This window comes from Dermacentor andersoni, chromosome 8 (assembly GCF_023375885.2).
Source record: "Dermacentor andersoni chromosome 8, qqDerAnde1_hic_scaffold, whole genome shotgun sequence".
NCBI lineage: Eukaryota > Metazoa > Arthropoda > Arachnida > Ixodida > Ixodidae > Dermacentor > Dermacentor andersoni.
In genome coordinates, this window is record NC_092821.1 from 115,547,649 (window position 1) to 115,608,596 (window position 60,948).

Sequence of the window (60,948 nt, forward strand, 5' to 3'; positions counted from 1 at the left end):
GAGTTCGAGTGTGAATGTGGAAGGTTAGTCCCTCTACTTGAAAGGGAACGCACGAATGGCTGCATTTAGCTCAGAGTTCCCCTCCGACGTCTTCAGCACAGTGTCGCCAAAGGAAGAAAATCTCGGAATCCAACACATAGCTAGGTTAGTGTCGGTCGCCTAAAGCTTGTTAGATGCCGCAGCCTTGTGATATGCGAGTTGTTCCTTGTTGGTCCAAGCACAAGTTGGGCGCGATTTTGGTGACACAATGGAATACATGCGAGATGTGTTTTGGGCTTGTTGTCTAATATGGGCAGTTGTTTGTAATCTGGAGTTCATATCTACACTGACGTTACTCCTAATTAATTATGCATAGGTTGATTGACACGAGCAGTTTGTGAACATCCGATATGTTCGAAAGATGCCACCAAACTGTGCTGCAAAGTACCAACATCGATTTCGTTAACGAAGCTAAAGGATTAGCTGGGCAGGACAGAAAACAGTTTAGCTTATTCCTTCACAAATAGATTTTAAGTAGAGGGCTGCTGCATTGTCTTTGGTGGCTGTAATATTTTATTATCACGAAGAGTGAAAAAAACCAATGCGTGATTTTTGTAGCCTCATATCCCACTGAGGAACACAGCTTGCGAATTCAGCCTACAGAAAATGCTAGTCGCGTGCTAAGACGTAAATACACTTTAGATAAAAAACTTAAAATTGTAGGAACATGCTACGGGACCGCAGCCGTGCGAATGCGGTACCTGCCGCGTGCTTTTAGGCGCTTCAACGGCTCCGTACCCGTTTGACAAGGAAATCTTATTTTCCGGCATGATAACTAGTTCTATTTAGCGTAACTGATATGGCGAGTACCATTATTGTTTGCAATTGCGAGGAGACCCACCCTATATCCGTATCGGTAACGCATCATTAAAACTTCAATCGAACTAACTTTCTGCTCGGAACTTGCGCGACGACGCCACCGCGCGGAACAACACGGCCAGGCGCACAGGCAGGCCCGGTTTCTGTGGTAGTTTCGGATGTGCGGGCAGCGGCGGCATCGTCCCGGGTTTCAAAAGTTGCCGCGTTTCTTGCTGTTGCAAGGTCTAGTGTTACAAGGTGTTGCAAGGTCTAGTGTTATGGATACTCCGGCTACTTTCAAAGTATTGCATAGTAAGTTCAAATGGTATTCTTTGTTTTGTCAGAAAGGTGTTCATGCACGAATCACTGATCTACTGCCTGCCCGTGCGCCTGCCTTTCCATGTGGCACGGTTCCTTGCTATAGGTTAGTAGTCTAGAGCTCATGCGACTCTTTTTGTGACTGTGAGCCGTCGCCATTCTTCCTGGGCATGCAATTGAACCACGTAGCTTGCTCTATCGCCCTTAAGAATTATAAATTTGTCGCCGAATCGCCGGCCAGCGTTTTGCTTGTCACATCGTCTAGCCGGTCACAGGGCTGGTATGTGCAGTTGATGTGCCTGTGCGGTGGTGATTTGCACGGTGTGTCGTTGCGCGAGTTTGTATTCGCATTGACGGCGTGCACATATCTACTGCGTACAGCACCTTCCAACTGCTCATAAAAACGGGCGAAAACGCGGCCAGGGACGCCACCTGCGCCTTACACTGGCGCACAGGCGTTAGATTACGCGCCGCTGCTCGGGACGCTTTGCACTAACGCTGGAAAGAAATTCGCTACTCAGCCGCGGTTCTCGCGGCACGATTGTCTTTTGTTGAGGCATCGCACGTCGTTCCCAACGCTGGCGGCAAACGAGGCGCTCGTAAGGGCGCGCTACTTCGATAAAAATACCCACTCGTAGCCGCGCGCCAGCTGCCACGAATGAAATATCTTGCTTATCTGATTTTCTTGATCATCTTGTCACTAATGTTTTATTCTGCAGTTCAGGAATAGTTGAAATACACCAGAGATACAATTATACGTTAAGCGGAAAATTAGAAACTTGTAAGAACATAATAAATTTGCGCGTTCTGGCCAATTTAAGAATTAGGCATTTAAATTATCCCACGCGTCATGGAGAAAATTGGGAAGTAGGCACAGTACGATTAAACTCCGGAAAAGAGCGCTTGTCTTACCCTCTTCCGTCCCTTCTCATTCACTATGACGTTAACAATTTTGACTTGTTTGATTGTTCGTATCAGGATATCCGCAAGTTATACACAGTGATGTATAGCTCTGAGATTTCTACTACTTAACACTGGTTTTATTACGAACTTTGTCTCGTTTATCAAATCCATCACCGTGTCGAATTTTCACCTGGTTGTATTTAACTGTTTGTAACAAGTTGATTTCTATATTGTCTTTTTTCTGTACATTCAGTGTATTTATTCTAGACATTTGCAATTTGATAGTATTTCAGATATTCATTTTTTCTAAGAAACTGTTTTGTATGTATTTTTATGACGACTGTAAAAACTGCCTTAACTTCTGTATTACCTTAACATTTCGTTTACTTAGTGTGTGCCCTGTAGTACTAAGCTGTCTGTTAAGTTTCAATTTTTGATTTATTTTACGGTAGTGCTGTTACCGGTCGAAAATTTTTCTGCGGGGCTGTGGCATAGTCAAGCTGTTCTGAAAAAAAAAAAAAACCCAGCTTTTTGTCACAGTCCATCTTTCTGTATTATTGACAGAATGAAAATAAAGATTGATTAATTGGTGTTGATATGTTTTTCTTTTTCGCACATACGCATGCGGGCGTCGTAGCGCCGAAGCGTAAGCGAGGAGTGATTAAGCAGTACGGCACGCATGCGCACTGTAGGGAGCGCAGTTGATTTTCGTGACGTCACGTGCTAGCTGCCACAAAGAAAGAAGACGAGGAAGTGGCATTTCAAAGAGCCGACTGGCTGTGGAAAGAGAGACGTGTGCGTGGGATCGTGGCCTAATGGTTAGAGAACTGGGCTGACCTGCTCGGTGGCTCAGGCTCGATTTCATTGTCGGTCAGACTTATCAAGTCGAAAGCCTTAAGTGGCTCCTACCCCCGAAAGCCGGGAAAACATGGCGGCACAGAAAGTCACGTGAGCTTGCCTCGCACAGACACGCGCTGGCGCCACTGCTTGCGCGTTCGCTTTCTTCCCCAGGTGGCTCCGATGCCGCTTATCAAGGCAAAGCTAATTAAGATAGAGTTCATTCGGGCACTCCAACCCTCGAGCTTACGTGGAAGTGGAACCCACGACGTTTGGTGTTAAGCCGTAGTAAATTTAGAAGTAGTTAGTTAATGTAGCATCAATTAAGGCCCTTGAATCCACGACATATAGCTTCAGAAAAGAAATGCAAGTTACAACGCATTCCAATCAGAATGCCAAGTAATTTAATGAGTATCTTGAGCACGCAGGCTTTCGCATTCCCCTCTTTGGTGTAGGCTAAAGTGACGGTCAAGTTATTTTTCTTTTCTAGTTTGCGCGAGGCTGCATAAGGAGGTTCCATCCAGAGAAAGACGAAATTGAGGTTGTTAGGTTAGTAGTGCTTTCCCACTAAAATAGGCTGCGAAGCTAGTTGCGAATTTGATTGCTTGCGTCGTAGCTTGATACTCGCAATACTTAGAAGTAAAACTACTAGCATATTCGACAAAAGTACGACCGAAACTTAACTATTCCTGCCTGATCTGAGACCGGCGAATCTATTCAAAACCAGCAGCTATATTTATTTAAATATGGCAAAGAAGTCCGACTCGGCTGTGGACAACACGTAGGACGCGGACAAGAAGACGCTATAGCGTAGGCTTAGCCAGTGGCACCAGGAACAGCGTCTAGCCCGAGCCCCACTTCAGTAGCATTGGCGGTCCGGCTGCGGAGCTCTGCAACGCACAATTCTTCTTCCTTACAATAACAATATTTCTACTAAGTGGCATGTCCTTACAGGCTAACTTTCACTACATAAAAAGACAATATTTCAAAGTTCTTTTTTTTTTGTAAATAAAATCCTTCTTCTCTTAACTCTGCCATATTTCCTGAACATCCCCACTGAGCCATTGCGCATACATCATAGAAAGACCATGTATATCTGCCACCTGCACGTACTTCTTTGTATCTGAGGTTGTTCGTCCAGACAGCCAGAGATTGGAATGATCTTGCCGATCAAACTGCGTACCACTTCAGAGATAACGACAGAAACAAAAAATTTCGGTAACGAACAGAAGCACAGCTCTTATTTAATAACCTGACAAGGTTGTTTGAGGAATCAATAAATTATTTGAACAAAGCAAATAGTCGGCATTCCAGAGACTTAACATGCATTATGGCTATGTATTGACATATATTGACTTTAGCTTGTTTAATAGCCTTGATTTTATAACATAGCACTTCGAACAAGGGTAAATATACGTGACCTATTTGCTGTAAAATTTGTACTACGCTTGGAAGTTTTCAATTTTTTTGCTGCTAAAGTTCCTTCTAGCCAAGACTAGCAAAGGTAACACTAGATGGCATTACCTTGTCTCTTATGCCCTGCGATTTTTACAGGTGAACCACAAAAAGCAGGTAATGATATCCTGAAAGAAGCTTGTGAGGCTAGGCATTATATTTTACAAGTTGTATCCGCAATTCACAGCAACACGTGTTGGTGTGCTCAATTCCCCTTACCCTTATTTTACAGATAGCATTCCCAGTTAACAATATTACTCAAGAACATTAACACGAGAAAGATTTATTGGTCTAGTGTCTTTAAGGTTTTTATATCAAGGTACCTAATTTTGACTTCTCCATCCGAAAGACAACACGCCGTCTTTCCTTTCTGCATCGTGTTACATTGAAAGTGTCGCTTCTTCTTTGCTGAAATTTGGCAGTTTCATACTGACAAGTTGTCATAATCACATTAATTCTTGCATATATAAGAAACATTTCATTGGTATCATCACCAGTTATGCCTATTAAGAATGCAGGTACACATATAGTTACTCAGGCTGTTCATGCGTAGATACCATCATGGCTACACATATTTGCGTTACTGTGTGGAATAGCCTAGCATCTGTGCAGATATTTGGATACATAATCCTGTGTGGCCGCTGGGATCGATCTGTGTGTATCTTAAGTTGTATAGGGGTAGGCGCTGGAACTACGTGCCAGGCTTAGTAGGTGATGCGCAATAAAGCTGTAATTATAAGTTAGTTGTCCCAATTGTTTTGCATGGATGTTTTTATTTGCGTTTGTCGCCTGCCTATTTCATATTCATACCCAATACCTACTTGGCACATGCGAAGAAAGCACATGCCAGCAAATGAATAGAAACAAAGTAACCCGCTTGGAGGGTCTGGCGGCTCGCGCAAAAATTGCGATCTGCAAGACGAAATGAATGAAATGGGGCTCTGTGAGTCTTTCTTTATTATTGCTTGGTTGACTTCACGTACTGACTTGCATATCCTGCTTTTCATATTCAGCTCCTCTGACGGCCAAAGCTTGGCTGTTCGCGTTCTTCAAATACAGTACAACTGAAAACTGGACGTCTTGGGTTTGTTTTTTTCCTAATATCCTGAGTGTTCATGCAACCTGTATCAATTATTACAGCATGAAAAATATCAATAAAAGTTGAGCTCCTGATACCCATACAAGAACCATGACGGCGGTTTTATTCCTTATTCTGGCTAACATACTTCTTTTCTAATGAACTCATGACCGCATGAGTTCCACTTTAAATAGGCTACCTAAAAATGGCTACAACATTGCGGAATGCTGTGTAACACGGAAGGAAAGGAGTTACACACACGAACAGCTGTAGCAATCGCTGTAGTTGCGATTCATTTCGTTCCGTGTATTTATGTTGCAATATTTTATGACGTTCTCATTATTCGTCAAAGCTGCTGTACAGTGCGGCAGCCATACAAATTCATTACGGTGCCATTACAGTTACAACATCTCACAGGTGATATCACTCATGCGCCAGTTACGGTTCCGAATCTGAACTTGCACGTTACATTTATATAATCGTTTACCCATGACACCGCATTGACAACGCCGATGCATAGCTAGGTCTTTAGATGTTCTCGTTCCTGGTGCGGCATTGGCAATGTTGGAAGGTACTACGTCTTCAATGGCAGTTTCTTGTGGTACGGCATTTCTAACGATGGTAAATGAGTACAGCTTCAGAGGTTTTTGCTTGTGGCAGGGCATTGGTAACCTTAAGGAGCACTACGACTTCAAAAGCACTTTCTTGAGTTACGGCATTGGTAAACTTGGCTGGTAACTACCTCACTATGCATCATCGTGGATACTTCCTGGCATCAAGAGTTTTCAAAGGTGACTGTTTGGGCATGTTGGTATTACATGAATGCAGCTTCTTGCGCACAAGACGAGAACGAAGAAGAGGCTTACGCGTCACAGATTCTTCTATATAAAACAAAATCAAACAATAAGTATGCGCTCTTGTGTCTCAGCCTCTTCTTCGTCCTTGTCTTGTTGCCAAAAGCTGCATTCAAAAGTTTGCAGGTTGTTATACCGTAATATGACGGTGATTTTTTTTTTTCATTGTAGTATCATGTCGAACGTTTCAGGTTCTTATGCCATAGCATCTGTATTGCAAGCCACAATTTGCATTTGGTCAGCTTTGGTGCATAATCACTGGCTAAGTCAATAGAATTTCAAGGAATCGTTAAATACATTGCCATATAAATTAGGCTGTCGGTGTGCTTTAAGTATACCTGATGTGTGTTGAAGTGTTCCGTAGCATATCTTTATTTTCTATGCAAAACAGTGGTATGCTTGCACGCACTACTTTGACCGTCACTATATATATATATAGATATATATATACCGCTAAATAAAGCCGGCGACGAAGTGATGACGAAAGCTTTACCTAGGCGAAGAGACAAATTTTACCTTACATCAAAAATTATGGCTGTAGTTTCTCGAAATATTGTTAAGCCTATAACACACTAAGAATTTCGTAGGCACGGTTTCCAGCGTCTCGCATCTCTCAATTGGCACTCGTAATTGTTCGAAATGAAATAACAAATAACTTCAACTCTTTTTGGATTCCGCCGAAGCCTTATAGTTGGACGTAGGTGAGAGGTTCAAGAAGCACGGCACATAGGCCATATCATAGGTTACCGGAACGTGCCGACATTCGCAATATTTCAAAAGAAAACCAGGCGTCTGCGGAACCAAGTCCACGAACGTGAGGAGAGTATGCGAAGATCGCGTTGTTTCGCGCCTGCCTGGCGAGGAAGGAATCCTCGCTTTGATGGTTGCAGGCAGCAAAATTTTTCGGGGGGCGAATTCGGTCGAGACGCTGTGAAAGGAAAAAAAAAAACCCTTCACTGACGTTCTCCTTCTTTCGTGTCTGTGTTCACAAGCATGGCACGCGGCTCGACGCCAAGCGCAACCGGCGCCAATGGATGTCCTACTCCAGCCACAAGTCGTACGAGCAGAAGCTCGCCTGCGTGAACGACAGCAGCTGGACGATGGCGCACGTTGCAGCGATCGAGATGGCGCACGCCGCCGTTTTCGGAGCGGGAAGCGGGAGAAGCGAGGAGGCCAACGAGCCGAGGAGAAACTGGCTTCCGGGTCAGCGAAAAGACGTCTCACCGGAGATGCTCTTCTTCCTGGTCTACTGCCGCACCACATGTCAGTCCAGGTACCGTCGCCGGCCCGATCAATCGAACTGGCAAAGACCCCACTGCGGCGAAGTCCTGAAGCATGTGGCCGGCTTCGGCCGGGCATTCATGTGCCCCGCCGACTCCCCGATGGTGTCGTCGGTGCCTAAGTGCTCGTTTTTTGGCACGTGAAGACCGTGCCTTGTGTTGCAGAGCCTCGGGTGGCTGCGGTGTCGGGAAGTTGCGATAGATTTGCAAGTGAATGTTTACATTTTCTTATTGTGCGTTCCCTGAGCTTTGAACTTTAATGTCGAAGTCGATTACTATATCGTGTCTTTCATTTGCAATCTCCTTTTCCTTTTTTTTTCTTGAGAATTCCTAGGATGCGCTCTGCTTTGCGCATTTCACTTGTCATGCGTTTACATGTTGCTATAATTTTTCATTGCTCGAGTCTCCTTTTAAATCGTAGCAAGGCTAATCATGACTTTGTGATTCCGGAAGGAACCTTTCGAATGAACGTTGCCATTTATCGTGTGTGTGCAAGGAGTGTTTCTTCTCCTAAATTATGTGCCTCATTTGCTCAACCCACTTGTTTCCGCGTATTGTGCAGTGAGCAACACGGTACGTGGGGTCATTTGTTCGGCAGTTCTAAACTAGCCACTTGGAGCAAGGCGTACCTATAGGCAGCGCTCAGTTAAATCTGGTTCATGCAGGACACAATGAGGCGGTAATACACAATATGCATTACTACTGGAGTATAAACATGTTTTCGATGGCCCCAGACCATCTTACGAGTACCGCTTGACTACGATAAATTGCCTTTGTGAATAGCTATGCTATTGCAAGCGGCCAGAACTCAGTGGTTCCTGCGTTGGTCTGCGTCTCGAGAGTTTGTGCTTTTCTAGATGTACCCCACGCATACTCGAATTCGACAGCTCAATTGTGAACGAAGAGGAGCAGAATATTATTCACACATATTATTCCGTGTTTGCACAAACTGTAGAACGACTGACTGCTTTTTTTTTTTGCAAAAGCGCTTATTATTATTTTCTTGTATATGCTAGGGCGCTTAAAATTCGGTCATGTCCTATAAAGAAAATCTGAAAACTTCTTGTGCGCAATCAAACAGGGACGAAGAAGATTAATCAGTTCCAACTAGGCCGAGTCGCAGTTATAAAGAAAAAAATTAATTAGTATGGGTAGCTCTTATTATAACTCGCTAGACGGTGCTAGACGGTATCGCAGTGTGTAAGGAATATGCCATCTTGTTAATTAATATTCTAAAACATCCGTATATGACTTTATGAACATTCAAATTTCAGATCGTCTTACGAAATTTCGTAACCCATAACATGGTCGAGGCTGCACAAATGAAGCTCCGTCGGCACTACATCTACATAGCAAGCTTTGATTTTCCCGTAGTACGCGTTGTGGTGATCGCTCGCACGCAACACAGCAAGTCAACAAATGAAACAAAGATGTCACCGAAGCACAGGAACGATAACTTTTTACGTTCTTGTCTGGCCTAAAAATTAAGTTCACCGACTGGCGGCACTGTTCATAATTGGCGTTAACGGTACTTCCTCGTGTGTGGCGAAGTGCTTTGTAATGTTGTCTCGAAAATACAATTTTATGCTGTTTTAGTAGAAACGAAAGCATCGGGACAGACGAACGTTTGGTCGCCAAGCGAGTCGCCAAGTCGTTCAGATATTTTGTTTACCGCCTTTATGTTTACCAGCTGTGATTTGGGGTGGAAATAAAATTTTGAGTAGCAACTATACAACATGAAGGTAAAACCTACGCCTGTTCTCATACAGTTAAATCTAATAAGCCCAACATTCTTACCATTGGTTATTGTGCGTAGTATATTGATCTACGTTCTCTCTAGCGGCCATTGTAATGAATGTCGCAACCCTGGTGTCGATGCATTTGCCATGAATTTTTCTGTCTTCTGCAGTTGCCAACCAACCCTGATAATTAAACAAAAGTATTGCTACCGAGCATGCCAGTACAGTTTAAGGATGTTGAATACTTTCATCCATGTGAACCGATTAGTCCCTAAAGACTAACGTTTGTGTATTTCACACATGCTTGAATTTCCTCACAAGAGCTAAAACGTCCTCTTAAAGCTCATGTCTATAATGACTCGTCATTGAACCGTCGAGCGTGTCCACTCTGTTAACCAGCAAAAGCGATATGAAAGTGACAAATGAGAAATGTTGCAAACAGGTTTCGGGGTGTCACGTCGTAGGCAATTCCGGGAACGTGAATGGGATCATCAGAGAGAAGCTGTCTTTGGATCTCCCCCCGCTTTGCGTGGACAGCTGTCTGGCCGGGCAAAATTGGTCAATCCAGCAGACAGCTTAAAGAAAAGTGATGATTTGGTGGACTGGTTCATATGTGACTGCACGATATGGGTTCTCCTGAGGGTCCGCAATATGGGCTGATCCTGGAGGCGCAGTGCAACATCACAGCACCCATACGCCTCGGAGCGTCAACCAACAGAGGTAAACGATAAGCTTACCCAGCAGCATACCTCAGCAGGTCTAAAAAAGCAAGCTCGACTTTGACAGTCATCTTCGAATGATTTCTGGGCAATTTTTATCAATTTTATATCTGCTTAAAATTATGTTCTCGCTTATGCAGCGTGGGAATCGTTTTTGTCAAGCGAAGTGTAATCTCTCTCTCGGCTGAAAAATTGGCCGATAAATTGAGCAGCCTGGTGAAAGATGTCGGTGGGTGAGCCAATGAACCAAGGAGGTAAAACAGCAACAAAGGCGCGCAATTATGCTCACTCCCACCGAGTGGTTTTCATACATCAAGCTATTTATAGCAGTCAACATAAAATTGTAGCCTTCGTCACGACGAAAGAAACTCTGTTTCGTTTACTTGGAATATAGCCTACTGGAGATGGGCGCTTTGATGACACTGATGGAGAAGTTGCGCCTCACCGCCGCCGAGCACTGGTCGTTTGGATCGTCCAACTGGACAACTGCGTCTGCGCGTGGATAGCATGTGACTCCTTGTTGCACGTCTCCCGAGACTCGCTTGGTAACCTCGTCCGGCAGCGCAGTGTGGCGAAAGACCAGCTCCTGTGCACAAGCAGAGCATCTGAAAGAAGCGTGAAGTCAGTGTCCCCGAAAAGGTGAAGGCTACGCCTAGTTTCCCAGACACTATTGCTTATCAATACAAGTCACCGTCTCATACGTAGGGCTCGCTGGCTAACCTTAGCGGCTTTGAATGAAACACAAAATATACGCCGCCGGGAGCTTTCGTGCCGCAAATACCGTCACATGTAGCAGGTGACACGGGGTTTTACCAGTGCAATCTGTCGGGCTCATAAGCGAATAAAGGCCTTGTGCTTCACTAAAGTACTACCTGTGCTTGCATCGATTTGTGTGTAAAATGATACATTGATCCTAGCGCTTGTTCTGCGGTTGATGGTGTCACACTTGAAAATTTTAGCGAGATGTAGCGATGTGATGACTATATTGGTGCTTTTCGTGAGCATGCTCCCTCTCTTGAGCAAGCTGAGCTATCTGCTTAAGTGTAACATAGTGTAGTCTTCTTGAAACAACGCCATTTCCTTATGCGTTCTATGAACCATTGGGCTATTATTCAAAGCCTTGCTGCATACTTGAACTTGTGTTTGGGTGGCCATCTGTTTGATGTATCTTTGTTGTTGTATCTTTGTTGTTTTTTCTAAACATCCGGGTTTCATTGACTGTGGAGGTAAAGTCCTATTGTGCACATTTATTCGTGAGTGAAAGAAACAACCGTGCCTCAAAGACCCTAAATTTAGAGGGCTGGTGTGGCAGATGGTGGCATAGCAGGAACTGAAGACGGAAAACAAGCCTTAGAGATACACAATGCATTCCGGCGCTACACTTGTCACAAAAAGTATGCGAACATTAAAAGTAGCTTTGCTCACTGCTGTTATTTTAGGCCACACTCGCATACCTGTCTAGCCGAGTGCCGCCAACGAATGCTGCAGCCTTCCTTATGAGAGCATTGTTCCGTCGTGTCACTTATAGAAGAGCACACCAATCGTCACAGGCTTGAATAGCTCTTTTCAACGTGGTACACAAATCAACGCCAAGGAGTTGGTAATCGTCCGAGATGCCCACGGACAAGCGGCGAAGAAACACATTAACCTTGTGGGACTCTTCGGCTCTGAAGGGGAGAGTTCGAGTTGATATACTCAGTTTAATTACATCAGCCAGACGCTTGATCTGTTCGTGTTGTATGTGGCGTGTGCGTTGCATGTGGTGTTATATGTGGTGTATGTGCTGTATTTGGTGGTGTATGCGCTTCGCAAGTGAAGAGCTGCAGCGTTGCTATCGACTTCGTCGCTGCGCAGTATCAAATGTATCTTTTCTGGTAGGGTAGTTGATGTTGTGTACTCGGGTACGACTGAAGAGAGTCTGGCGTCCAAGTCTGTAACAACGGCATCCAAAGAAAGTAGCTTAACGTGTGGTACGAACGCAATATCTTTAAAATGTCACAGAGTTGCTCTTTAGCGTATTCGCCCCTGCTATCATAAAACCCGGAAAATGCCTTGCATTCAATAATTTCTCGTTATTCGCCGACGCAGAAATGCCCTAGAGATTCTTTCTCTTCGAAACCGGTTTGTTTGAAAATGTTATACAACTCTGGTAGAAGATGATCAGAAATGGCCATTTCAGCAGTTGCTCGCCTCATGTTCTTTCTCGTCAATGCGCAGAAGAAGCGCTTCCACTGTTCCTGCGTGTGGATGCCGATAAGGAGTTGTTCATATTCTAGTGTATCATCTTCAGCGAGCACCTGTAGCCAGCATTTTTACACTTACACAAATTCATCGTCCAATCGTTGTCTCCTTGAAATTATACACAATATGCGAATAACTTCATTTTGTGCAAAAATCTTCGTTGTCAGAGAGGAGCTGTCTTCATCCACATCACAGGTCGGAAACTCGCATTCTTTATTGACCCGTTGATAACCAGTGCCTCCAGGATCCACAGCCAGTAATTCCGCGCTTTCTGATAACACGAGGGCGCTGGTATCACCATTACCAGTGTGATGAGGGTCAACGTACTTTTGAGAAATGCGGAGAATGTTTAGCTATTGAGCAACAAAGGGTATAGGCTCGTCGACTCGCGCACCGAAAGCTGCCTCAAAGTGGTATTCGCAGAGAGCGCTGTCAAATTTTTTGGCCGGAGCTTCCTCAAACTGAAACTCGGAAATATTGAGAGAAGTCAGAGACTGCGCTGTTCGCAGAAGAGCCGACAGCGGGGCTGTCTTTATCCGCATCACTGATACGACACTCACATTCTTTACTTACCCGTTCGTAACGAGACCCTCCAAGATCCACAACCAGTAATTCCGCGCTTGCTGATAACATGAGGACGCTTGTATCACAATTGCCAGAGTGATGAGGGTCAACGTACTGTTGAGAAATGCGGTGAATGTAGAGTGATTTAGCACCAAAGGGTATAGGCTCATCGACTCGCGCACCGAAAGCTGCTTCAAAGTGGTATTTCCGGTGAGGTCTGTCAGAAATTCCTCGCCCTGAGCTTCCTCAAACTGCAACTCGGAAATGTTGAGAGAGGTCAGAGGGTGCGCTGTCTGCAGAAGAGCCGGCAGCTCGGCTCTCTTTATCCGCATAACTGGTCCGAGACACATTTTTATTGACGCGTTGGTAACCCGTTATATTCATATAGGAGGCTGTGGCCAAGTACTGCACCAGGGTGGCCAATCCTGCTCTGGTGAGGGAGTGCGTTACCGGTTCTGGTCACCGATTTCAGGCCGCACTCTAGGCCTGTTTATGCAATTTTATCAACACGCGGAGTTTTTTAAAATCCAGTGGAATATTGCGTGGCACCGGGATTCAAACCACGGTCGCCTTGCACGCCAGGCGGATACTCTACCTCTACGCCACCGCTGCCAGATTGGGCATGGGGAGGACATGTAATGAGGAGGGAAGATAACCGATGGTCATTAAGTGTTACGGACTGGATTCCAAGAGAAGCGAAGGGCATCAGGGGGCGGCAGAAAGTTAGGTGGGCGGATGAGATTAAGAAGTTTGCATGCGCAACACGGCCACAATTAGTACATGACCGGGGTAGTTGGAGAACAATGGGAGAGGCCTTTGCCCTGCAGTGGGCGTAACCAGGCTGATGATGATGATGATGATGATGACGACGACGACGACGACGACGATGATGATGATGATGATGATGATGCTGCTGCTGCTTCTGCTGATGATGATGATGATGATGATAGCGAGACCCTCCAAGATCCACTGCCAGTAATTCCGCCCTTGCTGATATTACGAGGACGCTGGTATCACAATTGCCAGAGTGATGAGGCCCAACATTACTATTCACAAATACGGTGAATGTGGAACGAAACTTAGCGTTATATTTTCCAAGCATTTGACTTGGAATGATCATGTTGACTATATCAGATCAAAAGTGTCTTCAGCTGTCGGTGTCATGTTGCGCCTGCGCGGTATTCTCCCTCTAAATGTAAGGCTATTGCTATACAACTCATTAGTTCTTTCTCTTTTGCAATATTGTTGTACCGTTTGGGGCACTACGGGTGTCACAAATTTATCCAAGCTTCACCTTCTTCAAAAAAGAGCTGTAAGATGCATTGCTTGTGCTCCTTATTGTTCCCCCACACATGATTTGTTTTTAAAATATGAAATCCTGCCAATCTATAGTTTACACAATTATAGACTTTTAATGATCTATAAACGCTCTTCACAAGGTGATGAACATTATATTAATTATCTGGCAAAACTTCAGAAAAACACGCATATCCTGCAGACTAGACATAAAGAAATTTGGTTAGTGCCGACGCCTAGGGCATATTATACCGAGCAGTCTCTTTCTTATACTGTTCCAGTATTATTAAATAAATTGAACAGAGACTTATTTGACCCCTTTCACCATTCAAGTGATGTTATTAAGCTATATTTTCTTAACAAGATTACGTAATACTGCACTCAGTTTAAACCTATACCTGTTATTAATTTTTCCGTTTCCCCATGACCAATTATTTGTTTTTCTAATGCCTATGTTTGTGCTGCAATGCCTAGCGCTGCCTTTTACAAAGTGTCTTGTTATTTAGTTTCAGTGTTTATTTGGACAATCGATAATCTCTGCCTGTGTACTGTACTGCCGAGTTGATAAAGGGGGCAGGACCTCTGTCAAGCTTACGAGCTTTTAGTCCTGTCTCCTTCTCTGCTCAAGAGAAAATTAAAGACTGAATTTAGCACGAAAGGGCATAGGCTCGTTGACTTACGTACAGAAAAGTGATATTTGCAGTGAAAAGTGATACTTCAAAGTGATATTTGCATTGAGCGCTGTCAGAAATTCCTCGGCTTGAGCTTCCTCAAATTGCAACTCGGAAATACTGAGAGAGGTCAGAGGCTGCGCGGTTCGCAGAAGAGCCGACAGCGCGGCTTTCTTTATCCACATCACTGATCCGACACTCACATTCATTATTGACCCGTTGGGAACGAAACTCTCCAAGATCCACCACCAGCAATTCTGCGCTCGGCGGTAACACTAGGACGCTGGTAACACAATTGCCAGAGCGATGAGGGTCGACGTACTGTTGAGAAATACAGTGAATGTGGAGCGATTTAGCACTGGCCTATTGAAAGCTACTTCAAAGTGATATCTGCAGCGAGCGCTGTCAGAAATTCCTCGGCCTGAGCTTCCACGAACTGCAACTCGGAAATATTGAGGGAGGTCAGGGACTGTGCTGTTTCCAGAAGAGCACACCGCGCAGCGGGCAAAGAAGGGCGACAGAAGCGCTTATGCTCGCACTCAAATTCTTCGACCTGTACGAGAGAGCAAATGACAGCGCAGATACCATCAGGTGTCTGGCTATGGTTAAATTTCAGCTTTAGTTTTGGGAAAGAGAGTCAAAGTAACTTCAACTTAAAGCGTTTTAGTTTCTCTCACGTACCCATGTGTCCTGTGGCGCCGGTTCAGGAGACTGTCTGCTTCACGCCGTTTGCAGAGCTCGTCTTCTGTGGGAGTAGTCAGGAAATGGAAGGACTGGTCACGATTGAGACCTCTCCGCTCTGTCCCGCCGATTCTCGGAGCTGAGATTGGTTTTAAGGTAGCCATTTGGTCTAAGCACACAGTTTCTTTCTTTGTCGGTTGCTGTGCAAGGAATATTAATATCGACGTGTGGACTCTCCACACTTTTATTTTCTGGTGGCATTTTCAAGTCGACGTCGAGTGCTTCGTATGCGGAGCATCTGTGGCTTGTCGTAATATGTGTGCTGGATTGCTGACTACCTTTGAGAATCGAATCGCTGCTTTGTAGCATCAGCGTAAGTTATGGCTGCGAGGAAGAACTATAATTTTAGAAACAGTAATATGTGAGTGGCATAAACATTACACACAAACAAGAATTAGTGTCGTTCTATGCATGCCCATATTGGCATGCATTAAAGAGTGTTGGTTTACCAGTGGACAACGTTACGGTGCAATTGGCACTCCCCGAGACATTTCTTGAGCCAGCACATCATTTCGGCAGTATCCCGGGTGTATTCAGAGCCTAAAATTGCTCCCTATGAGAATAGGCGAAATTCCAGCTGTAGCTCGAATCACAGCTTGTTGGCGGTAAAATTCAGCATTACTAAATCTATAGTTAATGCTTGAAAATTTTTAATGGTAATTCTAACAGCAACACTTTCAATGAAGTGCATATCATAAAAAATGTGAACACTCTTTTCTCTGTACTTATTTTTGCAAACAATAATGAAAAACATCACCGGATTTGCAAAGCAACAAACTGAACAAACTGAAGCGGATCCCTCAGAGTATGCGTAGTAGTGTGACATTTTTTGTCAATCTCGGCTTTTGACAAGCAGTGGCATCGTTTTTCCTGCAAAACAAAGCATTGCCTCAATGCTCGAGATAAACAAACACTGTAGAAAATTACTCGTTCTCAGAAATGAACTGAGAGAAATGAAAGCGTCGGCTTAACGTTCTAAATACTCTCAGAAACATTAATAGTGCTTATGAAAAATCTATGCTATTTCTATCGTCATATATTATGTAAATTTAGTGCTTACTTGCGCATCAGCAAAAAATAAATGTTCCTTTACTGCTTGGAAAATATTGGTTTTACCATAATCTTAGTCATCAACAGCCAGCAGCATATTTCTTTATGTCCCCTGGAGGACGAAGGCCTCTCCGAGCGATCTTCGATTATGCTTGTCTTGCGCTAGCTGTTTTCAACTTCCGACTAAAAATTTCGTAATTTCATCACCCCGCCTAATTTATTACCGTCCTCGAATGCGCTTCCCTTCCTATGGCACCTACTCTGAAACTATTGGTCCGCGAGTTGTCTGCCCTTCACATTACGCGGCTTGTCCAGCTACATTTTTTCCCTCTGAATGTCAACTAGAAAATCCGCTATTCACGTTTCCTTTCTGATCCACAACGCTCTCTTCCTATCTCTTAAGGGTACGGTTAACATTTTTCGTTTTAACGCTCCTTGCGCGGTCCTTATCTTGTTCTCGACCTTCTTTGTTAGCCTCCAACTTTTTGCCCTTTATGCTAGATGTAAAAGACAAGCTGAACGCGAAGGCGTCAACTTTTTCGGCAATACTTGTGAATGAATAACGCCATCGGAGCTATTCCCATGTACGGTTGCGTGTTAAATAAGAAGGTAAATAAATGGTTATCCCAGCAGCATGTTCTGTGGCCTGATTTGTTGTCATAAATGGACGGTCGACTTGGAATCTTCTGCTCTCTTTATGCTCACGGCACGCTCACTACTTGGTTATTTGTAGTTGGTTTTGGCAATGTGTTTTGCACGGCTCATGTATCTTGTGGGCTTCGATTCATTTATTTTTTAAAATATTAAGACTTCATTACGTTAGCAGTACGTTGAGGAGCGTTGAAGTAATGATTAGCCACGAAACATGAAAATAATGCTGTGCATTGCAACCCAATGTGTTTGTTGAGCTAGAATTATTTCTGTGTTTAAAAAACATGAAACAGAAGTGTTTCCTGAAGTGCGTTAATCTGGTACTGTATTATGTAAATATAAGTTCGAAATGATATAGACTGGCGCACTGATTGCGTTCGATGTCATGACATTGACGTCGCTTGAAAGATGTGTACTGCAGCCAACTAGCTGCGTGATTGTGTGAACTCCATGATTATATATTAAGTGACGTGCCTCTTTCGTAAGTTGAATAAGTATGAATTTGCAAACAAAGCTGACACGAATGAAGCGCTGACGTAGGACTGCTGTGTTGTTCCTGTTCTGCAGAAATTGCAGATGCCCACAACAAAGCATTCGCTTAAGAAATGAAAGAGCTTAAAATAGTTTTGAAATGATGAACAAATTACACATAGGAGTTAGCCTAGAATACCAAGGCATGTATGTCAGTGGAACTTTTAAAGCGTGCCAGACAGCGAAAGAACTTAAAGACAAAAAAAAAAAATTGCCAGAGTTTCAAGGGATACGCATCTCGCGGTTCCTCTCCTATATTTGTTACTAACACCCAGTATGGCAGAGCGGAAAGCTACGTGAGTTAATGTCGATGACGATAATGAGGAACTATAGCACCTACACGCTAAGATAGACTGCCAAGAGTGAGGAGCACGAAGATGTATTTCCAATCAGCTGGAGCAACTCCTCCGCAAGGCTGGACCCCGCTATCTCGTGGTGGTCGCCGCCGCAGAGCCCGTCTTCCGCGGCACTGCGCTTTTCACCTCACACTTTCGCCACAACCTACTCCTTCGCTTTTCCCCTCGCGCTCTCCTCACTATCGCCGTCTTGCACGCCCCCGCTGCTCTCCGCTTTCGCACTTTCATCTTTCGCTGTGCTCTTTCGCTCTGTTACGCCGAGGATGCCGAGGGATGCCGACGCTCACCGCAGGGTTGGGCGCTTAAGAGCTGCGCTCTAATATGCTGTGTGCATGTGTTGAATTTAGTAGTCAACGAGTCAATAGACCCGTTGGTGGCAAGGATTATGGTGTTGTCTGCGTACAAAAAAAAAAAACTTCCGCTTCGGTAAGGCAATTGCAGAGGCAAGTATTCAGCCTTGACGCAATCCTTTGTTAGTTGTAAGCAATTTCGCTTGTTGTCGCAGCGGTCGCTGGTGGTCGCACTGCCTCTGCCGACGGAATAGTGCTAATGCAAAGGCCACCGAAGTGCGTTACGCGTTCACCGACGAATGCCATGTGCTATAGCGCTTTGTTTCACTGGTGTTCTCGTGGGATGCCTCTGGAACTGAGCGCGAACAGCGAGAAATAACAGGGCGTGAGAGAAGAACAAGACAACAGCGCTGAGTACCAACCAAACGGTTATTTTTTTCAAATAGTATATATAGGTACCACTGCGAAAGAAAAAACAAAAAAAAAACCATGGAGCGTCAGAAGTGTATGAAAATTCATATGCTGTTGTGGAGCACTTAGGACGGATAGCCTTCTTCTCTCGCAGCCCTCTCCCTCTCTACTCTTGCGGCGAGAGAGAATGGCAGTCGCCTTCCCTGACGTCACTGGAGACGAATCGACATATGTATAATCATCCATACTAGGTAAAGTTGTTCTGGTTAACAGGTTTTTTTTTACGGAATTACACAATGAAAGTAGAAACGCTATCTATGTATCCACACTCAAACAAATCTATACCTTCGAGCGTATCATCCTTTTCAATAAGTGAGTAGTTTTCCCAGCAGCGTTCATCTGTTCATTTACATTATCAATGTTCATGTTTATTGCACACTGTGGTGATGCATTCCTAGGAAGCAGCATTGGCACGTCCTTATACCGAGCGAAACGCACGGCTGGGAACATCTGAAACCATTTGACCTTTGACCTTACAAAAACACATCCGCAGAAAGCCTACTGCATTCTTTTTGATGGCTGTGATATTGCGTTATTGTGAAAGGAGAAATCCATTACATCACTTGCGCCTAATTAGTTATGCAGGCTGACATTAGTCAGTGTAACCGACCGGCAACGCTAGTGAGGTTTCATTGCTCCCACGTGGAACATTTTCGCTTCCTTTCCTTTAAAACCATTTTTAAATCATGATCTGCATTTTTGTGTTTTAATCTTGAACAAAGGCATCCCAGTTGAAAATGACAACAGAGGTTGTGTTCAGTACTACAGAAATTTCTGTTGGACAACAGGATTTTTCTGTAGTAACTACAGATTCCTGATGGAGCGACAGACTTTTCTGATGTACAACAGACATTTCTTGTTGTGACTACAGAAGTACAGTCTGTCGTATGTCTGTTGTTACAACAGAAAGCTGAAGCTCTACAACAGATTTTTGTAGTACTACAGAAAAATTTGTCATCACTACAGGCACCCTGTTGTCCCAACAGAAATGTTCCTGAAGTAACCCGAAAAACTTCTGTAGTGCTACACAGAGCTGTTGAAATACTACAGAAACCTATTGTGGCAACAGGCCCCCAATTGTCACAACAGAAGTGTTCCTGAAGTAATGCGACCAACTTCTGTTGTACTACAGAAAAATGTTGTACGACAGAAACCTATCATTGCAACAGGCCCCCAGTTGTCATAACAGAAGTGTTCCAGAAGTAATGGACAAACTTCTGTTGTACTACAGAGAACTGTTCCACAACGGAAACCTATCGTCGCAACATGTACCCAATGATGACAACAGAAGTGCACTGAAATTGTGCGATGCGACAAGCTTCTGTAGTGCCCAGTTGAAAATGACAAGAGGAATTCCTGTCGCAACTACAGAAATTCTGTTGTACGACAGAAGTTCTTGACATTTCTTAATTGAGTGACATTTCTGACGTTACGACAGAAATTCTGATGTCGCAACAGAAGCATTCTGTCGCGAAGGCCAATAGTTATGAAGTCGCAACAGAAACGTTCTGTCGCGACAACAAGAGTTCTGAAGTCGGAACAACAGCTTTATATCCTGACAGCGACTCCGACGTTACGACACCAATTCTGACGTCGCAGCAGAAACATTCGGTCGCGACGGCCAAGAGTTCCGAAGTCGCAACAGAAGCGCTTTCCGTCGCGGCCCTTTAAAATTGTATGTTAGTTTCGCATCGGTGGTGTACACTGTACTTTTCTCTTGCGCGGTATTCAATCGCGCTTCTCTGAAGCCGGCAATGCTGATGGCACCAACACCGGTATTAAAGTCGACGTGGTGAATAGTTATAATTGTGCCGTGACGACGCGGCACCAGCAACGCCTTACCGGCCTCCTCAAGATCGGCCGCTGATCAAAATCATACCATCTGCGGGAATGGCTGCGTGTCCATTTCATTTTTTTTTTTTTGGTAAGATGTGGCACACAGGCCTGTGGACTTACATGTGCTGTTACACTGACACATTAGCTAATTTCCCAGGAATATTTCACAAGCTTATGCGAAGCGGAAAAGAAGATTTGGGTTGTTCCACAAAGTTGCGTGAAAAGCTGTCTCGCTCGGGTCTCATTAATCTGGTACAGTGCTGCCGTGAGAAGCCAGTATGCTGTCAGAAAGAACTCTCATCCACGAATGTTTATGTAGCTATTTTGCATTGAACACACGAATTATATGCGCGCTCAAAAGTGTAAAGAACGAGAGACAACTGTCGAAACTAGCAGTAATAACCCTAAAAGTCAACGTTGTCTATTTCTGAATTTCTTATTTAATATGGATATCGTACTTCAAAATCGATGTTCTAGCACTCCACGATGTACAGGATAGAAGATTTCCGCCAGCCGATGAAAGAAGCCGGCGTCATTGAACAGGTGGGCGGTATCGGAGCGTACCAGATGTCGCACGTCTGGTTAGTCAACTTCCGTAGCGAAGAAGCCAAGAAAAAGTTGCTCGACATCGGGCATATTGTTGTTAAAGGGAAGACTTGCGTTGTCTTTGACCCTGAAAGGCAGGAAGTGCGGCTGAAGGTGCATTGGTGTGCCTTCAACGTCAGCAACGAAACTCTGCGGCGGGCGTTCGCCGAGTACGGCGAAGTGAAAGAAGTTTCGAGCGATAGATGGAAGACCGGCGGGTTTGAAAAAGCCGACTCGACTACTCGTGTTGTGCGGCTGGTTCTTCGAGAAGGTGCAAGCCTCGAGCGCATACCCCATCAGCTGCGTATCGGGAACGGTACAGTATTAGTCGTCGTGCCCGGGCGTGCGCCGATATGTCTCCGCTGCCGCAACACAGGCCACATTAGGCGGGACTGCAAGGTGCCCAAGTGCAGCGAGTGCCACGCCTTCGGGCATGAAGAGGCTGAATGCACGAAGTCATACGCCCGCGCCGCGACTCGAGGAACATTCGGCGATAATAGTGAGCTGCACATGGACGAGGATGAAGCTGAGCAAGCTGCCTCCAACCCAGTGGTCGAGAGCCCAACGGCCGCAGCGCTGAGCGATGAAAAGGAAGGCGCCATGCCAGGGACTCGTGAGTCAGCGCCCAGCACCCCCAAGTCGGCAACCACGAGCATGGATACCAATTCACCGCAAGATATTCCACGCCCCTCTGAAAAAAGCAACGAGGAACCCATGGAGTCTGACCCTGCGGCTGCGAAACGACGCCACGACGATGTCAGTGCAATGAGCCAGGAGCAACGACTGCGTCTCCTAGAACGCCAGTGGGGCGTAGGCGAAGGGAAAAAGCAGCGTGTCACCAGCGGGCAACGATCGTCGTCGCTTCCTCGCGACGACAACCCGAAGACCTAATAATGGAGGGACGGCACTACACGGCGCGGCGTTGTGCGCATGAAGGTAAGCGCCGTACTGGCGGCCTGGTCTTGCTTAACGATGGCGGCATTTGAAAGACACCTCGTAGTAGCCACGCTTAATGTCAGGGGTCTATCATCCAGGAGGAGGCAAAATCAGCTGCTGAGACTCGTGACTGAGCAGGAATTGGATATTGTAGCGATACAAGAGACCAAAATCGAGAGTCAAGACCAGACCGACAGAATGGTGCTCTCGTTCAGTAGTCGGTATGATGTTTGCGTGTCTCATGCCGTGGGTACCTCGGCAGGTTGCATGCTGTTGATTCGCCAGTCTCTGGGAGCGATTGTGGAAAGAGTTGAGACTTGCGTTTTCGGTCGATGGATTGTCTGTGACATCACACTTGCTGGTTTGGAATTGCGTATTATCTGTATTTACGCACACACTAACACGGAAGAGAGGCGAAACCTTTTTGAGACAGTCGGCAACCATTGTGACACAGACCGTCTGCTCGTCTTACTTGGTGATTTCAACTGCGTAAGCATGGCACGCGACAAAACCAGTGCGACGCCCTACCGAGATGCGAGTACAGCCTGTTTAAGTGACATAATTGATCGCTGTCATCTAGAGGATGTTGGTGATTGTCTCGGATGTGGTTCTGGCGTTCGGTTTACCCATTTCCAAGGAACGAGTCACGCGCGTCTGGATCGGGCGTACGTATCTGTTGAACTGATACCGTACTGCGGCGAATACAGCGTACAACCAGTGCCGTTCAGTGACCATTGTCTTGTTGTCTTCCATGTAGGTAAAAGAAAAGGAACGAAAAGCAAATTTGTGTGGGAAAACTGGAAACTTAATGAGAAGCTTCTAAACGATGATATCTTCGTGGATCGCGTTACGTCGGCGATACACGAACTGCCAATGGCGGACAACGAACTTCTGGGAGCGAAGTGGGAAAGATTTAAGCAGGCAATGAAAATGATGGCAATTGAACGATCGTGCGCTATAAAGCAAAAGCAAAGGCTGCAGGAAAACACGCTGAGAGACGACCTAAAGTTTTTGATAATGCAAGAAGGAAAGCAGCCAGGCACTTGCACCGAAGAAATGCGCACCGTCAAACAGAAACTAGAGGCAATAGATACGGAGCGATATCGAGGAGCGATCGTGAGGGCGAGGGCACAGCGGCTGATAGCGGGCGAAATGCCCACAAAACGTGCTTTCGGCTTGGAAAAAAGGCACGCCCGCAAGAATGACATACCAAAAATAGAGTGGAACGGTGTAATCTTCGTAGACAAAGGAAATATAGAAAGGGCCTTTTATGAATACTACAGCGGGCTCTTTGGTTACACCAAAGTAAGAACCGAAGACTTCAAGACCCGTTTCCTCTCTTTAATGCCACGGCTTAGTGATGATACGAAAGAGCGGCTAGAACTGCCCATTTCAACAGAAGAAGTGCGGAAAGCCATAGAAGACCTCAACCCGGGAAAGTCCCCAGGACCAGACGGGCTAGTAGCACCGCTTTATAAGGCATTCAAAGATGATTTAGCACCGGTTTTGGCTACACTGTTTAATGAGGCTTATGACAAGGATATGCTTCCTCCTTCATTTTTAACATCCCATACAATTTTAATACCAAAAAGCGAAGATGAAGCTAGACTGCGACAGGTTACCGCTTACCGACCCATATCCCTGACTAATGTAGACTACAAGATCTTCATGAAAATTCTGGCTAAAAGACTCCAAGCCGTGATGCAAGAATTAGTGGGACCACATCAGACCTGTGGTATCAAAGGTCGCACCATATATACCAACATACACACAGCCCGGTCCGTGCTCGAGTGTTGCGACGCTTTGCATGAAAGCATCGCAATGCTCCAGCTCGATCTAGAGAAAGCCTTCGACAGGGTGCCGCATGACCTCTTGTTCTCTGTTTTAGAGCACGTTAATGTCGGATCAGTCATCTGCCATGGCGTACAGAGGATGCACGACGCGGTTGTTAGTAAATAAGGGGGTGGGAGCGCGCATCCAAGTGCAACGCTCTGTGCGTCAGGGTTGCCCCCTGTCACCATTGCTTTTTTGTTTGTATATTGAACCTTTTTGTTTGAGCGTTATTGAAAGCAACAGCGTTCATGGTTTTCGTTTGCATGCGGCGGAGGTCCGCATTCTCGCGTATGCTGATGACATTGCCGTATTCTGTGCTGACTACGAAAGCGTTCGTGTTGTGGTTCAAATTGTGAAAGACTTTTGTTCTGTGAGCGGGAGTGCTGTGAACTGGGCTAAGTGTTTGGGGTTCTGGCACGGCGACTGGCCCTTAACCCCAACGAATTTCGCAAACATGACTTGGACAGCAACCCCAGTAAAATATTTAGGAGTACCGCTGGAGAATTATCGCGACAGTGAGCCATATTGGAAATGCCAAGTTGCTGAAATGCGTGAAAAGGCCGACAGGCTCAAAGGCTTCAGCTGGTCTATTTTCGCGCGTGCCACAATTTGTAACCTTTTTTTTGTAACCAAGCTGTGGTATGTCTTGCAAGCAATTCATTGTTCTCGCGTCAATGTGCAGAAGCTGCACCGTGTATTTGCGGTTTTTGTGTGGGGAAGCACTTGGGAGCGGACACGACGCACCAATCTGTTTCACCGCGTCCGCTCTGGAGGACTAGGTTTGGCCCATCTATATCTGCGCCAGTTGGTTAACCGATTTATGTTTTTTCGTGACACGAATGACCCCTTTTTGCGAACTGTGTGTCAGGTTAGGTTGGGCAGGGTTTTGCCAAATTTGGTTGTTAGTTCGGAGAGTATGCAAGGGAGCATTTTTGGCTTCCTTAAAGAGGTGTACATGGCATGTCGCGTCTTGCAAGTGCGATTTTCGTTTGAATATTTGTCAGCGGTGTCACGAAAGAAACTTTATAAGGACCTGTGTGAGGTCTTTCTTCCGGTACCGTTGTACAGGTCGTTGTACTGTGCAGGTCCATGGCAGTCAGTTCTAAAACGTGTTAAAAGAATGACTGTACCAGGCGGAGTTAAAAGTTTCTTCTTTAAGCTCCATACGAACACTCTTGAAGTCAAGACGTATTTGGAAGCGAAGGGTTTCTTTGTGCCTTGGGGAAATCATTGTTTCATATGCCGGAAGCCGGAAACTATCGAACATGTTTTCTTAGATTGTTGGGGAGCCCTTTTCTTTTGGGACATTCTCCAACGCACGATTAAAAAAGACTTACCGGTTGATGCTTTCGGAATTAGATTTCTGCCCGTCGAGAGTGAAGACGGGGTTCCTTTTGACATGATTATGATATTGGGCCTGTACAGTATTTGGCGATCCAGGATGGCGGTCAGCCACGCAGACATTGATGCCAGGCCGATAAGACAGTATTTTTGTGAATCTGTTAGCAGAGCTATTGAAGGATACAAGATACAAGACCCAGTGCCTGAGTGGCTTCCAAGAATGGAAGCTTTGCTACACATGCGTGTATTTTAATCTCATCACGTAACCCCAAGTGAGGGTGACGTATTTTTAGCATACGTGTTGTGTTCTTCGCGCGGACTGATTTTGTAAACTGACGTGTTGAAGTCGGCAATAAAGGAAAAAAAAAAAAAAAAAAAAGGGGAGTGGTGCAGTGGTAAGATGCCGGGCTCGGAATCGTGAGGTCGCAAGTTCAAATCCTAGGTGGAGACGTTTTTCTTTCATTTCTTTTTACTTTTATATTTTTCTTTTTTTGTACTAACAAATTTACATAGCCTTAAGGAGGTCTCTGTCAATATTTATTTAAATATTGATCAAGAACTACAGAACTTTCTACTACAGGACGTCACACTACAAACAACAGAACTACAGACAACAGAACTACAGACAACCGAACTACAGGCAACAGAACTACAGGCAACAGAACTACAGAAACAACGTCCCAAAATACGACAGACTGTGAAAATTTCCTGTTGTGTTTTTCAACTGGGATGTGCATTCGGTGTCACTGAGGTCAACTGGCCACAGAAAACGAATTCCGTAAACGTTGGACGGATGACTCTGGGAAAGTTCGAGAACTTCCGCGGTTGCAATTCCGCATGCAAGCACTAAAGTGGAAACGCTTGCATGTTAGTTTAACTCTCCTAATACGTCACACGTATCGCAGGGAGAATGACAAATCGCACGGTGGTATCGCTGTTCGAAGTATGGATGGATGGACGGACGGACGGACGGACGGACGGACGGACGGACGGACGGACGGACGGACGGACGGACGGACGGACGGACGGACGGACGGACGGACGGATGGATGGATGGGCGGATGGACGGATGGCGGGGTTTGGTAGGTGCACCCTCGACCGATGCGCACGACTTTGTGGTTGTTCCTTGAGGCCCGTGCACCAGTACCTCTCCAATATATGACGTAATGTCGCAATGTAGTAGTGGTGTCATAATGAGCCAACAAACTAAGGGCGCTGGCTAACACTCCCATGTTTAGTTCTTGTAGATAAATATAAATACATTAGAACGTTGTTGGGAATAGGGCGCCGCGGTATAGCTCAATTGGTAAGAGCATCGCACGCGCAATGCGAAGACGTGGCTTCGTGCCCCACCTGCGGCCATTTGTTTTTCCATCCACATTCATTTGCATTTATTTACGATTTCCTTAATTCAATTATTAAGAACATGAAATTTCGCCTATGCTGTCCTTGGTGTCATTGTTTGTTGGCATCTTATGATATGACTAATAAAAATCGGGCCATCGCTTCCCTTTCTTCTCGTTTAATGTAGTAGCGGGCACTTCTATTACAGAAGCTCGGATCTCGTATAGAAGACAATTTATTCGTTATTACTGGAACCTCTGCGACAATGTAATCAGTGTTATGGGCCTGATTGAAAATATAGGTGGGCGTTCTTCTATTTTGGCGGGCATTACGTGAAGCCAAAATGGTCAGGCCGACAATTATGTAATTAATACCGAAATATGCGTATACGAATGAGCGCATTTGGATACCTGAAATGGCTTCTAGAAGCGCAGAATACGATAAATTTGTTGTTCATTTCCCTGCGCAGGAATGAAGGGCCGACCCCCGAGAAAGAAACAATTTGTAGCGTTTTGTTATTGGCACGTAAAAGTTTGGGGAAAATGACACAATTTGGTTACGCATAACCAATTTCCAGCGTCAAGAGAATACCTATGAGAAGGCAGCGCCGCATCACCACAAAAGCTGTGTAGCCGACGCCTTGACCATGACTGGAATCGTATGTAAAGCACGTTGGCGGGTCTAATCAGCGGAACACAAGTGACCCTAAGAGGACCTTGGGGCTACAGTTTGAGAGCAGCGCATAATCCTGCGCATAGCCTCAAGTTAGGAACAGTGTCGATGCTGATGATGATAGTTATGATGATTCCTTTATTTGGGCACGTACCCACCACAGGGGATTTGCCGAGGATCGCGGGCATAATTAAAGCAAACAGTGATTATACGAAGAAACAAAGGACAATATAATTATTAAGAAAAGAAATAAAAAAAAAGGAATTGTGCTGCATCGGTGAAAGACGAAACAGTTTGATTGATTGCGCATTCTCCTTTGCGTAGCAGAAGCTGAAGAAGTTAGCTCGCGTGCTCTAGCACGAGATCGTTTCGTGTTCGAGGAGAACGCATCACTGCGGACGCTTTTCGGGTCCCATTCAACCAAACCGCGTAGCGAAAAGGATAGAACCATGCCCCGACGTCATTCTCCCGCGGGCATTGCGGCGGAACGCGCGTCGCCGGCAGCGCCAGCGACCAGCAGCGGCTCTTCACCGACCAGCCCGGTGCGGCATCGCTGGTCAGTGGAGGTCGTCCCACCGCCAGCCACGTCACCACTGAGCAGCAGCGGCAACTCTCGCAGTCCGCAGCATCACCTCCCGCCGGGTTCCGAGACGACCAAGTCACTGCCGCCGTCCGACGTCGCACCCTCGGCTGCGACAGCAGTCACCGGCGGCAGAAACAGAGCTAGGCCTCTTCCTCCTGCGAGCACTCTACGTCCGCAGACGACGGAGCTCCTTACGGCTGCCTCTCCAACGGGCAGGGAAAACGGTCCCCGTGTCATCCTGCCGTACTACCTACGCCGCGGGTGGGGAGGCGCCAGGACTACGGCGCCGATGAAGAAGGCGTCGGTGATTACGAACCGGGCCTGCGCTCAGAGGTCGCGAGAGCACCATTCGTCCGTGCTGTTGGACGAGAGCGAGGAGAAGAAGAACAGAGAGGGTAAACAGACCGAGCCCACCGTCGATGCCTCGCGTCGGTCGAGCCAACGAGGACATCGAGGCAGCATCCCCAGTGCCGCCAAGAGCAGCACGTCTACCTCCAGCTTCCACCCGGCACGCCGCAGGGCTTCGTCGGGACAGAGCGTCCTGAGCGAGGAGGTCATGGAACGGCTCCACTCCCTCGTAAGCATCCTGCCACGGTCATAGTGTGCCTTGCCTCAGAGTGAATCGGTAACCTGAGTTATTTAGGCCCGTTTACCTAGTCAGTTCTAAACTCCGCTTCAAGTTCCGTGCATGCAAGGTAAATTCCTGGATGTTTATCGTTCAACTTCTCGGACTTGCAGGCATCTTAAATGACTACTGACATGAATTTTCTAACTTCTAATTTCTTTTTTTAAATCAGTATCGTACTCCTCAGAAACCTAGATAAAATTCGGCAGAACCCATCTGACGATGGCTGTCGACAGTAATGGATTTAGCATTGAGTGAATATAGCGAACAAGTTATTGCCACCGTCATGACGAGTTGTGCTTCCTAAGAACACTCAACGCCATCTGTCGGCGCTGCCGCGAAACCTGCACGGGGCCCTCGACATGCAGGGGGGACCAGTGCGTACGAACGCTGAGAAACGCGTCATGCTGCAGCTGGGGGGGGGGTTTCTTTAAGAGTCCACCTAATGGGCTGTCCATCTCGGCCACTGCTGATTGGATGCAGCTCTTCGAGAGAGGACGAGACGAGCGGCCTTAGCCAATCAGCAGCGGCCGAAATGCGCAGTTCACTAGGTGGACTTTTACAGAATACCCCCCTCGGCTTCTCTCTCACCTTCTTTTCCCTGGATACGCTGTGCCATCTAGTGCCACTGCCGAGACGTTCGCGCGTGGTCTTTGTGATAAACGTGGCGCGCCGGTGCGTGTAAACGCTGAGAACTGTACCCTCGCCGGCCGCAAATTCAGTGCACATACTCACTGACCCTGGCATACCCGAGGTTCAATGAAAACGGGAACGTACCCCGCGCACTTGTGGCCCAGCTTGATGAAACGTCCCGATTGCTGTCTTTCAGGAAACTGCGCGCGACGTGGGCTCAGTTCCGCCCAGCATGCGATAAACTTAAAGGTCGTTATTTCTCATTGTGGGGCGGCAAAATCCCAGCGGCACATACCCAATTGCCCAAGTTGGGGTCAAGGACGCTGATGAAAAAGAGGCCCAGTGACCCAACATGGTATCAAACAGGTTCACTGAAGATCAGCACAGACTGAGTGGCATATACCAAGTGCTCCAAGTCTGCGTCCAACGGTGTTATTGAAAAGGGGTGCATACCCATTCCCGGAAATACCGTTACCCATGCCTTCGTGAGAGAGGTTCATTGAAGGGCGGCAGATATGTAAACATTGATATGTATTTGTCGCTGACCCATGATGGAATATGACCACTAACCCACCAGTACGTCTTAAGTGACCCAAGTTCTTTCGACGGTTGCTTCTGAACCCCGTTCTCTTAGCACAACAACACAGTGTGCTTCCGATTTGACCATTGCCTACCCAGGACCTAGGCAGGCATGCAAACGGTTAGAGGCACAGATAGACAGCCCCCGGGAATTGCTTGAAACACCCTAAGAGCTGCCGGCTTGACTTGGAACGAAAAGTCACGAGGCATTTATTACGTAGAAAGCAGCATTGTCATTCGGCTAGCGCTGTAGTTCGGGTAGTTAAGGTGATTGCGGCATCCGCCACGTCAACGCCTACGGGCGACGCCATCGTCTACTTAGGTGGCCCTCACACCGACGACTGGCGGCTGTGACTGACCGTTGTCCGACACACGCGCAGGCGGTCGAAGGCGCCGACAAAAAAGTGGACAACGCCAGGTGCCGCGACGCCCCCTGGAGGGCCTTTGCCACGTGCGCCCTCGCTGTCGTCGTTCTTGTCGTCGTCCTAGGCGCGTACATCGCGAGCCACTGGTCGTCGAACGCCCAGAGGCTCGGGCACGACTCGTCCTGCAACAGCGCCGGTTGCCAGCTGCTGGCGAGCAAGGTGATCAACCGCCTCGACGCGAGTGTTGACCCTTGTGACGACATCGAGGCCCACGTGTGCGGTCTGGTCAGGTGGGAGAGCGACCTGGTCACCGACACGGCCACCGAGGTTCTGCGCGTCTGGATGCAGCGAGGCGCCGTGCACCTGGAGTCCAAGAAGAGGCCGGACGGTAAACATTACTGTCCGCTAAAACAACAAGATACCAGTCGAAGGTGTGCTAAAAATCCGAAGAACTTGTACAACGGAGGGCGCAAAGCTATAAAGCGTATGCCTGGTACACTTCGGTAGCACTATATTTGTTTGGGTGGCTGCTGCGCGATGAATTTTTTTCTGTATCAAAAGCTTCACTATCGACGAACCCTCATGTCAGCTAACCGGTGGCATGTCAATTGTAATAACCCGTTAAAACTAAAATGCCAATGATGACTTGGCCATGTTTCACAGAGCGCCACGAACCCGAAACGCCAACCAACCGGTCTCTCTCATCTTACTGCTGTCGTGCCAATCTTATTCCAAAAGAGTTATATGTAATTTAAGCTTCACACGCGCACATAGAACATCGTCGGACATTAGCCCTTTAGCTGGCCAGATGAGAGAAACCCGACCTGGAGTGTTTTTATTGCTTTATTTCTTCCTAATATTGTGCAAATGCGTACCAAATAACATATGAAAGGGTTTCTCTGAAAACTTGGTAAGATACAGCGGGTCGAAAATGTTGTTGACCAGCTTGTTAGAGAAAAATGCATGGTCCAAAACTTATGTTTGCTACTTGCTTTGGCATGTGTCTTCTTGAGATGCACCTCTATGGAGAAAAAAAAATAATTGATTCGTAAACGAAGGAAAGAAATTTCCCATTAGCGATGATATGACCATCACGTCCGCTAAGACGACACTGACGAGGTCTTCGAGTTTTGACACCAGAACGTCTGCTGCTGCTCACGGTCGATATTTTTATGACTACCACTGTTGAGCAGGTACATAAATTAAGGTAAATTGAAAGGCAAAAGTCTAATATTTGCTTTTCCATAGCGTCTACAGATATTTTTATAAGGTGAGCAATATTCTTGAGCGGCTAATTAAAATGGTTAAATGGAGCCATCGAACTCCGCAGCGTAGGATCGCGGAGAAACGTCGTGCGGTGTATCTCGTACGTCGTGCTTGTTACGTGTCAACCTTTTTTTTTTTTTTCACGCGTGCGAAACTGTGTGTTGGTAGCCCTTCTGAAGCTAACGGAACACGTGATCAGTGCACCTCGAACCGTCTCGTGCAGCGGCGTTCTCCCTCTACCACGCGTGCATGGCTCCAGCCGAGGAGAGCCTCTCCGAGCTGAAGGCTTTCATGCGGGACAGGGGTCTGCTGTGGCCCACGTACGGCGGGTCCCATCTCCCGGCGCTATACGTACTCCTCGACCTTCTCATCAACTGGGGCGTGCCGTTCTGGTTCGAGCTGAGCCTGCGTCGGCTGCCCAACGACACGCGGTACTCCCCCCTGTTAAAAATTATAGCAGCATGCTAGCGCATAGGAATATACAGGGTGCTTCAGAAGATGCGCTTGAAGATTTTTTTTTTTTTAGTCGTGTGTGAGATGGGGTGACATATATGCATTTCCGTTAGGACTAATTTTATAGCACAGACTCGTAAGCTTGATGTGAGGTGAGGATTATTCAAGTAATTGCGAAGGAACTAACATTTTAGAAGTTTCCACTCGTGGTAAATGGACTCGGGACTTCCTGTGTGTGCACACATCTGCATTTATGTTGCACATCCTCGTAATGAATTAGAATTCGCAAGAAAAGGAACTTGCTTGATGCTAAATGGATGAAGTCTTCTCAAATGTATGCAACTCCGGCCATTTTTATTTCTGGCTCTACTATCACACTTGCAGTACTACCATACTACCATACTATTCAAGTAATTGCGAAGGAACTAACATTTTAGAAGGTTCCGCTCATGGTAAGTGGCCTCGGGACCTCCTGTGTGTATACATATCTGTATTTCTGTTGCACATCCTCAGAATAAATTAGAATTTGCAAAAAAAAAAGAAGCTTGCCTGATGCCACACTTTTGTATTTCTGGCTCTACTACCATACTTGCCGCACCCGTAAATGCTGGCGCGAAATTGTCGTCTGGCAATTTCTTAGATGAAGTCCCACCCCACAGCCAACTGCACTCCTCCTTTTCATCGCGACGCGTGAGTGTGTCGTCCTCTAGCGGCAGTTTCGTAATCGCGACATTGCAGGAGGCGGCGGTTGTCGGTCTGGGACAGGTAACGGTTTCGTGAGGGTTGGCGCCGATCGCTGCATTTTACGAGCAGCTCCCTGTAAAACAGTTGTCGTTGTTTTATGTTCTTGATCAATGCACTATCGAAGAAAAAGCGATACCAAAGGCAAGGCATAAAAGACGAGTGGCGGTGGAACTTTAGCATAGCGATCAATTATAGCTTCAAGTGGTGCAACGGAAAGAGAGGGAGAGAGTTAACAAACACCTTTAGTCACTGATTTCCGCATGGCCTCCCCTTTCCAAGAAATCATAGGCTTTAGCCGCGTCGGCAGCCTTCGCTACCAGCCGACGCTGGCCTGTGAAGCTGCAGCTGGCTAGGGCTCTTGCCCAAAGCTCAGGTGGGCAGTACGTATTGGGTGTGCTAAATGGTGATTCTCTACAGCCACCTACCACGCGGAAAAGGCGCCCTGGGTAGCACCAAAATGACGAAGTAGAGAGGACATGCGGCCGCTAACGGCATGGTTTCTAGATGGGTGGGGAAAGGTATTTGCTCGATGGGCTCTGAGAATGGGTTCCGGACCTCTGGTTAGCTTTTTATACGGAGTTCGTAATTTTCTGCTCTGCAGGTGTACGCTTATTTCCACATGAGGTATGAGGCGCACTGGTACTTGGAAATAGTAGGGCAAGACGCATGAATCACACCTTTGGTGCAGGACCATGCTTGTTACTCAAGGGCAATAGGGAAAATGCGCCCAAATTTTTCTTTCAATCTTATTGGCTGTTTAATGTAAGAAAAGCAGTGTTGATGTATCTCGCAGGTAGCCAGTGCTTTTTATCATATGCATTTCAAGAAATTAGAAAATGTTCCATTGTTTTAGATTGTGAAATATTTATTTATTTGTCAACCTTTTGTGTATTTCGTGTAGCAGAGTATTTTATTTTTCGCGATGTAAACGGGGGGGGGGGGGGGGGGGGTGATCCTGGAGATGCCGTAATCCACATATGTATGCCAATACGACTATTTACAATTAACAATAAAGACTTCGCAGGTATATGCCAATCGGAGCAACTCCTGCATCAAAGATAGTGAAGCTGCATGAGTGGGTTACCTCACTCTTTGGAAGTTCTATAGTCCGTGACCACACTTAACGCTACAGTGCTAAGGGTCCCCCGTGTCGCCTATATTTTGGCGACGGCGTCAGGCGTCCGAAAATAATTTCGGACCAAATTCCGAACCACTCGAACCCAACCACTCTTCCACCACAAAAGTTTTTCATAGGTTGTCCTTCATTCTTTTCAAATGTTTTCCTCAGAATTTAAAGAACGGCAGCCCACAAGCAAGAATAACACACCAACAGTGCACATATTTAATGTTGTGTCTTCTCAGTGCGCGCTTAACACCGTGCTTGCTAATTTAATTAGAAAAGAAAGTTTTCTGCAGTTTACGCGGCCAATAATGCAAATATTCTTAACGACTAATAGACATGTTGAATAAATTGCTATCGCAACCAAACTGTCAGCTTTCTGTTTTCATGCCGCCCCGAGTACGAAGACTGGAGCAGACACGGAAAGAACAAGACCACGCGCTGTCTACCGAACCTGCTTTCTTTTCATCTGTTAGCTATGTCGGAACATTTAGAGCAGATAGTTGACGGGCTTTCTTTCTCTCTCCCTGGATTTTCATTGCGAAATAAAGGCTGCTATGTTTCATATCGATGAGATTTTCGCGAGCTGTGAAATGCCTTTGGCTTTAAGTAGGCGTTTTATTTTCTATCAATAACGCGTCATCTGCTAGTCAGCGCGATGTCTTGTGGTTTCTGCGTCCTCTTATAATCTTCGTTCTTTTCGCTGCAGATATGGTGAAGCAATACCAAAGTCACCGAATTTTGCGTTACGCTTTAAAAGTTAACTTCTTATCCCAAGCAGCCTTCTCCAATCGCTATCGGTTCACTATGTGGTCGTTTTCGTGGACGCGCTTCAATAACAGACTTGGGCCACTGTGTAATCAGGGCTGTTCCCGTGTGTTTATGCCACTGGTTGTCTGACGCTCTTCGACGAACCCCTATGACACCGAATTCCCGCTAGGCAGGGCTAGGCGGCGAGTGGAGTCGTCGCCATTTCCCCCGCCACACTCAGTAGTGATCATCGCGTAAATCTCTCATCGAGCACGTGTGTGTTACTGGTGACCGAAAACGAGTGGGAGAGAGAAGACGCAGGCACCTACTGCTCGCTGTGCTCAAACGGGATCCACTCGCCAGGCATTCGGCCTGCGGCTTCAAAGCAAAGCGGGAGCGTATTGCATGTAGCGGGAGCGTGTTGCAGTTCTACCGAGGGACCATATGCTGTCCGCGCAACACACGGAGCGTGACTCTCCAGGTTACTCATCCCGAAGGTAGTGCAGCCTAAAAACTTGGTCCTTTCGCTAAGAGAGTGGAGTCTCAAAATGGTGGCAAGTTCCAAAGGGTACTGGGTGCTGGGTCTGTGACGCTTTACAAGGGACCCCTTGTACGCCACCTTGGGTCACTTGGAATCAACAACAACGGCAAAAACCAACACCATGCGCTGCACTCCGCGTCCGTTCACAATACGTCGCAAAAGCACTAACCTTGCGCTGCCAAACAGTCATTATTCATAAGGGCCGTTCTCTAAAGCAACCGTGGAATGCTCCGCATTTCGTACATGTTAGCAGGGGTTGAGTCTGCTCAAAACTCATTTGACGTCCTAGTTTTGCCACGCCCGTGACTACTGGGGCTTGAAATTACACGCACGCTAAGTATCGCTCTCTCACGCTCTTTCGCGCCACCCGGTGTTGCAGGTACAGCTTGTACGCCAACCGCGTGCGGATGAACAAGTGGCGCCGCCAGCAGCAGGTGTCGGACGACCTGGGTCGCCTGAAGGAGTACGCCGACCAGTTCTACGACGTGTACGGCGCCAGCGAGGAGGACCGCTCTCACGCCGACAGGATGCTGCAGCAGGAGAAGGACATGCACCACGTCATCGAGCCGCCGGGTGTCGAGTACGCCACACCGCCGAGCTATTACACATTTACTCACATTTACCCTAAAGGCGCTCACGGGCGTTACTTAAGAAGAGGCAGGGGAGTGCGGATCACGAGTGCAAAGCAATCGAGGCACGAGAATTAGAAGTACAAGACAAGGGGCAACGAACGAGTTTGTAAGTAGTATAAGGCACTAGATGTGACAAGCAACAAAGTTCAATACGTGCAACACAGGACTGGTTTGCCGAGCGAGTTCTTAATCCATCACGAAACATTGCCCTCCACTCTGGCTAGCGCTCTTAATCCCGCCAACGAAATGCTGCAGAAAGTGTTCGCCGCCGTTGAGCGAGATTTGTTCATACTTTCCTGCGCGCGTGAGACAGCACGCTTAATAATTTAATTAGCAAGCGATTCCTCACTGCAATTCCAGTGCCCGATAAAACAACGTGCCTTACTTTGCGTGATTAAATATTCTGTTATCACTATCAATGCTAAGCCAGTCAAGCGAAACTGCTACTTTTTTCATGAAAGATTAGTCAAAAATGTATTTACGGAAGTATGTACAAACGTCTTTACTTTGTAAATACATGTCACTGTACTTGTTGTTTCTTAATACAATTAATTTGTGACCACTCCCCTCTTTCGTGCCATGTCGCCCTGACGGTATTTAAGTACGTCACAGGGATGCAGCAAATAGAGTCCACGAGATGACCGCTCTTAACTAGTGTAACTGCATTCCACGCAGAACTTCCTACATTACTTACATTGATCGGTTTGTTGAAGAACTAAACAGCGTCCAATTAAATGCAAATGCATACAGGCGTATCAAAACTGCACGCAAGTTCTGTCGTGCACCTGAGACATTTGATGCACACGATGCTGCACAAAACTGTACATAACGTTGGCGTTATTTTGTATGTTGACGTGGTCAGCGTGAAACAGACGACGAAAAAAAAAAAGTGAACCACTTCAATTTGTCTTAGAAACTTAGCAGTACGTGGCCTCCGAACGCTAGGAGCGCGGGAGGACAACGCATGTGAAGCGCCGAGCTATATCAGCGGGTCAAATCTTTGCACCTTGCCCAAATTACCTCCAAAACCCGACAAGTGGGCCGCGAATACGCTCAGCAGCGCCAAAAGCCATGCATAGCCAAATATGCGCTAAAGGAAAAAAAACCGCGAAGACGCGCACTCACCTGCAAACGCCCACCACCCCTCGCGCGCGTATCAACCCATTACCGCACTGTGAACGTCCCCGTTTCGCCACTTGCGCGCACTTGATCACGTGACGTACAACATTGGGAGGTGCAGGGGGACGGCGCGCTTCAAGCCAACGCCGTTATCGGCTCATCCTCACACGTTACTCTTCGCGCCCACAGCGCACGGCGCCCGGGGAGCCATCTTATCTTGCTTCACACGGAACGTGCCGGCTACGCCGACGACTTCAATTCGGCTGGAGTGTCCATGGAATCGCCATCCCAATAAAGAAGTCGCAATTACGCCCGAAAGGCGAAGTATCGATTGCGATAGCAAATTAGTGGATAGCTAGCTATGCGATGTGAGGATAGCAGTTTTATTTGCCGTATAAACTTACAAACATGGGCATACTAACTAAATTAACAAGCATGGTGTCACGCGCACACAGACAAACAAAGAGCACATTTCACTCGATGACCGCGGAAATTCGCTGTCATAACGCTGGGATGAGGAAGCGCGGTAGCAGCAGCGTGTGAATGGACCTTTGTGCTGCCTCTCGCATCAACGTGAATTAAGCGGCAGAAACACAGCGCGCGGCAGACTCTGACCCCGTCACAGACGGATTTCACGATAAGCGGCCTGGTATAGAACACGCACCCCCCAAACTCCCCCCCCCCAGCCCTGCACGCGACGACAGACTGCGCACTTCCTCCCCGCTTTCCTCCCTTGTGTCGGTGACATGGAGCCGTGGTCGCCGGCTCACCCTGGCACGATTTCACCCGTACATACAGCATGCGGCACCCTTTGACGATTTTATCGCCCTGGGACTTTATACGGAACCTCACGGCGACGGCGGCGACGACAGCGGAAATGCACCTGGAGTGTCCATATAGTTGCTAGTGCAATAAAAAGCCTTTTTTTTAGTTAACCTCAATAATAATATTTTTTATATGGCGCAGTCACAGGATCAAACGTGGTACCCTGACGGAGCTCCGGGTGCAAATAAGCGCGGCAGATTCATTTACGCCCCACATCTCGAGCCAGACCTGGCTGCGATTCCTGAACCACATCCTGCGGCCTCACAAGTTCGTGGCTGAAGACTGCATCCTGGTCGATGACATTGGCCTCAGTCAAACGATGAACGAACTCTTCAAAAACTTCAGGTTTGTAAGGGCCGAGCGATATACGTGCTTTAGCAGTAGGCCACTGAGGCCAGCTTTTTAAGCACGTCTTAAAGTTGTAATGGCTATCGTTTCATATACAAGGTGTTTCAGCGAACGCTTGCATTTTTTTTTAATTGCCTGTTGCACTTGAAAAGAAGTAAATCATTTAGGACTCTCTGATGCTACTGTATACTTTTGATACACAGTTTACATGCCGGGTGTAGAACACGCCTCCCCGCCCCCGCTCGATACCCTCCACCTGGAACCTTGCGCGCGATGGAAGATGGCGCGCTTCCTCGCCGCTTTCCTCCGCAGCGCGCGCGCGCGCGCGAGATTGAGTCACGATTGCCGCTCGCCCTCGCACGCTTTCACTCGCACATGCAGCATATGGAACATCACGGCGACGGCAGACGTGCACACGGTGTGCTCATATAATTGCTATCGCGTTAATAAATAATGAAGGTATCCTCGCAGCAACCAGGACCTACTGTACACACTGGGCTGGTGGTTCGCGCAACAGTTCTCGGTGATTGCCTCGCTGGACGGCGGTGTCGCTTCGTACGGTAGCGCAGCGATGGCGGCGGCCAACCGACCCAGTGACTGCTATGCACTCGCCGAGAGCCGCTTCCGGCGGCAGCTCTTCCTGGAGAGGGCGCATGCATCGCTTGGCACTGCAGGCATGCGGCAGGTCGAGCGCCTTCTGAGTAACATTCGCAACACCACGATAAGACTTTTGAGGTACGCGCTAATGCAACATCAATGCAAACAAGTGGAGTTCCTCGTTAAGAGTTGCGGTACAGTTTGAGGGTTCGATAGCATAGTGTTGTGGAGTTCTTATTCGCTGTTGTGTAAACGTTAGGGCGTGTCCTTCTAGATCATAAATGCTACTATGTCCGCGCTTCCTACGACTTCTCGTTAGCTATTTGCGAGACCGACTGACGTTTTCAGTCGTATACAAGTCTGCACTGCCCTGTAATAAGCCGAGTGGAAGATGTTGCGCTGCTCATAGCGAAAAATGTAAGCAAATATTAGTCAAATATTCGCCACGAGCCATTCGTCGTCTCCTAAATTTTTACTACGCACGTACCACACCGTTTGGTCTTGTTGCTCCTCTTAATTCTTGTGAGGTCTCCAGCGATCTTCTCTTACACGAGCAATGGAAGTGACGTTTATAACAACAAATGCATTCATCCTATTTACTTAACCTGCTCGTGTCAGAGCCAAGCTACGCACCCGAATAAGGCTCATGAGCTGCAATGTCCTTGTTTGTGTTGTTCCTCCCGTGAATGTTTTGTACATCCGCACTACTGTAAAACTGGAAAATTGCCACCTTTTCTAAACGCTTTTCGTGCCATTAAGCTCGAATTACTTTCCTGCCCCGGTTATCTTCGGTCCTCGGAAGTCGTAATTTGTGTTAACTAACCACAGGATTTTAAACAAGCTTAGTGTTGGTGTTATTAACAGAGATGTATTATTTGCGCTCGCTAGTTTTATACGAATAGCGCAGCCGCCTTTTCCTACTCTCAACAGCGGGTGGATGCTGTTGTATGCAAAAAAATAAAATGGGATAATTCTTATTTCCATAGATTTCCCACTCGCTACACTTCAATAATACGGATAATCAAGTTCACACCCATAAAACCGCTTTCACAGGTAGCCTCGTCTGACTTCGAGCAGATGTGATGCTTTCCTTTTTCTTTCTAGTTATCATTAAAGAAATGATGCTCAATTAATTACACTCCTTGTTGTGGACCGGTAGTTCTGTATGCCTACCCTCGGCCTTCTTGAATGCCCTGGCTTTGCGCAGCTCCCTCCCATGGATGGACGTGCAGTCTCGCAAGGAAGCCGTCGCCATTGTTGAGGCAACGGAGTTTGAGGGATGGAAGCCCCACCTTGGAGACAACCGCGACGATGCAGACACTCAGGAAAAGCTGCAAGCAACGTAAGTTTCAAGACGATAGACCTTCTAAGCGTCTGATGTCTCCGGCATTCTGGCATTAACAGCCAGTCTTGCTGCTGACTCCTGGCGCGTTTCGTCAAGCAAACATTGTCCGCCGCGTCACCGTTGTGACACCTGTTTAGGGCGAGGTTGGAACCGATAAAGCCCAATAATAAAACACAAGGGACAGTGTCATTGGGTATGTCGTATATCAGTAGAGAAAAAAAATTTTGGCAATGTGCAACAAGGTACAAGGAAACGCATGCCAGCAGAAAGCGTTGCGGCGGCCCATGCGCAAAATTACATCCCTTTATTGGGCCATGCAGCGGTGGCGTAGAGGTAGAGCATCCACCTTGCGTGCAAGTGGACCGTGGTTCGAATCCCGGCGCCGCGCAATTTTCCCCCGGATTTAAAAGAAATCCACGTGTCGATAAAATTGCATAAACAGGCCTGGAGTGCGGCCTGATCCCGGTGACTAGAACCGGGTAACTCACTCCATCACCAGAGCAGGATTGGCCACCCTGGTGCAGTATTTGGCCACAACCTCCTTTTAAAATACAACAATCAAACCCCGGCCCTCAGTCCCTAGCAGCTGGGAAGCAACTGACCACGGCGGCGGTCAGACCTGGAATCTCAACTGCCCACTCCCCTGACGCAACACCGGGCGCGCTAACAACGCAGAAGATGTTCTTTTTCCACCGATGGGCTCCGTCGAGGCACGCTTCCGCCGAGAGCGAGAGCGAGGGTTACGTGGCGTCGCGGCGATGCCCTCTCCCCTGACGAAACAGCGGGCGCCATAAGAACCCAGCAGGTATTCTTACGCTGTGTAGGGTAGCAAATCGGACGCCCGTGTGGTTGACGTTGCATCTCCCCTTCCCTCATTTTTCTCCTCCTGCGTATTAAAAGGTTTGACGCGTCCAGAGTTCGTTGCATGCAACAATATCTGCTACTAATTTTATAACAACACTGCGGCTTAGTTCGGAGCGCGCGTGCCAGGTGTAGCACAATTTAGGGCCTGCAGCCGTCGTTCGCATGCTGTATTGGCGAACTGCAGCTAGAGCAATCTGTATCACGATTTCTGCCCCATAAATTCTGTATAGCCACTGCCACTAGCTTTTTTGGCCAGTCACGTATCGTTAGTGGCACAATAAAAGTTACATGGCACGATAAATTATAGAGGGAGCTCTTGTCGCGCTTGGAGCTCGGTAGCAAAAAAAAACTTAGAATGTATGAATTATACGGCCAAACTTGGTTATCCTTGCGTATCTCGTTACATTAAGCCAAAACCGCACTTACGCCCCTAGCATCGGCATCAGGTGGCGCTTGATCGTCGAAAACGCGACCATTAGTCTTTTTGCTGAAGATGCAAAGAGAGATATTTCTAGTGACCGCACCTGCCATTGCTGACACCTATACAACGGCCTGCGAGGACGCCCAGAAATTTACTGGGGTCCTGCTTTGTTCACATGTGAGTATGGAGGCGTTTTTGAAGTGGACATAAAAAATTAAAGTATGGGGTTTTACGTGCCAAAACCACTTTCTGATTATGAGGCACGCCGTAGTGGAGGACTCCGGAAATTTCGACCACCTGGGGTTCTTTAACGTGCACCTAAATCTAAGCACACGGGTGTTTTCGCATTTCGCCCCCCCCCTCGAAATGCGGCCGCCGCGGCCGGGATTCGATCCCGCGACCTCGTGCTCAGTAGCCCAACACCATAGCCACTGAGCAACCACGGCGGGTAAGTGGATATGCAGCTTGGCCACGTTTCGCCCAAGCACTCAGGCGCGTCCGCCGATATCTGGCATGTACAGATTTGGGCGCCACAGTGCCGCTCGCATCGCGAGACGCGCTTGGGAGGCGCGTACTGATTACAGGAGAGGCAAGAGTGAAGACATTCAATTGATAAAGTGCTTGGTTTGACAAGGGCTTTTTGTGCCGCAGTAATCTTGTCACACATTTTTGAAGAGTAAACCCGCATACCTTAGTCCTGCAGTGGGTATAAGTGCACAATTTGTGTGTTCGCTCAGTGCTGTTCGGGACCATGGTCCGGGAATTCCTGGGAGGGGAGGGGGGTAGAACAGTCAATACGACCCTGCCCCCCCCCCCCAATCCCTTGAGGATGTCCATGGCCCTCGCTAGCCTTTTATTTCAAGTGCAAATGACAAAATAGTTACGCCAAAGGTAGCCAGTCAAAAAGGATGTTTTGAAACGTAGGAGCGAAACCTTCCACTGACGTTGTAGCCATAAATGTTAAGTAATGAAAAAAAAAGTCAGATGCCATCCCCCTGCCTGTAGCAAGATGCTACAAACAAAACGCTGCTTTCTCGGAAAGAAACTTTTATCCTGGTACTGAGATCAAACCCGAGAACAACGCCCTGTTGGGGTGGCCGCTCTACCCATCCGAGCTAACTATGAGGCTAGCACATCGCATTGCGAGGACGAAACAGTCGACAACTCGTAACACAGGCACACAGAAAACTGCAAATGAGCTTAGCGGAAGCAAGCCTGGTGTAGCGAGGTTCACGAGTAGAAATGATTTCCTTTCATGGATTGCCTTTCCATTCGGCTTTCTTTTTTTTCCTTCGTGAGCCTTTATTTATGTTTACAGGCAGCTGCTGACAACGTACATGTGGTTTCGTCTTTCGAGAATGCTTCGCGTTTTTTTGAAGAAAAAAAAACTTGATCCCGCCTAAGCAGGCATATCCTGGGTTCTGTTTAAGGCACTTTCCAAATCCGCCATATTGTCAAGCCCGTCTTCCTGTCAGCTTTTAGGATCACGGGACTACTGCGACGTGTCTAACACGGTCAAAATGCCAACATGGCGTAATTCGCCAGCGCCCCAAATAAGTAGCATTCAAATTAATGACCCAGGTCGTGCTCCATGTAAATAACAGAGGCCGATCACGAGGGACACAGTCTTTTGCATGTATGTGCCGGAAGCAATTCCAGAAGGCAGGCATACTTTATAGTCGCCGATTTCATTACCTTGACCAATATCGGCACCGCTGTGTCCTTAGCCCATGCAATTTTGAGTGCGAAAACATGGGTCTTCTATATCCGCAGGAGCTCAAGCGACGCAGGGAGCAGCGTCTGGGAGACATTGCAGGCCAGCACCACAGAGGCGAACGAAACCGCACCCGTCGGAGACCGAAGATCTGACGTGCGTCTGGCATCACCCATGGCGCCGTTGCCACGAATCGGTGAGCGAGAGAAGACGCACGCGTCCTCTCGCCCGTCTGTCGTTCGGAGCTGGATCGACTCGGCGATCAGCTATAAGCGCCAGTTTCCCAAGTGGCCTCTGGAGGACTCCCTGCTTCACCGGCACCTGTCGTACACCACGCTGGTACAGTACGACTACTGGTGGAACTCCGTCTTCCTCCAGATGGGAGCGCTCGCCGAACCGCTCTTCTACCTGGACGGCCCGCCATCAGCCAACTATGGAGGTCTCGGCGTCGTGGTCGCCAGGCACCTCTTCAAGGCGTTCGACTACATGGTGAGTCGATGTAAACACAAACCGTTTAGCTTGTCCCTTCACAAATACATGTCAAATAAATCGCTGCTGCATTGTTTTCGGTGGCTGTCATATTGTATTATCGCAAAGAATGAAAAACCAATACGGGATTCTTTGTATCCTCGTATCACACTGACGAACACAGAGGTCGAATGCAGCCGACAGAAAACGCTTGTCGAGTACTAACACGTAAATACACTTTAAAAAAACGTAACCTAATAGGAACATGTTACGGGACCGCAGCCGCACGAACGTCGCATCTGCCGCGTCCTGTTAGGCGCTTCAGCGGCTCCGAACCCGTTTCACAAGGGAATCATATTTTGGGGCATGATAACTAGTTCCATTTAGGGTAACTGATGCGGTGGGTACCGTTATTGTCTGGAATAGGCAGGAGGCCCACCATACACGCGTATCGCTAACGCAGCATTAAAACTTGAATAGAACTAAGGTTTTGCTCGGAACTTGCGCGACGACGCCACCGCGCGGAAGAACACGGCTTGGCACACGGTTGCCTGGTTTCTGTGGTAGTTTTCGATGTGCGTTCAGTGGCGGCTTCGTGCCGGGTTTCAACAGTTGTCGCGTTTTTCGCTGCTGCAAGATCTAGCCCTGCAGTGTTATCGATTTTCCGACTACTGTCAAGGGATTGCATAGTATGTTCGACTTGTATTCTTTGTTGTGTCAGAAAGGTGTTCATGTATACGAACCGTGCACTGATCCACTGCCTGCCGGTGCGCCTGCCTTTCCGTGTGGAACGCTTCCTTGCTATAGGTCAGTATCTTAGACCTGATGCGAGTGTTTTGTGACTTTGAGCCGTCGCCAGTCTTTCTGGGCATGCAATCGAACCACGTAGCTTGCTCTATCGCCCTTAGGGATCTAAAATTTGTCGCCTAATTGCCGGCCGGTACTTGCTTGTCACTTCGTCTAGCCGCTCACAGAGCCGGTATATGTATTTGATGTGACTGTGCGGTGGCGATTTGCACGGTGTGTCGTTGCGCAAGCTTGTATCGGCGTTGAAGGCGTGAACATGTTAGCTGCGTATAGAGCACCTCGCAACTGCTCATAATAACGCGCGAAAGCATGGCCAGAGGTGCCACCAGCGCCTTACACTAGCGCACCGGGGCTAGATTACTCGCGGCCAGCTCGGGACGCGTTCGACTTAAGCTGGAAATAAATTCGCAAGTCTCCTGCGCTTATCGCAGCACGATTATCTCTTGTTCGGGCATCGCACATCGTTTTGCGACGCTGGCGGCAAACGAGGCGCTCGTAAGGCAGCGCTACTTCGACAAAAACACCCCTCGTAGCCGCGAGCCAGCCGGCACGGATCAAATATCTTGCTTCTCTGATTTTCTCATTCATCTTGATATTTTCCTTTTCGCACATACGCAATGCGGGCGTCCTTGCGCACGAATCGAGGCGTAAGCGAGGAGTGACTAAGCGGCATGGCACGCATGCGCAGTGTAGGGAGCGCAGTTGATTATCGTGACGTCATGTGCTAGCTGTCGCAAAGAAAGACGACGAGGAAGTGGCATGGGAGTGGACATACGCCGAGCGTTTCAAAGAGCCGACGGGCTTTGGAAAGAGAGAAGTATGCATGGGATCGTGGCATAATGGTTAGAGAACCGGGCTGATGTGCTCTCGACGGCCGAGGCTCGATTTCATTGTCGGTCACACTTACCAAGGCGAAAGCCATAAGTGGCTCCTACCCTCGAAAGCCTGGAAAACGTGGCGGCGCAGAAAGTCACGTGAGCTTGCCTCGCACAGACACGCGCTGCTGCCACTGCTTGCGCGTTCGTTTTCTTTCCCAGGTGGCTCCGATGCCGCTTAACAAGGCAAAGATAATTAAGATAGAGTTCATTCGGGCACTCCAACCCTCGAGCTTACGTGGAAGTGGAACCCACGACGTTTGGTGTTAAGCAGTAGTAAATTTAGACGCAGTTAGTTAAAGTAGCATCAATTAAGGCCCTCGAACCCACGACATATGGTTGCAGAAACCAAATGTGAGTTATAACGCATTCGAATCAGAATGCCAAGTAATGTAATGAGTATCTTGAGCACGCTGGCTTTCGCTTTCTCCTCTTTGGTGTGGGCTAAAGTGACGGTCAAGTTTGTTTGTTTTTTCTAGTCCGCGCGGGGCTGCATAAGGAGGCTCCATCCAGACAAAGACGAAATAGAGGTTAGTGGGTTACTAGTGCTTTCGCACTATAATCGGCAGCAGTATATTTTACAAGTTGTATCCGCAATTCACACCAACACGTATTGGTGTGCTCAATTGCCCTTACCCTTATTGTACAGATAGCATTGCCTGTAAACAATATTGCTCAAGAACATTAACACGAGGAAGATTTATTGGACGAGTATCTTTAAGGCTTTTTTATCAATGTACCTAATTTTGACTTCTCCATCAGAAAGACAACATCTCGTCTTTCGTTTCCGCACCGTGTTACATTGAAAGTGTCGCTTCTTCCTTGCTGAAATTTGGCAGTTTCAACCTAAGTTATCATAACCACATTATTTCTTGCATATATAAGAAACTTTTCATTCGGTCCATCACCAGTTATACCTGTTAAGAATGCAGGTAGACATATAGTTACTCGTGCTGTTCATGCGTGAATACCATCATGGCTACACATATTTGCGTTACTGTGTGGAATAGCCTAGCATCTGTGCCGATATTTGGATACATAATCCTGTGTGGCTGCTGGGATCTGTGTGTAGCTTAAGTTGTATAGTTGCAGGGGCTGGAACTACGTGCCAGGCTTAGTAGGTGATGCGCAATAAAGCTGTAACTATAAGTTAGTTGTCACAATTGTTTTGCATGGATGTTTTCATTTGCGTTTGTCGCCTGCCTATTTCATATTCATACCCGATACCTCGTTAGCACATCCGACGAAGAGAGCACATGCCAGCAAATGAATAGAAACAAAGCAGCCCGCTTGGAGGGTCTGGCGGCTTGCGCAGAAATTGCGATCTGCTAGACGAAATTGATGAAATGGAGCTCTGTGAGTCTTTTTTATTATTGCTTGGTTGACTTCACGTACTGAATTACATATCATACTTTTTATTCTCAGCTCCTCTGACGGCCAAAGATAGGCTGTTCGCGTTTTTCAAATACAGTACAACTGAAAACTGGCCGGCTTGTGTTTTTTTACTAAGACTATTCATGTAACCTTTATGGAGTATCAATTATTACTGCATGAAAAAAATTTCTTGTGTTAGACAGAAATGTAAAAAGCTCATCAATAAAAGTTGAGCTCCTGATACCCATACAAGAACCATAATGGTGGTTTTATTCATAATTCTGGCTAACATATTTCTTTTCCAATGAACTCATGACCGCATGAGTTCCACTTTAAATAGGCTACCTAACAGATGGCTACAACATTGCGGAAACCTGTGTAACACAGAAGTAAAGGAGTCACACACACGAGAAGCTGGAGCAATCACTGGAGTTGCGATTCGTTTCCTTCCGTCTATTTATGTTGCATCACTTTATCTCGTTCTCATTATTCATCAAAGCTTCTGTACAGTGCAGCAGCCGTACAAATTCATTACGGTGTCATTACAGTTACGACATTTCACAGGTGGTATCACTCATGCGCCAGTTACGATTCCGATTCTGAACTTAACGATTACATTTATATAATTGTTTACCGATGACACGGCATTGACAACGCCGACGCATAACTAGGTCTTTAGATGTTCTCGTTCCTGGTGCGGCATTGGCAATGTTGGAAGGTACTACGTCTTCAATGGCAGTTTCTTGTGGTACGGCATTTGTAACGATGGTAAATGAGTACAGCTTCAGAGGTTTTTGCTTGTGGCGGGGCATTGGTAATGTCAAGGAGCACTACGACTTCAAAAGCAGTTTCTTGAGTTACGGCATTGGTGAAGTTGGCTGGTAACTACGGTACTATGCATCATCGTGGAAACTTCCTGGCATCAAGAGTTTTGAAAGGTGACTGTTTGGGCATGTTGGTAGGACATGAATGCAGCTTCTTGCGCACAAGACGAGAACGAAGAAGAGGCTTACGCGTCACAGATTCTGCTATATAAAACAAAATAAAATAAGTATGCGCCCTTGTGTCTCAGCCTCTTCGTCGTCCTCGTCTTGTGCGCAAAAAGCTGCATTCAAGAGTTTGTAGGTTGTTGTACCGTAATATGTGTTACTTTTCTTTACAATGTAGTATCATGTCGAACGTTTTAGGTTCTTATGCCCTAGCATCTGTTTTACAAGCCACAATTTGCCTTTGGTCTTCAACCTTGAGCGAAGTCGTGTCAGGTGTGGTGCGTAATCACTGGCTAAGTCAGTAGAAGTCGAAAGAATTATTAAATACATTGCCATATGAAATTAGGCTATCGGTGTGCATTAAGTATACCTGTTGTGTTTTGAAGTTTTACGTAGCATATCTTTATTCTCTATGCAAAACCGTGCTATGCTTACATGCACTACTTAGACCGTCATTAAATATATATATGTATATATATATATATATATATATATAAATCCGGCGACGAAGTGACGACGAAAGTTGTACCTAGGGGAAGAGACAAGTAATACCTTACTTTAAAAATTATCGCTGTAGTTTCTTTAACTATATATAAGCCTGTAACACCCTAAGAATTTCGTAAGCGCGGTTTGCAGCGCCTCGTATCTCTCAATTAGCGCTCGTAATTGTTCGAAATGAAATAACAAATAACTTCAACTCTTTGTGGATTCCGCCGAAGCCGTATAGTCGGACATAAGTGACAGGCTCACGAAGCACGGCACATATGCCATATCATATGCTACGGGAACGTGCGGACGTTCGCAATATTTCAAAAGAAAGCCAGGCGTCTGCGGAACCAAGTCCACGAACGCGAGGAGAGCATGCGAGGATCGCGTTGTTTCGCGCCTGCCTGGCGAGGAAGGAATCCTCGTCTTGGTCGGTGCGCGCGGTACGGTATTTAGGGGAGCGAATCCGGTCCAAACGCTGTGAAAGAACAAAAAACAACCCTAATTGGCGTTCTGCTTCTTTCTCGGGGGTGTGTTCACTAGCATGGCACGCGGCTCGACGCCAAGCGCAACCAGCGCCAATGGATGTCCTACTCCAGCCACAAGTCGTACGAGCAGAAGCTCGCCTGCGTGAACGACAACAGCTGGACGATGGCGCACGTTGCAGCGATCGAGATGGCGCACGCCGCCGTTTTCGGAGCGGGAAGCGGGAGAAGCGAGGAGGCCAAGCAGCCGAGGACAAACTGGCTTCCAGGTCAGCGAGAGAACGTCTCGCCGGAGATGCTATTCTTCCTGGTCTACTGCCGCACCACATGCCAGTCCAAGTACCGCCACCGCCCTAATCAAACGAACTGGCAAAGACCCCGCTGCGGCGAAGTCCTGAAGCATGTGGCGGGCTTCGGCCGCGCATTTGAGTGCCCCGCCGACTCTCCCATGGTGTCGTCGGTGCCTAAGTGCTCGTTTTTTGGCACGTGAAGAAGAACGTGCCTTGTGTTTGAGGGCCTTGGTTGGCTGTGGTGTGGGGAAGTTGCGATAGATTTGCAAGTGAATATTTACATTTTCATATTGAGCGTTTCCTAAGCTTTTAACTTTACTGTAGAAGTCGATTACCTTTTTGTGTCTTTAATTTGCCATGTTCTTTTCCTTCCTTTTTCTTGAGAAATCCTCGGATGCGCTCTACTTTGCGCATTTCACCTGTCATACGTTTAAATGTTACTATACATTTTTATTGCTTGAGTCTTCTTTTAAATCGTAGGAAGGCTAATCATGACTTGTGATCCCGGATGGAACCTTTCAAATGGACGTTGTCGAATATCCTCTGGGTGAAACTATTGTTTTTCACCGAAATTGTTTGCCTGATTTGCTCAACCCACTTGCTTCCGCGTCTTGAGCAGTGAGCAACACGGTACATGTGGGGATCTGTTGTGGAGTTCTGAACTAGCCACTTGAAGCAAGGCATACGTACCGCTAGTGCTTTGTTATATCTATTTCATGCATGACACATTGAGGCGGCCATAGATAGTATGCATTACCACTAGAGTACACCGATGTCTTCGCTGGCCAGACCATCTTACGAGTACCGCTTTACTACGATAAATTGACTCAATGAATAGCTACGCTACTGCAAGCAGCCAGAACTCAGTGGTTCCTGCGTTGCTCTGGGTCTCAAGAGTTTTTTGCATTTCTTGATGTAGCCCACGCATTCGGGAATTCGCCAGCATAATTGTGAACAAAAGTGAGAATTTTATTTTGCCTTTTCATTTTATTCGGTGCTTGCACAAACTGTAGAATGACTGACTTTATTTTTGCGAAAGCGCTTATTTTCTCGGATATTCTAGGACGCTTAAAATTTGCTCAAGTGCTATAAAATGTATGTAATTAGTACGGGTAGCTCTTAATATAACTCGCTGGACGGTGTTCGGTGGGAGCGCAAACTGTGGGAAATATGCCATCTTGTTAATTAAAATAGTGAAACATCCGTATATGACATTATGAACATTGAAATTTCATATCGTCTTACGAAATTTCGTAACCCAAAACATGGTCGAGGCTGCACAAATAAAGCTGCGTTGGCAATAATATATTTAGCAAGGTTTTATATTCCCGTTGTACCCGTTGTAAAGCTTGCTCGCATAAAACTTAGCAAGTACAGAAAGGAAACAACCACGTCCCAGAAGCACGGAAACGATGACTTCATATGTCGTTGTCTTGTCTAAATATGTTCACCGACTGGCGGCACTGTCCATAATTGGCGTCAACAGTACTTCCTCGCGTGTGGCGAAGTGTTTTATATTATTGTCTCGAAGATACAGTTTTATAGGTTTTATCAGAAACCGAACCACTGGAACAAACGAAAATTTGGTCGCCAGTGGAGTCGCCAAGCTGTTCAGATATATTTTTACACCGTCTTTAGGTTTACCAGCTGTGATTTGGGGTGGAAGTAAACATTTTGAGTAGCAACTACACAACATGAGGGTAAAACCTACGTCTGTTCTCGTGCTATTCAATCTAATCAGCCCAACATCATTTACTATTGGTTATTGTGCGTAGGATATCGATTTCTGTTCCCTGTAACGGCCATTGCAAAGTCGCAAGGCCGGTGTCGATGGACTTGCTATGAATTTTTGTGTTCTCTAGTTGCGGAGGAACTTTGCTGTTCAAATAAAGGAATTGCTATACAGCATGCCATTTCATCTTAAGGATATCAAATACTTTCGTCCAGGTCAACCGATCATTTCCTTAAATCTAGCGTTCATGTATTTCACACATACTTGAACGTCCGCACAAGGGCTAAAACTTCCTCTTAAAGCTAAAGTCTGCCACGGCTCGCCATTGAACCATCGAGCGCCTCCACTCTTTCAACCAGAAAAAAACGATATCAAAGCCAAAAAATTGAAAAGTTACAAACAGGTTTTGGGGCATCACGTAGTAGGCGCTTCCGCGAACGTGACCATCAGAGAGAAGCTGTCTTTGATCTCTCCCCCCCCCCCCCCCCCCCGTCGCTTTGTGTGGGCAGCTGTTCTGGTGGACTGGTTTATATGTAACTGCCCGATATGGGTTCTCATGAGGGTTCGCAACATGAGCTGATCCTGGAGGCAGTGAAACATCACAGCACCTGCACGCCTCGGAGCATTAAGCAATAGAGGAAAACCATAAGCTTCCCCAGTAGCATACCTCAGCAGGTCTAAAAAAAGCGAGCTCGACTTTGACAGTCATCTTCGCATGATTTCTGCGCAATTTTTATTGACTTTATATCTGCTTAGACTTATGTTCTCGCTTATGCAGCGTGCGTATGGGTTTCATCAAATGAAGTGTAATATCTCTCTCGGCTGAAAAATTGGCCGATAAGTTGAGCAGCCTGGTGAAAGATGTTGGTGGGTGAGCCAATGAACCAAGGCGGTAAAACCGCGGCACAGGCGTGCAATAATGCTCCCTCCCACCGAGTGCTTTTTGTACATCAAGCTATTTATAGCAGTTCCTGTGATATGGTAGCCTTCGTCACGACGAAATAAAGTGTCCGTTTCGCTTACTGGAAATATAGCCGAGTGGAGATTGGTGCTTTGATGTCACTTATGGCGAGATAACCCCTCACCGCAGCCCAGCACTGGTCGTTGACATCGTCCAACTGGACAACTGCGTCGGCGCGCATATAGCACACGGCTCCCTGACGCACAACTCCCGAGAGTCGCAGGTATTCGTAGAAATCCTGGAGACGTCCAAATGCCAGATGGATAGCTGAAGCTGCATCTTCCACGCCAACTGAAGCTAGCTTGGCAACCTCCTCCGGCAGCGCACTGGGACGAAAGGGCAGCTCCAGCGCACAGGCACAGCATCTGAAAGAAGCGTGAAGTCAGTGTCACCGAAAGGGTGCAGGGTGCGCCGTTTGCAGGATACTATTGCTTATCCCTACAAGTCCACGTCTCATGTGTAGGGCTCGCTGCCTAACTTTAGCAGCTTTGAACGGAACACACAAAACAGACGCCTTCGGCAGCTTTCAAGCCGCAAATGCCGTCACATGTAGCAGGTGACACGTAGTTTTACCACTGAAATCTGTCCGGCTCATAAGCGAGCAAGGGCCTTGTGCTTCACTAAAGTACTACCTGTGCTTGCGTCAATTTGTCCCAGGTAGCACAAAAGAGATACTTAACGTTTTCGTAGCGTTTATCCAAGACGATAAAAACGGGTTAAAGAAGACACGAATGAGAGAACTTCGGCGGGAAAACGTCGTATATCTCTGCTAATGTCCGGCTTAATTACTTTCTTGAGACGATCTAGAACAGGTCTGCAAGACGTATTCGAAAAGCTGGTCTAGAAATAGGATTGGGAAAGACACAAGTAATCCCTTTGGCAAAACTATTCGTAACCAATTTCTAAACGTTTTTAGGACGTTATCAAAAAGCTGGTCTAGAAGCGGTCTTGAAAGGTTTACGATCATCTGAAGCTAATTTTCGCGGGTGACGGTCGCGATCAGACATCGTTGTTCAAAACACGCGTTTAGTTTCGCCTCACGCGACTGGCCTATGCCGCGCAGACGTCGTCAGCCGCACCCGTTGGCACGGCCTAGGCCAATCGCGTGAGGTGAAACTGATCGGGCGTTTCGAACAACGATCTCCAATCGCGCCCCAAATGAGTAGAAGCGTCGGTGTTGACTGTAAGAGCCACGGCGCAGTGCCAAGCACTGTTCCCCGCATGGCCGGCGCATCCTCTACCAAGTCGCACGAAAATGAGCCTGTTAGGAATAATAAATCCTTAATACCGCCTTTAGTAAGCTACGATGCTTACAACCACAATGGGAATGACATCCTGCAAAGAACAAATGGCCACGTCTGGGCAGGTGGCCAGACCAAGCCCTTCATGCCAAGAGAGCATGAAATGAGAACATTGTGACAAAGCAAAAACACTTTATTAAAATGTAATGCTTATGCAAGGTTCGAACAAACTGTGTGAGAAATGCAAATAGAAGTAAAGGTACATCAACAATGACAAAAGTCGCCGAAAGGATTCGTAATGAACTCGAAAGTGAACATTCACTAGCACATAAACAAAATTCCAAGTACACATACAAAAATGAACAGAAAAACCTGGAGTGTACTAAAGTGTCTAATTTATCATAGTAAAGTGCACGTGCTATTAGATGGACTAGAGTTATGCAGAAGTGACATCAGAGCGAATGGAAGAAGTAGATTGAAAAATGCAAGAGTATGAATCGGATGGTAACTGCCTCCAAGCAATGTTACCTATCAGCTAGAAGCTTGAAAAGAGCACAAAAAGAAATACCACCGCATACCATTCCTGTGACAGAAATAAAAAAAAATGGGAACAATGCAAAATTGGAAATATTGCCTTTAGGATATATCAAAGAAGGTAATGGCGAGAAAAAATAACCATACAACAAAAAAGCAAAAAGTGAGATTAGTATAGAATACTTAAACGGGGGATTCAGTGTAACAAGTGAACACTACTGTAGTGCAGCGAACGATGAGACAGTAATGCTGCATCTTGCCACTCCAGAACGTGAGAAATGAATATGCAAGCCTCATATTAGAAACTTACATAAACATGGAAATAAACTGGAATGCACTGGAAGCTGCATTTGTGTAACAAAGGAAGCAATGGTCATAATAAATAGTATGTGTTTTATCTAAAAAGCCCTTTACAAGAGGCAAAGTTGTACCTCTCTGGCAAAAACAAAGTTGCAACGAATAATTTGCAAACTAGCAAATACATTAATTAGCACATTGACATGTCACACTTTGCGCACATCTCCAGTCTCCTAAAGTAAAAAAAAGCACTCTGAATGAGAAAAACGTTTAACACATGTAGCCCAGAGCAAATTCTTTGCCAGTTCACTCGCACTTTCACATCCAAAAACATTTGCCACAAAGTTCAGGCACAGTTCCACTGATGTTTACCAATTCACCCCCACTTTCACGTCCAAAAATATTTGGCACACAGTCCAGACAGAGCTTCACAGATAAACAGCTTGAGAGCACCCTACTGATTAGTGTGCAGTCCCGCTGCTGGAAATAGAACTGCCGCACATGCTGGTAGTGGTTTCAATGTAGACACACTTGCTGCCCTGGACAGGTATGCTCAGATATCTGCACTGGTGCTCCATTTTGTCGAAGTAGACACATTGATGCACTACGCTGGTAATTGAAATGTATTGAATGCACAAGTATTGGCTTCACCAGAGAGACTTGCCCACATACCACCACTGGAATATATATGCACTTGCTCTTCACTCAGTAGCATTGAACTTAAAGTGTTCCCTATGTGGGAGCCACGTGTAAAACCGGTGTCACACGACCACTCTCGATCGCGATCACGCCCGATCCGGATCGAAATTATCGACGCGACTGGCTCACTCTCGTAGCTTGCGCAGGGGAGCCAATCACGACCGAGAAATTCGATTTGTAATGGACTGGATAGCGGCTAAAAGAGCCCCGTGTGAAACCGGTATCAAATAATGCACAGACGTACGCTAGGAAAATGTGTTGCACAATGCCAAAGAACTGCGACATGCCCTGTTGTGCGAAGCGCGCGAACAGAACACATGTCTATATATATAAAAAAAAACTGCGAGAGCGCTTCGCGAACCCCATGCGCACACATAGCACCCGCACGAACTCGACAGGCCGCCGTAAAGCGCGAAGGGCGCACAGCGTACATTCCGACACATGTCCCAAACTGCAAACAATCGTACTACCTAAACCATACAAGTTATTTTATACCAAGGGCATACTCGACTCACGTATGCAGTATTCACAAGCGAGTTATGCAGCGTACATGCTGTATTCATTCGCCAAATAGTAAAATTGATAACAAGCACAAAGCTACAAGGGACTCAATACATTACTACCATTTGAGGCGTCAAATAAAATCGAATTTGGCCGTTTCATATATTGGACACAATATATGGACACATGTGGTACCCGGTAATACCATGAAATACCCATCACGTGGGTAAAGGGGGCGAAAACACAATCGAGAACCTGAAGCGCAAACGATAAAAGCACGGTATGGCGCACGCAAAATTCTGTCACTGCGCTGTAGCGCGAGGGAAGAAAATAGGACGAGCACTTGACCTCACCTTTTGGGATACCGCACTAGTACTGAATCATTAAAAAAAAAGCCTGTTTGAACCAGTTCCCTTGTCTGCAACACTCTTGCTAAACGGGAGACTAAAATACTACGATGACGGCTCTATTGCGGAGATCGGCAAGGTGCGCACAGACAGAAATTTTGCCGCCTTTCTTCGCATTCTGCAAAATGCTTTCTTGTTAGGATCACGCATAGCGGCCGATCCCGACGCTAGGGACACACAGGCACCATTTTGTCCCTCTAACTTTCGTCCTTATACTGCCTTTAACGCCTTAATCACAGCGTCAGTGAAAAGGCGCCTCACATAACATGACAATGAACTTGAAGAGCTGATTAGTGCCCTCCACTCCGCGCCCTCCAATTGAAAACACTACTGATTTCCAAATTAAACTACACAAACAGATCGCACAACCCAAACTAATCACAGAACGTCGTTTTCTTGACGGCAAAACCCTGCAACACTTACATGACAAAGGGCAGCGGCAGCACATTCAGAACAGCCGCTATCATACCACAGCGCAATGCAAGTGCGATAACGATATTATGCCCGGCTCAAATAGATCGCACAACCCAAACTAATCACAGAATGTCGTTTTCTTGACAGCAAAGCACTGCAACACTTACATGACAGAGGGCAGCGGCAGCACATGCAGAACAGTTGCGAACAGACCATAGTGCCATGCGAGTGCGATAACGCAACTATGCCCGGCTTCACGAATAACATGGCCGCCTTGGTCACATAACAATTGAAAACACTACTGATTTCCAAATTAAAACCACACAAACATATCGCACAACCCAAGCTGATCACAGAATATCGTTTTCTTGACAGCAAGACACTGCAACACTTACATAGCAAAGGGCAGCGGTAGCACATTCAGAACAGCCGCAAACACACCACAGCGCAATGCGAGTGCGGTGACGCGACGACGCCATGACGACGCGACTATGCCCGGCTCGCCCGGCATCACGAATCACGTGGCCACCTTGGTCACATGATTTGACGACGGTATCGCCACCTTGCGCAAGGTTGGATCGCGTTGATGGGTTGTTGAATATTGTAGAAGCCGCTAAGAGGCTGACGCGCCGTGGCGTGGTGGTGGCGCCTTGAGTCGTTTTCAAAACGTATTCACCCCTCGTTTTTAAGCTGCCTGGCTTCCAACGTTATCAAAACGTATTCACCCCTCGTTTTTAAGCTATCTTGTTTGGAACGTCTTTGATGCGTCGATTTTGGTCAAAAATCCGTTTCAGACGTTGAATCCCTTAATACGACGTTTTCAAGACTTTGTGTGCTACCTGGGGTGTGTAAAATGATAAATTCGATCCTAGCGCTTGTTCTGTGGTTCATGGTGTCAAACTTAAAATTTTTGCGCGATATAGTGCTGTGATGACTATATCGGTGTTTCTCGTGAGCATGCTCACTACCTTGAGCATGCTCAGCTACCTGCTTAAGTGTGAAAAATAACATAGTTTGGTTTTCATTGAAACAACGCTATTCCTAAATGCGTTCTGTAGACCATCGGGCTATTTTTGAAAGCCTTGCTGCATATTTGAACTTGATGTAACTTTTATCTGAACATCCGGGATTCATTCACTTGGAGGTGAAGTCCTATTATGCCCATTTTATTCGGGAGTGAAAGAAACAACGGTGTCTCAAAGTCCCTAACATTAGGGGGCTTGTGTGGCAGATGGTGGGATAGCAAGAACTGAATACGGAAAACAAGCCTTGGAGATGCACAATGCATTCTGGCGCTACACTTGTCACAAAAAGTATAGGAACCTTAAAAGTAGCTTTGCTCATTGCTGTTATTTTAGGCCACTCTGCAAACACAGCCGCAAACGAATGCTGCAATCTTCGTTATGAGAACACTGTTCCGTCGTGTCACTTTAGAAGAGCGTACCAATCCTCACGGACCCCACGCATCCTACCCGCATCGGCAACTCCGTAGCACGAGACACCACACCAGACCTTACGTTCGTAAAAAATGATCACACGGGCAAAGTAACATGGCACAACACGGGCGTCGACCTGGGCAGTGACCACTACATCCTCGAAATTACGATACCCAACCAATTACGGAGCAATACCATTATACATAAGTGGACGGACTGGGACGAATTCCGTAAGGGGCGACTCACCACAGCGCAAGACATCACAGAGATCGAAACCTGGACGGTGGAACTCCGTGATGCAGTGCGCTCAGCCACAAAGACCATAGAAACAGACGAGGACGTCATCATCATGGACAGCCGCCTGGCCCATCTGATAGAGGCCAAACGTTCGATACAGGCGCGTTGGAAGCAGCACCGGCTGAATCGCAAATTGAGGAAGAAGGTGGCTGACTTAAATAGGGCCATTGAACAACATTGCAGGCTCCTGTGCCGTCAGCAGTGGAACGAGATCTGCAACCGAGCTGACAGGGAATTGCATCGCAGTTGTACATGGAATCTATTTCGGCACCTCCTAGACGAAACAAAGACCAAGTCAAACCAGCGCGACCGCCTGGCCCGCCTCATGCACACCATCACACAACAACAAGGAAAAGACGCTGTTATCAGGAGCCTGGAAGCCAAGTATCTGCCAGACACGCCAACGGAAACCCACCCGCCGTACGGGGGGCTGCCCAACGCGTGGCTCGACCGAGACATTACCATATCAGAGGTACGGGTAGCGCTGCACGAGCTCAACACCCGCTCAGCAGCCGGCCCAGATCTCGTTAGAAACAAGATGCTACGCAACCTGGACGACGCTTCGATAGAAGCCCTAACCGATTACTTCAATGAATGCTGGCATTCGGGCAAGCTCCCCCGACAGTGGAAAACGGCAAGAACGATCCTGGTTCCGAAACCGGGCAAACCACTGGACATCGGCAACCTGCGTCCCATCTCGCTGACGTCCTGCGTGGGCAAGGTGCTGGAGCACGTGGTCGCCAACCGGTGGCAGGAATACCTAGAGAAGGAAGGCCTCTATCCTGACACGATGATCGGCTTCCGGCGCAGACTCAGCACACAAGATGCCATGTTACAACTCAAACAAGAAATCGTCGACAACAAGACACAAGACAGCAAAGTAATTCTGGGTCTCGATTTACAAAGTGCACTCGACAAAGTTAAACACTCAGCCATATTAGGACAAGTATCAAGACTCAACATGGGGGTAACGAGCTACAATTATATTCTAGACTTCTTGACCAACCGCACGGTAGAACTGCACGCCGGAGACCTCAAGCTCCCCGAACACAAGCTCGGCAGTACGGGTACTCCACAGGGTTCGGTCATATCGCCGTTGCTCTTCAACCTCGTCATGATCGGGGTAGCGAGGGCAGTAGCGGCGACCGGCGTCCGGCATACTATCTACGCCGACGACATTACCCTGTGGGCGGTCGGTGGCACCGACGCCAGCATCGAGCAACAGCTGCAAGCGGCGGCAGCACCTTGATGGCACAGGCCTAATGTGCTCGCCCGCCAAATCCGAGCTGTTCGTCCTCACACCGCTTCGACCGGGACGGAAGCGCGCTCCTCTTCGGGATTGTGATCACATCAAAATTGTGACTGCATCGGGGCAACGCATCCCCGAGGTGCCCAAGATCAGAGTACTGGGCCTGCTGCTCAACAAGAGCGACCGCAACGACGAGACCATCAACAAGCTTACCACCAAGGCAATGGACGCCATCCGGCTCATACATCGAGTCTCTACACGACGGGCGGGCATGCGTGAAGACAGTCTCGTGCGCCTTGTCCAGTCGTTCGTGATCAGTCACATTGCCTACGTTGCGGCCTACCTTAATTGGCACGTCACTGACAGGACCAAGATCAACACGCTGATCAGACGGGCTTACAAGACGGCGCTGGGTTTAATGGAGACCACGAGTACGACTCGGCTCTTGCAGCTCGGCGTCCATAACACCCTAGAAGAAATAGCCGAAGCGCAGCTCACCGCGCAATTCGAGCGCCTCTCTACCACCAAGACGGGGCGCAGTATACTGACGTCCCTGGGTTACAACCCCCAAGCTCCCAGCTGGCAACCGTGCGAGATCACAGATGAGGCGCGGGCCCACATTTACGTGGACCCCATCCCGAAGAACATGCATCCAGAATACAACCAAGAACGGCGGCAGGCGCGGGCCAAGGCCCTCACCGAACAACACGCCCAAGACCCGCACGCCCGGTATGTGGACGCCGCGGAATACAAGTGGGAAGGCTTCGCAGCAGTGGCCGTTGCGGCGGCTAACGGCACCAAGACAACGGCAGCGAGCGTGCGGTGCACGAACGCCACAGACGCTGAGGAGGTTGCCATCGCTCTGGCGATCACCGAGGCCGAGTGTCGCACCGTGCTCAGTGACTCGAGGAATGCCGTGCGCAATTTTGCCAAGGGGCGAATATGCGCGCCGGCGGCCGCCATCATCGGCAAGCTCCAATTTCAAGACCGCGGCAGCACCGTCCGTATCAAGTGGTTCCCGGCGCACGCCGGCGAGTGTGCATCCTCACCGAACCACAACGAGACGGCCCATTCGGCGGCGCGAGCGCTTACCTTCCGCGTCCCCGAGAGTGACCGTTCCGTGTGGTGGTTCGAAACCAAGGACAGATTGACTAGTTATGCCGAGGTAACCAAGTGTTACCGCTTAGCTCGACGGACAATGCCGCCTCCCCACCCGGCACTCAGTCGAGAGGAGGCCGTAATCCTAAGACAAATACAGACCGCGTCACTCCTCGCCCCCGCAATGCTGCACGTGCTTCACCCAGAGCTCTATCCGAGTGGGCTGTGTGGTGTTTGTGCAGCGGGTCCGGCGGACCAATGGCACATCATGTGGGACTGTGCCAGGTTCCCGACGGCAGCTAACTCCAGGACTTACCCGCCAGAACTTCAAAGTGCACTGCAGTCTACAGACAAGGACTCACAACTATGGGCCGTCCAGCAGGCCCGGGGTGCGCTCGAAAAGCACAAGCCTCGTGACCCACTACAAACGGGCCCAACGGGGCTAGTGCAGAGTAGAGTATAACCCCGGGTCGACGCTTGGCCAGCGTCACGACTCGTTAAATCGTCGTTTGCCGTCACTTTATTAAAGTTATTCCTATCCTATCCTCCTTCAATGTGTAAGAGAAATCGACGCCAAGGAGTTGGTAAACGTCCGAGATGCCTGCGGGCAAGCGGTGAAGAAAGACATTCACCTTATGGGACTCTGACTCTGAAAGGGAGAGTTCTGGTTGACATACTCAGTTTAATTACATCAACCGGACGCTTAATGTGTTCTTGTTGTATGTGGCGTATGTGTTGTATGTGGTGTTGTATGTGGTGTTTGTGTTGTATGTGTTGTACGTGGTTCGCAAGTGAGGAGCTGCAGCGTTGCCATCGACTACGTTACTGCGCAGTATCAGGTGTAGCTTTTGCAGTGCAGTAGTTGATGTTATGTACTCGCATGCAACTAAAGAAAATCCGTCGTCCGAGTCTTTGACAGCAACATCCAAAGAAAGTAGCTTAACTGGATGGAATGAAGGCAATATGTTTAAAATGCCACATACTTCCTCCTGGTGTATTCGCCCTGCTAGCCTGAAACCAGGAAAATGCCTTGCATTAGATTATTCCTTGTTCTTTGCCGACGCAGAGATGTCCTAGAGATACGTTCACTTCGACACCGGTATGTGACAGAACAGGACGATCAGAAATGGCCATTTCAACAGTTGCTGGCTTCGTGTTCTTTTTCGTCAATGTGCAGAAGGAGCGCTTCCACTGTTCCAGCGTGCAGATGCCAATAAGGAGTCGTATATATTCTAATGCATCATACTCGGCAAGGGCCTGTAGCCAACATTCGGGCTACAGCATTGACGCAAATTGAGCGTCCAAGCGTTGTCTCCTTGAAATCATGCCGTATATGCGAAAATCTTGGTTATCAG

The 60,948-nt window shown here is 47.3% G+C and overlaps 2 protein-coding genes and 1 long non-coding RNA gene across 3 annotated transcripts; all 3 read left to right on the top strand.

The window, feature by feature from the left end:
* Positions 1 to 27,878: 27,878 nt before the first annotated feature.
* Positions 27,879 to 31,948, top strand: LOC126529448 (uncharacterized). The gene is made up of 3 exons (XM_050177044.3): positions 27,879 to 28,589; positions 30,230 to 30,602; positions 31,704 to 31,948. Exons 1-3 carry the CDS (start codon positions 27,879 to 27,881, stop codon positions 31,946 to 31,948), a joined length of 1,329 nt encoding a protein of 442 aa, XP_050033001.2.
* A 3,488-nt stretch (positions 31,949 to 35,436) lies between these two features.
* On the top strand, positions 35,437 to 43,675 carry LOC126529447 (uncharacterized). The gene is made up of 4 exons (XM_055069457.1): positions 35,437 to 35,668; positions 37,806 to 38,009; positions 39,817 to 39,951; positions 43,013 to 43,675. Exons 1-4 carry the CDS (start codon positions 35,496 to 35,498, stop codon positions 43,644 to 43,646), a joined length of 1,146 nt encoding a protein of 381 aa, XP_054925432.1. The 5' UTR covers positions 35,437 to 35,495; the 3' UTR covers positions 43,647 to 43,675.
* A 350-nt stretch (positions 43,676 to 44,025) lies between these two features.
* On the top strand, positions 44,026 to 50,640 carry LOC129384229 (uncharacterized). Its single transcript, XR_008611975.1, has 2 exons — positions 44,026 to 44,228; positions 48,496 to 50,640. It is a non-coding gene; the product is annotated as an uncharacterized lncRNA (long non-coding RNA).
* Positions 50,641 to 60,948: the final 10,308 nt, after the last annotated feature.

Coding starts and splice junctions, on each gene's coding strand:
- LOC126529448 (XM_050177044.3), top strand. CDS start 27,879: ATGCCCCGACGTCATTCTCCCGCGGGCATTGCGGCGGAACGCGCGTCG. Junction 28,590..30,229: donor TGGAACGGCTCCACTCCCTC/GTAAGCATCCTG, acceptor ACACACGCGCAG/GCGGTCGAAGGCGCCGACAA. Junction 30,603..31,703: donor GTCCAAGAAGAGGCCGGACG/GTAAACATTACT, acceptor CGTCTCGTGCAG/CGGCGTTCTCCCTCTACCAC.
- LOC126529447 (XM_055069457.1), top strand. CDS start 35,496: ATGAACAAGTGGCGCCGCCAGCAGCAGGTGTCGGACGACCTGGGTCGC. Junction 35,669..37,805: donor ATCGAGCCGCCGGGTGTCGA/GTACGCCACACC, acceptor TATATGGCGCAG/TCACAGGATCAAACGTGGTA. Junction 38,010..39,816: donor GAACTCTTCAAAAACTTCAG/GTTTGTAAGGGC, acceptor GGCTTTGCGCAG/CTCCCTCCCATGGATGGACG.